Source organism: Sphaerodactylus townsendi, linkage group LG15 (genome assembly GCF_021028975.2).
Source record: "Sphaerodactylus townsendi isolate TG3544 linkage group LG15, MPM_Stown_v2.3, whole genome shotgun sequence".
NCBI lineage: Eukaryota > Metazoa > Chordata > Lepidosauria > Squamata > Sphaerodactylidae > Sphaerodactylus > Sphaerodactylus townsendi.
Window position 1 is genome coordinate 30,935,419 of NC_059439.1, and position 69,452 is coordinate 31,004,870.

Below are 69,452 nucleotides of genomic sequence, written 5' to 3' on the forward strand. Positions count from 1 at the left end.
CATGAGAACTATCATTCATTTTTTACGCACTGCCTTTATCAAAACCATTATTCAACATGATCCGAAATCCCATTGGCAACCAGTGCAGCTGGTGCGGCACAGATGTGATGTGCTCCCTCACCGTTGTCCCAGGGAGGATTCTCGCCACCACGTTCTGGACCAGTTTTAATTTCGGGATCAGTCTCAAAGGCAGGCCCACATAGAGTGAGTTACAAGTAAACAATGGATCTGCAGAGATAAAGGTAATAATAAAAACAATACAGACGTCATCCTGGGTTCTCAAGTGACTTGGGGCCCCAGCATCTCCAGGTGGTGGAGACTGTAGCCACTCAGACCATAACTGATGACACTAACACTTGGTCCAGGTGAACCAGAGGGCAACTCGTTCTGTGTGGAGTTTGCCTTTTTATGCCTGGTGTCAGCGCAAAGATTGCACCTTTGGGTCACCCCACAAGGTGTGTCCCTCCAACACAGATGGTTGATCTTTGTGGGGCTAATGACCAGCTTTGATCTTCTTTAATTAGTCTGTTTTAATTAAGCTTGTTGGCTTGGAGTGGTTCAGTTCAGTCTTCCCTACAATTATCCATGGGATTCTAGATGTTGTGAAGGCCCCCATACGTAAGTTAGACTCTTACCTGTCCTGGCTATTGAATTATTGTCCCCTTCATAGCGTTGGAAGGGTTTCTAGAGTCATAAGTACCTCTTCCCCAGCCTATCCTTCTAAGAAAATAATGACTGCATAACTTGGCAATGACCCTAGGGAAGGTGGCTTCCAATCACTATTTGGCTAGATATAACATTAAATCATTTAGGATGATGACATAGGCTTTCATGGGAAAAAGAGGTCTATAGACATTGCGGTGACTGATTAATTTTTTGGGGGGAATTGATATAACTAGTCTTTGTAGCACTTGTGGATTTAATGTAAATAGAGCATTCATGTGAAAAAACTCTCATGTAGAGAGTTTCAACAGATGCTAGAGCCATGGTGGCGAACCTTTGGCACTACAGATGTTATGGACTACAATTCCCATCAGCCCCTTCCAGCATGGCCAATTGGCCATGATGGAAGGGGCTGATGGGAATTGTAGTCCATAACATCTGGAGTGCCAAAGGTTCGCCACCACTGTGCTAGAGGAAGCTAATAAAACCTGTTCCGCGATCTCTCTGGGGATACCTGTGGATAGATTAATTGTAGCCCGGTACCTTTATCTCCTGGTTGAGGCCCGGTGGCGTAGAGCAATCACCTTAGCGAGATGTAATGCCCTGCCTTCTTCCTTTACCCTTGGACGCCAACTTGGAATTCCTCATAAAGAAAGGAAATGCCCGTGTGGCATGGGTTCTGTGGAAACAGTATCTCATATGCTTTTTATGAGACAGATAGGAAGAAGCACATAATCCCCTTCCTGCATGGAAGTGAAGGCACTACAGATGAACAGAAGGTTATATATCTTTTAAATAGCCACAACTACGAGCTGTTGGAAGCGGTGGCTAAATTTTTAAATGGTGTTATTTTAACTCGTCAGAAGTTGGAAAGGCTGTTATTATCTTGCAATGTTAATGATAAACTATTTATATGCCATTAAAGGTATTCGAAATCGAATATGGGTGAGGAAGTGGGTAAGTGGTAGTTGGATGTGAGGGAGGACAGAGTGAGGTTTTAGAGAAAAAAATACTGACAAAAGAGGTTTCCTAGAAATGGTGGGAAAGTGCTGGTGGTAGAATGTGCTGCCAAGTCACAGATTACTAACTTATGGCAACCCCGCCATAAGTGGGGTTTTCAAGGCAAGAGACTTCAGAGGTGGTTTGCCTTTGCCTGCCACTGTGTAACTATCCTGGACTTCCTTGGTGGTCAGTCACCCAACCAAATACTAACCATGGCCAAACCTGCTTAACTTCTGAGAGGGCTAGTCACGACTCTGGTGGAAATACTCTGTACCGATAAGATCACGAGAATATTAGAATGCAGCTAGTCAGGGGTCTGCAACCTGCAGCTCTCCAGATGGTCATGGACTAAAATTCCCATCAGCCCCTGCCAGCATGGCCAATTGGCTGGCAGAGGCTGATGGGATTTGTAGTCCATGAACATCTGAAGAGCCGCAGGTTGCAGACCTCTGAGCTAGGTGGACATTTATCAAGCCACTGCAGGGGGCAAATGAGGGATGTATGTTAGAACCCTTTCTTTTTAAAAAAAATTGATAGGTGAACAACGTAGGATTCATGAGCCTTGAAATCACCCATTCCAGATGAAAAAAATATCCGAGTTGTGAAATTCACTGCTGGTATGGCTCATTCTATATGACTCAGACTTCCCAGAGACCTGGCAGGCTATCGGTGCAGAAACACATCTGGTACACCAGATAAGCCTCTGCCGCTCAGGTGGAGGAGTGGGGGATCCAACCCAGTTCTCCAGATTAGAGTCCACCTGCTCTTAACCTCTACACCACACTGGCTCTTGATTGTCTTCTTGTCTTACCTTGGTGGGCTCCCATCCAAGTAGTAACCAGGGCCCTGCCTGCTAAGCTTCTGAGATCTGGCAAAATCAAGCTAGCCTGGGCTATCCAAGTCCTTGTATTATATAGTTTTCTGTAACATTTGATCAGCAGATGTTTATTTTAAAGTTAAGCAGATATTTCATTTATTAAATAATTATCTTACGATATCTACAGTAAACAGTCAAAATATGCAAGACGGGCCCTGCCCTGAGGTTTACAATTTAAACAGTTAGATACACAAAGGAGAGGGGAAGAAATTAATAAAGAAGGAAATTGCCTTTGAATATAAATGAGTGAGTTTTTCAACAGGCACTATTTTGAACATATCCACAGAAGGAGCCAGGACAGGTGGACACCAGAAGGTAAGGCAACACCTTTGGTATTGCAGGTATGAAGAAAAAAAAGGACATGATCAGAGAAAATTTTTTAAAAGATAGTTATGGGTTTCTGAAGGACTAGGATACCAGAGCATTCAAAAAAGTATGATGTGCCTCAGAAAGAGAATAAATAGGTGACGACAACCTCACCTCAAAAAAGTATGAATAAATAGGTGACGAATAAATAGGTGACGACAACCTCACCTCAAAAAAGTATGATGTGCCTCAGAAAGAGAATAAATAGGTGACGACAACCTCTGGATTTAAAGAAGAAGTCAGTACCTGTACAAGAAAATCATCAGGTGGGGGAAAAAAGATCTAAATTGGTTCTTCCAGTTTGCAGGATTCCATGTTAATGGTCTCCCGATAAGACTTGGGGCTATCCTCTGGGCCCTCCGGGGGAGGGCAGTATACAAGTATAATAATAATAATAATAATAATAATAATAATAATAATAATAATAATAATAATAATAATAATAATAATAATAATCCTGAAGGAAGGGGAAAGAGTGTGACAAGCCATTTTTATTCCTCATGAAGTGATGTGCACAGCCTCAGATTTTTTTGGGATCTAAATTCATTTTGAAGCATAAGCTGTCTCCTCAGTTTCCAGGTGTTCTACGGGTAGTGAACGTATAACGTTGGGCTCACTGCTGTTGGATACATTTTGTGGCGCGTAAGGAGATTGCGGAGATCACTGAGGCTGGATTAACATATTAAAAAAGTAAGAAGGTTTATTATTTACAGGGTTGGCTTCAAAGGAGCAAACCGGCAGCCCAGGTCTTCAGGTAGACGTCGGAACCTGGCTGAAGCACAATAATTCAAACTGGTTGTGACTTCAAAAAGATTTCTCTGCAGTGCTTTTGTAACTTCTATCTTGTGGGTTCTGTGGGGCAGCACTTGGAATGAGTTTGCAACAACAAATTTTAAAAACAAAATGGTTTACTTTCTTAACATATAACATCAAACATCAACATTTAACATCACACTTCAAGGGCCTGTTTAGGTTGCATTTTCAAGTCCTTATATTTACAGTCTACTGATACTGCCAAGTCCAATTCTTCTTTGCAAGTGGGTTGGCTCCTGAAGACTCCAAGGGCTTGATGAACAGGATTCAACATGATGAAGGTTTCCAGAAGAACTCTGCACCCATTGCAAACACAAAAGAAACCCTTAACAAAGGTGTTATAGTTTAATAGAACTCGTGTTTCTCCAGATGAACTATAATTCCTATCGCACACCAGCCATGCTGATAGGGGCTGATGGGAATTCTGTAGTTCCTGAACATCTGGAGAGCCAAACAGGTTCCCACCCCTGGCTTATGTACCAGAGAGTAGGGAACCTGGGGCTCTCCAGATGTTCAGGAACTACAGATTCCCATCAGCCTCTGTCAGCATGGCCAATTGGCCCATGCTGATGAGGCTGATGGGGAGTATGGACCTGAGCACATCAGGAAAAACACCTGAGTACCTCACAAATCAAGGTCCGAGTCTGGTAGCCTTGTCTCCTCCAAACTACACGAGCTCTGCAGCCTCTTGCTGCTTTGGGTCTCCACCCCTTACTGGGTCAACCCATTCTGAGCATGGGGGTTACACTTTCAGACATGAAGAGAATTTTATTGACTAGCCACGAGGTTGGGTCCTCTTTCACATGCAGAATTCCACCCAAACCTACCAGCCTGCCCCTTTCCCCAGAGTCAGCCTAAATGGGGCAAGGTCTACTCAGCACCAGAGACAGACCTCACAATGGAGCACCCTCTTCTCTCCCAGATGTAGCGCTCGACCCCCCCCCATCCTCTACCAGTGGCTGGGACTGGGGGGTTTGGCCAAATTCAAAGCGTATCTGCCAGAGGGACATGTTGGGTCACATGTCCCCGGGCACCACTCTTTTGATCACGTGGGGGGCGCAAAATGGCCTCCCACACCCCTCTGGTGGAAGCCGCAGGGAGAATCGCACTGCCTGCCCTCTTGGGCATAGGATGAACCCCTGGTCTGGTCTGGTCTGGGCATCTAGGCCTCCTTCCCATGAGCTTCGCAGCGGGGAGGGGAGGCGGCGGGTGGTGGGTGGGCTGGGTGCCCTGGCGCAGCAGGCGGTGCAAGAGCAGGATCGCCACTGCTTTCACCCTCTCATATTTCTTCATCTCCAAGCTTCCCTTATTCAGGCAAGGGGGAAATTCGTGGGGCTGGGTGGGGGGGTTGCGGGGGAGATGGGTTGCCCCCAGCACCATTTATTGCCGGTACGCCTCAGTAAGCCCTCTTAGTTTTAGCAGTGGGTATATTGCATTAGCTCCTCAAGATCATAATTAACAGTTTATTTCCTTGTTAAACTTTCTTTCTAGGATGTTCAGTTTCACACTCCTCGCGTTCCTCTGCTGTGCCTTCTCTCTCAGTGCAGGTAAAACCCAGTAGTTGGTCAATATTCTTCTTCCTGTTGTATTTTTTAGAATTATAAACAGATCACAATTGACAAAAACGACAATATCCTGAAATATCCTGCATCTTATTTTAGGGGCGATTGTGAAACGCTATGCTTCCCATTCTGGCGAATATGGGGGGACGTTAGGAACCCGTTTCTCACACTCCGTAAACCAACTGGATGGACCTATAACTGCCATTAAGATTCGAGTCTATTCCTCATACATTACGGGGTAAGTTAATGAATTAACGTTTGGGGGCTAGACATTCAACAAGGTCCCTCCAAACAGACTGATTGAATTAACAGTAACATTTTCCTCAGTGGTATAAGATCTAGGGCAGCATGTATAAAATCTGCTTTCCTTGAAGAAGACGGAAAGTCTGAAATATTCAAACAGAAGGGAAAAGAAGAGATGCTGTAGTTAACCTTATGAGCAGAGGTGGGATCCAGCAGGTTCTCACCAGTTCCCGAGAGTGGGTTACTAATTATTTGTGTGTGCCGAGAGGGGGTTACTAATTGGGTCTGCTTTTCCATTAGAAATTCCATTAGGTCCACAAATCATAAAGTCCTGTTGTTTCCTACGTGGCTGGTTAGCGAAGGTAGAAAACAGGACAATTCTCCCTGTTGGGCTGTTTTAAAAACATGTTTTAGAAATATGGTGAAGTTCCTTGTTTAAGGAAAGTATCCTTCTTTTGATTTCTAGAAACAAAATTAAGTATTTGAAAATATTATTTGACAGGCAATCAATTAGAGGAGAAGTAGTTGTTTCTGTTGGCAGTAGACGATCGGACTTGCTATAATGAGTTTAAATTATGGACAGAAAGATACCAGCTGGAAATTAGGAACTTTTTTTTACAGTAATAGTTTTTTACAGTAACAGAGAAATTATTAATGTCCCGCCCCCGAAATGCCCGGCCACGCCCCCGTCGTGCCCCGCTCAGCCCCATTGGCGCTACGCCACTGTTTGAATCCCACCACCATGGGAACCTGTTACTAAAATTTTTGGATTCCACCACTGCTTATGAGTACTAGTACTACTACTGCTAATAATAATTTCATCTATAGGCCATCTTTCTCATTGAGACTCACTGAATCTCACTGAGACTCAAGGGCGGCATCCAGCAGGGGCTGATGGGAATTGTAGTCCATGAACATCTGAAGTGCTAGAGTTGGACACCCCTGCTTTAAGATAGCGGATAGTGGAAGGACATGGGCAGCAGAAGAGAACTGCAGACTTAACTTTCCCCTTCTTCTAGCCTCCAGGTCCGTTATGGGAGAGACTGGAGTGATTATGTAGGTGGCACAGCGGGAGAATTGCATCACATTGTCCTGCATCCAGGCGAGGGCATTGACCATGTCTCCGGGATGGCTGACTCCTACCTCCGCAAACTTGAATTTCATACCAGCCTTCGTCGTCACTTTTCTTTTGGGGTTGCTGCGGGCACTGCTTTTAGTGGGATTCCACTCTTCCCAAATTCTGCCCTCAGTTACCTTAGTGGCCGCGCTGATTCCTCCTATGTGTATGCCATCAGTTTCCACTGGCTCATGAGACGTACTCAAGGAAATCAGTTACAAGCAAAAACAAACTGATGGATAGGGAGGGGACACTGAAAAGTCTGTCTTTTCAGACATCTGTTTGCAGCTTATCTCCTCTTCATTGAGTTCTTCCCTCTTTCGATAACCTTGATGCTGAAGATTTTTTCCTGTCTATTTCCACTTTCATCAGTTTAAGTAGTACTAATCTTTCTTCCAACTGTTTACCTCTTCTCACATCTTCCACCCGCCTGGACACATCTTCTCTTTCCTCTCCGACCACCTTTCCAGTGTTTATTGTCCTTCCAAATTTCCCACCCTGCCTTTTTTCAATCGATTTCGATTTCAAATACCTTTAATGGCATATAAATAGTTTAACATTGCGAGATAATAACAGCCTTTACAACTTCTGGCGAGTTAAAATAACACCATTTAAAAATTTAGCCACCGCTTCCAACAGCTTGTAGTTGTGGCGGTTTAAAAGATATATAACCTTCTGTTTATCTGTAATGCCTTCACTTCCATGCAGGAAGGGGATTATGTGCTTCTTCCTATCTGTCTCATAAAAGGGACAATTCAACAGCATATGAGATACTGTTTCCACAGAACCCATGCCACACCGGCATTTCCTTTCTTTATGTGGAATTCCAAGGTGGTGTCCAAGGCTAAAGGCAGAAGGCAGGGCATTACATCTAGCTAATGTGATTGCTCTACGCCACCGGGCCTCAACCAGGAGATAAAGGTACCGGGTTTTTTCAATCAGTTTAGCCAGGTGACTAACCATCTTCCTAAATGTTGGCCTACACCTTCACTGCTTTGTGCTTTCTTTCCAGTCAAATGAAGAACTTTGCTGGCAATGGGTGCCCAACAATAAAACGCACATTTGAAAATATTGTACTCTTGATTCATTGCTCAGTATGATGTTCTAGGAGTCATGAGCTCCCACTACAGTTGAACATTGCTTTTGGGGTTAAAAAGCATGATTAGAACATTGCAGTGGACTGATCGATGAAACTACGAGCTAGAGATTTCCCTTTCAAACTGTAGTGTAGGATCTTAACGGGAGGAGTTTTCCGGAGTGTCTAGCCAGGGTTCCCTAACCGATTTAAGCATCACTGCATTTGTTGGAATTTGCATGTGTCTGCCACACAATCCAGCTACTAAAGGGTTAACTGTGTGTATGCAAAGCAGTTGTGGAGGTCACAGTTTTATGACCTGGTCTGTTAGAAGAAGAGAAGAGTTTTGGATTTATATCCCCCCTTTCTCTCCTGCAGGAGGCTCAAAGGGGCTGACAATCTCCTTGCCCTTCCCCCCTCACAACAAACACCCTGTGAGGTGGGTGGGGCTGAGAGAGCTCTGAAGAACTGTGACTAGCCCAAGGTCACCCAGCTGGCGTGTGTGGGAGTGCACAGGCTAATCTGAATTCCCCAGATAAGCCTCCACAGCTCAGGCGGCAGAGCTGGGAATCAAACCCGGTTCCTCCAGATTAGATACACGAGCTCTTAATCTCCTACACCACTGCTGCTCCTTAGTCAGTTAGTCAGTTATTGGTCAGCAGATGCCATTGCCTACATGCTAGAAGTCACACAGATCAAAGGTTATAAAGTTACCTGACTTTTTTTTGTTCCAGATGCACACCACTTGCTACCAGACACGAACAAGCCCCGAGGCGTGCTAGTTAGATAGAGGCAAAATGTAGTCTTAACTGTTTACTTTGTTAGCTTAGCGTTTCTTGTTTTTCACCCATGTAACCTTCCCTTGTTTTATGCTAGTAAACTTTCTTTAGAGGAACAAACTCAGATTCTCTGCATATCTTTCTTTTTGCCACTGCGCATCTCTGCTACCTGCTCAAGTATATTTCTGAATATATATTGTTCAGAAAATCCCAATAGTACTCCTGGCAAGGGGCTGGGGGAAAGCCACAAAATGGCTGCCAGAGGAGGCAGAACCAACCACAAAACGTTTAGAGTACAGTTATGTATCCAGAGGTGGGATCCAGCAGGTTCTGACCAGTTCCCGAGAGTTGGTTACTAATTATTTGTGTGTGCCGAGAGGGGGTTACTAATTGGGTCCGCTTTTCCGTTAGAAATCCCATTAGGTCCACAAATCATAAAGTCCTGTTGTTTCCTACGTGGCTGGTTAGCGAAGGTAGAAAACAGGATAATTATAAGAACATAAGAACATAAGAACAAGCCAGCTGGATCAGACCAAAGTCCATCTAGTCCAGCTCTCTGCTACTCGCAGTGGCCCACCAGGTGCCTTTGGGAGCTCACATGTAGGATGTGATCGCAATGGCCTTCTGCGGCTGTTGCTCACCTGGTCTGTTAAGGCATTTGCAATCTCAGATCAAAGAGGATCAAGATTGGTAGCCATAAATCGACTTCTCCTCCATAAATCTGTCCAAGCCCCTTTTAAAGCTATCCAGGTTAGTGGCCATCACCACCTCACTGTAAGGCAGCATATTCCAAACACCAATCACACGTTGCGTGAAGAAGTGTTTCCTTTTATTAGTCCTAATTCTTCCCCCCAGCATTTTCAATGAATGCCCCCTGGTTCTAGTAAGTATTGTTGAGAAAGAGAGAAAAATTTCTCTCCATGCTGCAACATTTTTTCTACCCTAAGTATGCATAATTTTATAGACTTCAATCATATCCCCCCTCAGCGCCTCCTCTCCAAACTAAAGAGTCCCAAAAGCGCTGCAGCCTCTCCCTCCACATAGGGGAAGGTGCTCCAGTCCCTCAATCATCCTTTTGTTGCCCTTCTCTGCACTTCTTTTTCTATCTCCTCAATATCCTTTTTGAGATGCGGCGACCAGAACTGGACACAGTACTCCAAGTGCGGTCGCACCACTGCTTTATATAAGGGCATGACAATCTTTGCAGTTTTATTATCAATTCCTTTTCTAATGATCCCCAGCATGGAGTTTGCCTTTTTCACAGGATAGAGTTTGCCTTTTTCAATTCTCCCTGATGGGCTGTTTTAAAAACATGTTTTAGAAATATGGTAAAGTTCCTTGTTTGAGGAAAGTATCCTTCTTTTGATTCCTAGAAACAAAATTAAGTATTTGAAAGTATTAAGTATTTGACAGGCAGTCAATTAGAGGAGAAGTAGTTGTTTCTGTTGGCAGGAGACGATAGGACTTGCTATAATGAGTATAAATTATGGACAGAAAGATACCAGCTGGAAATTAGGAACTTTTTTTTTTACAGTAAGAGTTTTTTACAGTAACAGAGAAATTATTAATGCCCCGCCCCCGGAATGCCTGGCCAAGCCCCCGTCGTGCCCCGCCCAGCCCCATTGGCGCGACGCCACTGTTTGAATCCCACCACCATGGGAACCTGTTACTAAAATTTTTGGATCCCACCACTGTATGTATCATTGTAATAGCTCAACAGTTCAGGAAAAAGGCACACATCAACACACTCCCTATGCTTCCAGCAACCCCAGTCCATTCTGGGTTAAAGTACTTTCATCGGTTTCAGAAAATCTTGCCAGTATTTATCAATGAATGGTGTATACTCTCTCCCATGTGGAGTGCTGCCAAAACCCTCAAAAAAACCCTGCAAAAGAGCTGTTGTTTCAGTTTTAACAGTTAATTCGTCCACGATAGAATGAATAACTGAGTTAACATGCTAATAGGGCTCTCCGTCTCTAGTTTCACTCCGGTTCTGCAAACTGGAATAATGCAAGCCAGGAAGGGAAAAATTAGCAGGAGTCCCCCTGGCACTTTGAAGATTGACAAGATGGTAATTCCGGCATAAGCTTTCGTGGACTTGGCCCCGTGCTATAAATACATTCTCACTTGTCATTCATTTTATGTAAGAGGTCTGGGCGATATGAGAAAAAACATACAGGAGGGTCAAAAGAACGCCAAAATGCCTGAAGCGTGGAGTGAAATGTAATTACGTCAAATTCCGATCTAATCAAAGAGACCTGAATATGAATCTAATCAGGAAACGGCTTCTCTCCTAAGACCTGGGGAAGATAATGCAATTTTTTTTAATCGAAAAAAAAATAAATTAGGAAGCAGTAGTCAAGTAAGGAAACATTACAGTCCAGGAAACAGTCCAGGTGCTCGGGAGCAGCAGCAGCAGAAGGCCATTGCTTTCACCTCCTGCAGGTGAGCTCCCAAAGGCACCTGGTGGGCCACTGCGAGTAGCAGAATGCTGGACTAGATGGACTCTGGTCTGATCCAGCAGGCTAGTTCTTATGTTCTTATGTACAGTCAAATGGGAGAGGGCTAAATGCATAAAGGCGTGAAACAACCAGTGTGAGGTTTTTGTTCATGCTCAGTAATTGATGCTGGTATGCATTTTAGCCTCTCTTCAGCAATTTGGACCAATCAAGCAAAACCCAAATCACTCAGCTGACAAAACATGTGTAAAGAGGGTTACAAGCTAATCCCCCATCGCCCTGGTGGGCCGTTTGTTCTGATTTATGTGTCAATTATTTTTAAATCTTTACTGAGAGAACTGTGAGATGAGTGATTTGACTGGCGTTCAAAATGGACCGGCTGTAAAGTTGCGCGCTCTGAAAAAGAGGCCTTTCCAGGAAGATTAAAAAAGGGGTTTCCATCATAAAAGCTGGCTCTTTTAATGCTGCCTGTTAGAAGTAGGTTCTCCCCACAATCCCGCCTCCCATCGTTCTTGTTCCTTCCAGCCTTCTGAGAGCCAGCGTGGTGTAGTGGTCAAGAGCAGGTGGATTCTAATCTGGAGGACCGGGTTTGATTCCCCACTCCTCCCCCTGAGTGGCAGAGGTTTATCTGGTGAACCAGATGTGTTTCTGCACTCCTGCATTCCTGCTGGGTGACCTTGGGCTAGTCACAGTTCTCTCTGATCTCTCTCAGCCCCACCTGCCTCACAAGGTGTCTGTTGCGAGGAGAGGAAGGGAAAGGAGCTTGTAAGCCACCTTGAGTCTCCTTACAGAAGAGAAAGGGGGGAATATAAACCCAAACTCATCCTCGTCCTCGTCCTTCTTCTTCTTCTTCTTCTTCTTCTTCTTCTTCTTCTTCTTCTGGGACCCTCGTATCTTCGAGACCGCATCACCCCATATGTTCCCACACAGCCTCTTTGTTCGGTAGAGGCCAATTTACTGGTGGTCCCCGGCCCCTCGATGATGTGGCTGGCCTCCACACGGGCCAGGACCTTTACAGCTCTGGCCCCGGCCTGGTGGAACGCTCTCCCACCAGCTGTTCGGGCCCTGAGGGACCTCGGTGAGTTCCGCAGGACCTGCAAGACGGAGCTGTTCCGCCGGGTCTTTGGAGAGACCAGCCGCTGATGGTGCCCCCCCCTTCTCTGGCCCTTACATCTGGGCCTATAACATCTATCAAGACCTGCCGTTCCTCCCTGGGGGGAAGAATTTGATATTAGGCACCGGGCGCCACCCATGCTTATATTTATCTTACATTTTAAATGTTAATGTTTAGTCAGTTTTCGCTGCTTTTATAAGTTTTAGCCTATTTATGATGTTTTAAAATTGTATCCATTATATGCTGTACACCGCCCAGAGCCCTTCGGGGACGGGGCGGTATAGAAGTCTAAAGTATGTATGTATGTATGTATGTATGTATGTATGTATGTATGTATGTATGTATGTATAAATAAATAAATAAATAAATAAATAAATAAATTCTTCTTCTTCTTCTTCTTCTTCTTCTTCTTCTTCTTCTTCTTCTTCTTCTTCTTCTGTCCTGTCTTTCACTTCAGCACCCAATTCTTCTGCATCCTGGGTGGGGGGGTTAGTGGGAGGCAGAGTCATTTCACCTTTTATGAGACTGGTCGTTCAAGGTCCCTGTTGGGCCACCCTGTAAATAGTGCCTCACAAAGAGCCGAATATGACATGTCCACAATAGTTGCCCACAAGTGACTCTTTGGGTTCTGCACACTTTGTGCCAGGCGTATTCACACCATTACATATCGTAGTAGCCCTGGTCTTTTGTAATAAAAATACCTCTAAGTTTAAAACAAAGCCGTCAGTCAAATAAGCCAAATTGTGAAAATTGTGAAAACTGGAGGAGTTAGGTAGAAATTGTTTGGGGATTCTCCCAAAGGGATGGTGGTGTTCAGTTTCATGGATCATATTAGTAGCAGTGTTTCTAGCCAAGAAACCACGAGATTAATAGCCACTGTCATAACAACTGAGGAAATGAGCATGTACGTCATTTGTCACAAGATTATGGGTGATCATTATGCCCTCAGAGGGACTGTTTGCGGGACACTGGAGATGTTTATCAGTGGTTCCGACCCTCTTTGGTCCGTGACTACCTCTTGAAATGTCATTTTGATTAAAAAGGGCCATTGTCCTCATTAGCAGCTACCTATGCAATCAAACTTCCCAATAAGGAATAAATCCGAACAATTAAGTACTGCCCCTAAAAATGCATAAAGCATTCTTTTCCTTGAAAGGCATGAATCTAGCATACTCGTCTTGCATAGAAGCCATGTGCCCGAAGAGATAAAAGATCTGAGTTGTGTAGTTGTTTGTAGTGGGTTTTCCGGGCTGTGTGGCCGTGGTCTGATGGATCTTGTTCCTAACGTTTCGCCTATGTAACCCTCATGCTCAGAATGGGTTGACCCAGTAAGGGGTGGAGACTCAAAGCAGCAAGAGGCTGCAGCAGACCTCATGTAGTTGGAGAAGACAAGGCTACCAGACTCGGACCTTGGTTGTATAAGCCCTTAACACCTTGTTAAGGTAACTACAATGTTGTTGGGAACTACTGGGAAGGTAGTTGTTTATTTTTTGCTATGTTGTAAATGTTGGAGTTTATTGTTTCAGGGTTTCTTTTGTGGTTGTAATGGGTGAGAGTTCTCCTGGAAACCTTCATCATGTTGAATCCTGTTCATCAAGCCCTTGGAGTCGTCAGGAGCCAACCTACTTGCAAAGAAGAATTGGACTTGGCAGTATCAGTAGGCTGTAAATATAAGGACTTGAAAATGCAACCCTAACAGGACCTTGAAATGTGATGTTAAATGTTGATGTTATATGTTATGTGTTAAGAAAGTAAACCATTATGTTTTTAAAAATTGTTGTTGCAAACATCTGTGGCTGGCATATTCAGAGGTATATCACAGAGGGAAGTCTGTTACATCTCTGAAGATGCCAGCTACAGACACACCTCTGATACACCTCTGAAGATGCCAGCCATAGATGCAGGCGGAACGTTAGGAACAAGATCCACCAGACCACGGCCCCACAGCCCGGAAAACCCACCACAACCAGTTGAATCTGACCATGACAGCCTTCAACAATACATTGTGTAGTTGTTGTTTTTTTTTAAAGAGATGCCAATATCCCCCTGGGAACTTTTGTTTCTCCCTGGGTGAAGCTGATGTTTCCATGGGCTTCAAAGTGTAAACCTATAAATGTAATAGAGTTTATGTGGATGAATCATCAGATCAAATAGGGCAATAGGAGCCCATCGTTCCATTCAGCTGGGAGGGTGTTGGTATTCATATAAAGAGATATGGAAGCCACAGTAGTGGCGTAGTGGTTAAGAGCAGGTGCACTCTAATCTGGAGGAATTGGGTTTGATTCCCCGCTCTGCTGCTTGAGCTGTGAAGGCTTATCTGGGGAATTCAGATTAGCCTACGCACTACACCAGCTGGGTGACCTTGGGCTAGTCACAGTTCTTCGGAGCTCTCTCAGCCCCACCTACCTCACAGGGTGTTTGTTATAAGGGGCGGGAAGGGAAAGGAGTTTGTAAGCCCCTTTGAGTCTCCTTATAGGAGAGAAAGGGGGCATATAAATCCAAAATCTTCTTTTTCTTCTAAAAAAAGAGTCAGATTTGAGTTGCTTTATATAAAAGTTTACTAACTAAAAAAGCAGGATTACATAGAGATAAAATAAGAAATCCTTTCTTTCCTGTTACTTATCTACATTATTATACATTTGGTTACATCCTGCAAACTATCTGCTGAGTCACATGTTGTCATCTGCTCAAAGAAACAGACTTAACTTCTGATGTATGTGCTCACTAACATTTAAGCAATCTGACTGACCAATAGCTAATCAATAGGACAACTGTATTGTCGAAGGCTTTCACGGCCGGAATCACTTGGGTGCTGTGTGGTTTCCGGGCTGTATGGCCGTGTTCTAGTCACATTTTCTCCTGACGTTTCTTCTGCATCTGTGGCTGGAATCCTCTGAAGATGCCAGCCACAGATGCAGGCCAAACGTCACGAGAGAATGCTGCTAGAACACGGCCATACAGCCCGGAAACCACACAGCACCCCAATTGGGATTTTGCAAGTGTCTGTCACAACTCAGTTATAAAAGGGTTTGCTGTTTGTATGCAAACAAGTCGCTGAAGTCACTGTTTATTACCTGATCTATTGATTTAAATCTGGTAAAAGTGCAGGGGAAAAGATTGGCACTCCACCACCCCCCACCCCTCCCACCTCTGAAGCCTACAACTGCTTCTGAGAAAATTAGGAAAGCCAATAAGGGACCTCTTGCTGTATACGTGGATGGTCTGGTAGTTGTTAATATGGAAGAAGAATTTGCAATATAAATGGACACTTGACATTGAAGGTGGTTTCAAGGTTGTATGGTTGCATTTTAGCATTCTTCATGTCAGGCTGGCATCTTCAGAGGATGGGTTTGGAGCACAGATCCTCTGAAGATGCCAGCCACAGATGCAGGCGAAACGTCAGGAGAGAATGCTGCTAGAGCACGGCTATACAGCCCGGAAACCACACAGCACCCCAGTGATTCCGGCCGTGAAAGCCTTCGACAATACTCTGGACAATGCAGATTTACACATTTGCATCTGAAATTTATTCCAACAAGAACCAGGTAGAAAAGTGGCACCTCACATCAAAAGACAAAATGCACAATTTTGATGCCAAATGCTTAATCTGCTTATGTTTTGAACTAAAACTGCCCATCCAGATCAGACAAGCTGCCTTGAAACCTGTTTTTTCCCCCAGCAAATTATATGCTCAGATTAGACTCAAATGTGATGCGATGTTGTCCTTCGGTTTTAAAAAGCAACGGGAAAGAACATTTTAGTCTCCCAGGACGTTGTTGTTGACCTGAAAGTCATCATCTTTCAGCTAAAGAACTTCAAAGGGAGACTCCAACATGAAACTGCTGAGCTGAAATTTATTAAGAGGATCCATAAAATCTCCCCTCTGCCCAACACACTGGGTGGAACAGGAATTACAAATTTTTTTAACTATCAGTACAATCCCAAGAACAAGCAAGCAGGTGTTAATCACAGCAAAACTTAGGACACGCTACCTGTTACAGATGTTAGCTAATTCAATATCACTAATGAATTATCTCTATAGTTTTCTTGATCAGATTTGAATTTTACATAATTACATTTAATTCTGTACGTCCCGCAGTTTATAGATCCTTGCTGGGTTCCCCATCCTACCTACAGAAAATGACTGCTCAGAGAGGATTTATTCAGTGGGTTTGAAGAAAAGACCTCTAGTTTAGTCCATGAACATTTATCCTGGACTAAAATATTTAAGTATTTAAGGTTACACAAAATAGTTGCTTGTTTGAACTGGAATCTTAGGGCCTTTCCCCACTTTCCCCTATGCCGCCGTCGCTGCGTGCTGCTCTCAGCGCGCGGCATTCCTGGCGCACGCCCGGGCGTCCTCACGAGAGCGCGGGGTCATCAAAAGGCGCCGTTTTCTCCAGCACTGTCGCCGCCCCTCTCGTGGGGAGTGCCAGGGGACCCCGCGCTACTCTCCTCAAGTAGTGCAGGGCTTAAGGTAAGTGGGGAAAGGCCCTTAGCTGCTGTGGAGCAAAATTCATCACTTTTCTGTTAGCTAGATTGGGGTCACAGGCAAGAATACCTTCTTCAAAAAGGTCTTAAGATAGGACTCTTGAAGCTCCCAGTAGCAGAAGTTACTAGAATTCTGTCAGATCAAAGGCAGGGGGCAGATTCCACCCAGGATTCCACCCAGGAACTAAAAGGGGGCAGATTCCACCCAGGAAGATCAGAAAAATTGATTTTTTTCCCTTTATTCCAACAAACTGAAGAAAAATCCAAGTGGAGTTTTAATGTAAGTACCACAGCTGTTGGAATTTCTTGAGCTTTGGTAGTCTGTTGCAGCAAAAGTAAATTGAAAAAATAAACAGGAGTCTCGTGGCATCTTAAATAATGCAACTATTTTATTCTTGCATAAATTTGTGAACTAGATCCCACTTCTGATTCATGCAATAAATCTGCTTTTTTTTCTGTCTGAACCAAAAATCAGCAAGAGTCAATTGACAAAGAGTGATTTTCTAATTATTCTTGTTAAAAAACAATAAGGATTTGGCAGTGGATCTTGGTCTTGGGTTACAAAACATTTCCAAGTTGGAAAAAACAAAACACATATCAGTCAAGTAAGCCAAGCTGTGAAGACTGGAAGAGTTTTGCTAAAGTTTGGATACGGATTCTCCATGTTGAGTTTCATGGATTGTATTAGGCCCCTTCCGCACACGCAGAATAATGCGTTTTCAAACCACTTTCACAACTGTTTGCAAGTGGATTTTGCCATTCCGCACAGCTTCAAAGAGCATTGAAAGCAGTTTGAAAGTGCATTATTCTGCATGTGTGGAATGAGCCTTAGTTGGCTGTTTCCTGCCAAGAAACTATGAGGTTAATGGCCATTTTAATTTTAAGTGAGGAAGTGTTTATATAAAATCACTGATCAAGGGATTATGGGAGATGTCACAAAGGGTTATGGAAGTGACAACATACCTTTCTAGAAATCACTGGAAACTCTGTGCTAAAACCATTGACTTTCAGATGGTTCCAAGAGATGGCTGAGGTCACTTTTAAGTTTTCTCTGGAGGTGATATAATCACGCCATTGCCTTGGCCGCAATTTTTTTTGTTTATGTTTATCTCATAACAGGAATCAAGGACAGGGTTTGGCAGCAGTGGCGTACCTAGACAAACTGGAGCCCTGGGCAAAACCTGAGTTTGATGCCCCCCCCCCCCAACAACAACCTTTATTAGGCATTGAAAGAATAAAAGAAAGAAAGAAAACAAGCATTGGCAGGAAGGGGGTGGATTTAAAAGGATAATCTGGGGAAATTTTTAGGGTGTGCCTGCTGTCAGGGGTGCAATTATTAAGATAGCAGCACCAAAATTTTAGAGTATCTTCATGAGTCCCTACTGATGATACCACCCAGGTTTGGTGAAGTTTGGTTCATGGGGTCCAAAGTTATGGACTCTCAAAGGTGTAGCCCCCATCTTCTATTAGCTCCCATTGGAATCAATGGGGGATGGGGACACTCCCTATGGGAGTTCATAACTTTGGACTCCCTAAACCAAACCTCACCAAACCTGGGTGATATCATTAGGATAGTCTCCTGAAAATCCCCTGAAATTTTGGTGCTGCTAGCCTAAAAACTGCGCTCCCTGCAGGCCAAAAACAGAAAAAACACTGAAAATTCAAAAAATCCCACCTGCATTTTTGGCGCCCCCCACAAGGTGGCGCCCTGGGCAACTGCCCACTTTGCCCAATGGGAGGAACGCCTCTGTTTGGCAGTCCTGGGGGTAGGTATGACTAGAGACCTTCACTTGCCAACAGCCCTAAGCTGCAGCATTTGGAACCCACTCCCATTTCTGAACTATCTTCAAAAGCAGTCCCTTTTAGTGTTCCCTGCAGCAGAGGCGTTCCTCCCATTGGGCAAAGTGGGCAGCTGCCCAGGTGGGCGACAAAATTGCTGGTTCGTTTGTGGGGGATTTTGTAATTTCAGTGTTTTTCCATTTTTGGCCTGTAGGGGGCGCAGGTTTTAGGCGAGCAGCACCAAAATTTCAGGGATTTTTTGGGAGACTCTCCTGATGATATGACCCGGGTTTGGTGAGGTTTGGTTTAGGGAGTCCATAACTTAGGGAGTGCCCCAGCCCCCATTGTTTCCAATGGGAGCTAATAGGAGATGGGGGCTACACCTTTAAGGGTTCATAACTTTGGACCCCCTGAACCAAACTTCACCAAACCTGGATGGTATCATCAGTAGGGTCTCACAAAGATACTCTGAAATTTTGGTGCTGCTGTCTTAATAATTGCACCCCTGACAACAGGCACCCCTTAAATTTTCTCAGATTCTCTTTTTAAATCCAGATTCTCTTTTTAAATCCTTCCAATGCTTGTTTTCTTTCTTTCTTTCTTTCTTTCTTTTATTCTCTGAATGCCTAATAAAGGTTTTTATTATTATTAGTATTAAATCCACCCCCTTTGGCATGGATTTAAAGGGAGAATCTGAGGTCCCCAGTTTAAACATTGAAAGGGATGCTGTTTCAGGGTGGGGGAGAATCCACCTCAAAATAGCATCACTTTCAATGTTGTTTAAACTGGGGACCCCAGATTCTTCCTTTAAGGTTGATTTAAAATGAGAATCTGGGCTCCCTAGTTTGAACACCATTGAAAATGATGCTGTTTGGGGGTGGATTCCAGCATCACTTGTTTAAACTAGGGAGCTTAGATTCTCCTTTTAAATCCACCTTAAAGGGAGAATCTGGGGTCCCCAGTTTAAATAACATTGAAAGTGATGCTGTTTCCCCCAATTGGGGGGACTGGATACAACACCATCAAATGTTTTCATAGCAGTAATGAAACATTTTGAAAGCATTTTGAAAATGTTTTCCAAAAATTATTTCTGTTGTGTGGCATGGCCCATTGCTGTGTTCAGATTTCTGAGTTGGGGGATGTTCTATAATGTGATGGTGACTTTGAAACGACCTGGTGGAAAAAAATCATTGTTTGGTCACGGTGGGGGAGGGTGACTGCCCATGGGGGGGGGGGGATCAGACTCAGGTTTTGCCCAGGGTTCCAGTTTGCCTAGGTACGCCTCTGCCCTGCAGTAATCTAACCTGAAAGTAAGCAGTATAGTGGCCAGGTCTCCTTGTATAGTGAGAGACTTCCTGTCCTGGAGTCCGAGTACCAGTCACCACTCAGTAGAACTGGTGTGTGTGTGTGTGTGTGTGTGTGTGTGTGTGTGTGTGTGTGTGTGTGTGTGTGTGTGTGTGTGTGTGTGTGTGTGTGTAAAAGAGAGAGAGAGAGAGAGAGAGAATGGGAGAAAGAATGGGAGGGGGAACAGATGCTGTGTTGATTCCACAACATTACTTCTGGTGCAAACCTGAAGACATGTCAACATACTGATATGATTCTCTAAGATTCCATCCAAATCTGGTCTCTTTTGGCTGCCATCCCTCCAGACTTTATGCTGCACTTTTCTCCTAGATGTCCAAAATACCTGCCTCTCAACCTCCTGGCTCTCAGCGCTTCTTGCTGTCTTCCTGCCAAACTCTGCCCCAGTATCCAGGGTAGCCTCCCAACCTTTTCTTTTAAAAAAAGTGTGGACATTAATCATATTTCACCTGCAATGCAGTGGGCTTCCTGTGGTGAAACGTTTCCATCTAGAGGCTAAAGTGGGGCATTACCACCTGAAGGCTCATTCTGAAAAAGTATAACTCAGGGGCTTGGCAGAACAAGAAGAGACTCTCTAAGCAGGCATGCACAAAAGCACCGAACTGTGCTTTCTCTCAGGATATCCTCCGTGAGAACAGCCATCTTTGAGAAGGTTGCTTGTCTTCCTCTGCCCAGCTTCCTAAGCCCACAACCCCTGTATGAGAAACAGAAATACAACAGGAGATAGGTTTCCCCTCCCTCCCCATAACATTGGAAGCAAAAGCAAAAGCTTTACCAGCTGAATTTCAGTTTACCATGCAGAGAAAAAAAGTTTGCTATGCTATTCACATTCTGTCCAGCCTCTATGTTCACCTCTCCACCACTCCACGTCATCAAATCAATATTTTATTTCGGTCAAAGACCAGAAAATATCAGATATAAAATATAAAATCCAGACAGTACATTTCCAGACCAGATACAAAATAAAATTGAGGTAACCAGTTTCCAAAGACTGTTTGTCCAAACCATAATATAAGTTCAAGTTAAAAACTGGAATAAAATTTGAATAAAAGATAAAATCATTGATCCAAAGTTCCTATTTTTATTGCCCTACTTGTCCACGCCTTTTAACCACATAAGCACTGAATTTTGCCACCTCTCTGGTTGTATTCGGATGGGCATCTTCTAATAGTCTTTCCATGGCACAATCCTCAGGGCCAAGAAAAATTGATGTTGGAAGAGAGTCAAACAGTTTTGCCCTCATTTCTTTGTGAGTGGGCCATCGTAAAAAAATATGCGTCAGGGTCTCTATTTCCCCCATATCACATGGACAAAGCCTGTCGATATATGGATTTTTTTTATATCTGCCCTCAAGCATTGCTGAGGGAAGAGCATCACATCTAGTGAGTGTGAAAGCCCTCCTAAGTGACTGGTTATATAGATAGGGGGAAGGGCCCAAAGTGTATTTAATGGATGGTTTGAGATTAAATTTGGGGGATGCTGTTACATCTTGTTGACGAGCCATATCTTGAACTCTCAGCTTGACTGTAGTGCCTCCATGTCATCAAAAGTGTTTGGGGATCCCCGATCTAGATAATTCTTATGCTACTGATCTTTCAGCTTCTGATCTTGTTTCTTTACCTATTTGACTTTATTTTAAGGTGATTTTATGGTTTATCATCGGAACTGATCTTAAGAGTCATATAAATTGCTGCGAAAATTTGGCCATCTACATCGTGACGCTAAAAACAATAGTGTTTGGCCCTCATTAAGTCATCCACGTATAAAACACACACGCTTGAACGTTTGCTTCAAATTGAATTTTTATTGTCTGGCACTCATCATTGGTGATGCTCGTAATTTCAATGGATTGGAAGCAGTAAAGCAATGGGGGACGGCTGAGGGAGACGGCTGGTGGGCTGGTTTAACTGATAAACAAACGAGAGACAGAAAATGTGTCGGAAGAGATGACGGGTAGATTGTTGAGTGACTGGAGAAAGCTTGTCTACGTGGATGGAAGAGCAGAGAAGGCACAGACAGCTGGATGGAAGGGGGAGAAAAGCTGGAAATGTTTAAATAGGTGGCAGAGGACCCACCTGGCAGAAGAATTATTGGATCTTCAGGTGGCTGAAAGACCCACCTGGTTTGTGAATGAAGGATAGATTAATCCCAGAAAAAGGGGTGGAAGGACAGATTTTGAAGTGCCCCATTGATCGAACTACTTGCTCCTCCCTATTTGCATCTCTCACTTTCCACAGTTGGGGCAACTGTGTGGATAGTTGTCCCAGTGGAATCCGATGGCATCAATGACAGAACCGGATCTGCCACTGAAGTAACGCAAGATAGTGCCCGGGAAGAGTGGAGCGGCATTAAAACTGGTGCCTGTGTCCTTTCCAAATTGGAAGTAGCGATGCTTGTCAGTGATGAACACAAGTCTGCGGAGGTAGTACTTGTATTTTCCAGTTGCCTGGGTGATGGACTCTCCTGGGTGTAAAAAGATTTCCTCCAGGTCGCCTGAACTACCACCTACGTAGTTGCTCCACTCCTTCCCGTATCTGACCTGGAGGCTGGAAGAACAGAAGAACTAGGTCAGCGGTGGCAAACCTTTTCAAGACAGAATGCCCAAATTGCAACCCAAAACCCACTTATTTATCGCAAAGTGCCAACCCGGCAATTTAACCTGAATACTGAGGTTTTAGGGTTTTTTTTAATGGTTGGCTCCGAGGTGTGCGTTACTCGGGAGTAAGCTTGGTGGTAGTCGGTGGCTTTGCTTTGAAGCAACTGTGCAACTCTTCCAACGGGTGAATCATGACCCGAGGAGGGTTTGCACAGAAGCAAGCCCCATTGCCAGCAAACCGAAAGCCACTCCCCAGGTAAAGGATTGTGCTTCTTAGTTCTTTCGCATGAAAAATCGCGGGGGGTTTAACAGTAAGCTTTCTAACAGGGGTCACCTACACTGCTTTCTCCCTGCAAAACTAGGGTCTTTGTAGGCTTTTAATGCTAATAATCGAGTCCAACATCCCAGGCCAGCCTAGATGTGAGGGGGGGCACGTGCCCACAGAGAGGGCTCTGAGTGCCACCTCTGGCACCCGTGCCATAGGTTCGGCACCACTGAACTAGGTAGACCAGAGTCATCCTTCCCTGCTCTCACTCTACTACAATCCGGGACAGTTCTAAGTATACTTCTTGAGTTCAGTGGGCTGAAAACTTTATGTTAGACAGAAGAACCCTCTTCAGTTCTAAGTCCTAGAAATTATAATTTGACTATATTGTCGAAGGCTTTCACGGCAGGAATCACTAGGATGTTGTGGGTTTTCCGGGTTGTATGGCCGTGTTCCAGTAGTATTTTCTCCTGACGTTTACCTGCATCTGCGGCTGGCATCTTCAGATGGTCTACCTAGCTCTTCTCTGGTCTACCTAGCTCTTCTCTGTGGTGTAGCGGTTAAGAGCAGGTGCACTCTAATCTGGAGAACCGGGTTTGATTCCCCACTCCGCCATTTGAGCTGTGGAGGCTTATCTGGGGAACCAGATTAGCTTGTGCACTCCAACACATGCCAGCTGGGTGACCTTGGGCTAGCCACAGTTCTTCGGAGCTCTCTCAGCCCCACCCACCTCACAGGATGTTTGTTGTGGGGGCGGGAAGGGAGCTTGTAAGCCCCTTTGAGTCTCCTTACAGGAGAGAAGGGGGGGGGGCGGAATAAAAATCCAAACTCTTCTCTCTTCTTTTAAAATGATTGTCCCCAAAAGTTTAAAATATGCCTTGAACTATTTTTTGGATACACTCTGAGCTTTGTGGACTCAAGGGGCTATAATACTGCTGTGATACTAGTTTCAGTCAGGTTGGCTGCAGCCATCCCTACTGTGTCTTTTTCTACCCTTAAATTCGCACATAATTAGATGTTTTTTGAAATGTAAACATGATAAATTTCCATGGCTGACTGCTATGTGGGAAATTACTTTTTAGAAATGTTGCCCTAAATTTCCCACCACACTCCACTTTTTTAACCTATCAAATGCTCAGCCTCCACCCCCCAGGTGAAATTCCCCTACTGTGGGCCTTCTTCCACTTACCCCACAATATATAAGCGGTTAACTCGAACCCTGATGGCTGTTATGGGCCCATCCAGTTGGTTTCCAGAGTGCGAGAATCGCTTCCCTCCGCCCCCACCATATTCTCCAGAATATGAAGAAGACCGTGGCTGAGCGTTTCCTAAAATAAAACATAGGGAGGGAAAAGAGTTAAAAAGAAGTGTCAGTTCTAGTATCAGGTCACAAAACTAGTCACAGGGAAGGAGATTCAGCGTTTGGGACTCTTTATGCAGCGTTTGGGACTCTTTAGTTTGGAGAGGAGACGGCTGAGGGGGGATATGATTGAAGTCTATAAAACTATGCATGGGGTAGAAAATGTTGACAGAGAGAAATTTTTCTCTCTTTCTCACAATACTAGAACCAGGGGGCATTCATTTAAAATGCTGGGGGGGGGGGAGAATTAGGACTAATAAAAGGAAACACTTCTTCAACGCAACGTGTGATTGGTGTTTGGAATATGCTGCCTCAGGAGGTGGTGATGGCCACTCACCTGGATAGCTTTAAAGGGGGCTTGGACAGATTTATGGAGGAGAAGTCGATCTATGGCTACCAATCTTGATCCTCCTTGATCTCAGATTGCAAATGCCTCAGCAGACCAGGTGCTCAGGAGCATCAGCAGCAGCAGAAGGCCATTGCTTTCACCTCCTGCATGTGAGCTCCCAAAGGCACCTGGTGGGCCACTGCGAGTAGCAGAGTGCTGGACTAGATGGACTCTGGTCTGATCCAGCAGGCTAGTTCTTATGTTCTTATGTGATGCAACATGTGGATATGGTTATGAGGGGGACAGCCGAAAGATCTTAAACTAGAACCTAGTTGACTTTATTTGGTATCAAGAGAGGATGGAAGCTGGAAAGAAAAACCCATAAGATTCACTCAGTTCGATCTCCTCCGACTGCTCGGTATAAATTAAAACCATTTTTTATCTCCAGGTCTCTCTTTGTGAACCTGAGTGCTTTGAAATCATCAAAGAGTCCCTGGGGCTGGTATGATGGCAGACCGGAGAAATATCTTCAAATAAATTTTTATACAACAACCTAAAATGATCTTATGAACCAATAACTGAAGCTATGAAAAACTCTTCTATTTCAGTATTTCTAAGTGAGACAGATTGCAATAATGTTGTTCAGGGAATAGGGTTCTCTTAGAAACAGCTGAGTTTGAACTGCTGACAGAAAGCGATGCTACAAATGATCGTGAAAAGAGATTTGGGGCGGGCAGGACTGGTCAGATTGGGTGGTTAGAGCATAGGTGTCAAACTCGCGGCCCTCCAGATGTTATGGACTACAGTTCCCATCATCCCCTGCCAGCATCATGCTCACAGGGAGACCTCAGTATTAGGGAGACTCACACTGCAGCTCAGATAAAGCTAGTTATCTAACTTCACAGGATTCATAGTTCCATCATCCCCTGCCAGCATGATGCTGGCAGGGCATGATGGGAACTGTAGTCCATAACATCTGGAGGGCCACAAGTTTGACACCTGTGGGTTAGAGTATAGAGTGTTTTGGGGAACACTCACTGCCGCTGATTTTTTAAACTAGAAACTTCCCCATTCTACAGAGAAGCTGTAAATCTTTAAATAAAATCTGTCATGACACAAACAAAAAGGTTCGATAGAAAGTACAAAGTCTTTTGAATTTTAAAAAGTATTAATTTGCAGGATTAAAGAAAAAGAATAAAGATCTGGGTGTTGCAATAGCAGAAGCTGAACTGAAATGGATCCGATCAAAAAACTTCCTCCAAACCCATACTGATTGATTTGAGGGAATTTTCTTGTGGATAAAATATAGTTCTAATGGTATTTGATATTGTATAAATTGCAAATAATGTCTAGCGTTGGGGACGTGTTGGGGCTGCCAAAGATCAAAAGCAGACTTCTTAGATCTACTCTGGCTTTCTCCAATAATAACGTTTTGGAAAGAAATACCAGAAGTAACTAATGACACACAAGGGATTAGGGCCTATTTCTTCAACCTGATATGACATGCCCTGAGTCAAAAATGACCCACTGTTGGGTTTTACCTGAAGTGACGAAGATGCCGCAACAGAGCAAAGCAAGCAGGGTAAAACAGAACATCCTAGAAAAAGAGAAAAAAATCGGTTTATAAAGACCATTCAATGTTGTGCGCTTCCACCTACTACCGGCTCTTCAAGAGTTAAACCCATGAGCCTGACTTCAGGCTGAGGAGCAGCAGTGGCGTAGGAGGTTAAGAGCTCGTGTATCTAATCTGGAGGAACCGGGTTTGATTCCCAGCTCTGCCGCCTGAGCTGTGGAGGCTTATCTGGGGAATTCAGATTAGCCTGTGCACTCCCACACACGCCAGCTGGGTGACCTTGGGCTAGTCACAGCTTTTCAGAGCTCTCTCAGCCCCACCTACCTCACAGGGTGTTTGTTGTGAGGGGGGAAGGGCAAGGAGATTGTAAGCCCCTTTGAGTCTCCTGCAGGAGAGAAAGGGGGGGATATAAATCCAAACTACTCCTCCTCCTCCTCCTCCTCCTCCTCTTCTCCTCCTCCTCCTCCTCCTCCTCTCAACCCGGGTTTTACAAAAATCGGTAAGCTAGTGATCGTTTGTAAAATCCCGGGTTGAAGGTGCTCCCAGGCAAGAGATGCTTTATTTTCCACCCTTCCACCCTGTCACTTTAGTTTCTGGGCACTAAAAGTGGCACTAATGCCAGGGTATGCCAGCTCCCAGGCAGAAATGCAAGCTCTATACCACTGCTGCAGGACCCCATGTTGGTGCTGATGGGGCGTGGCACCAAGGGAGTTCCCAGAGGCGGAGCCAATTTTAGAAGAGAAGAGTTTGGATTTATACCCCATCTTTCTGTCCAGTAAGGAGTCTCGAGGCGACTTACAAACCCCCTTTTCCCTTCCTCTTCCCACAACAGACACCTTGTGAGATAGGTGGGGCTGAAAGAGTTCTGAGAGAACTGTGACTAGCCCAAGGTCACCCAACAGACTTCATGTGCAGGAGCGGGGAAACAAATCAAATCCACCAGATAAGAGTCCTCTGCTTGTGGGGAAGAGTGGGGAATCAAACCCAGTTCTCCAGATTAGAGTCCACCACTCTTAACCACTACACCATGCTGACTATCTAGTCCCGTGGTGGCGAACCTTTGGCACTCCAGATGTTATGGACTACAATTCCCATCAGCCCCTACCAGCATGGCCAATTGGGAATTGTAGTCCATAACATCTGGAGTGCCAAAGGTTCGCCATCACTGATTCTAGTCAGTTTCCTGAGGGCTTATAGCCCTCTTCAACTTCGTCCTACACCTGCAACAATGCAGGTGAATCCACTGACACACAATGTCAATGGGCTTCCCGCCCCCCCCCCCCAAATTTCTGCACCACCCAATTCCTCTTTGGAAGTGGCACGGCTATGTCATCTCTGGCCGCTACAAAACTGCTCCCTTTCCCCATGCATTGGGCTGTGAGTGATAGTGATCTTGAAAAATCCACTTGTTGGGCAGGGAGTGTTTGGGATGGGTGGTGAAGTCAGGTGGGTGGAGCATTGGCCCTTTTGGGGGACACCCGGTGCTACTGACTTTCTAAACCAAAAGCTTCCCTACTCTGCAGAGAAGCTGCAAATCTTTAAAGAAAAGCTGTCATGCCAGAAATAAAGCCCCCCCTCCCCTCCCCCAAACACAGGGCCTTTTAGAAGTCCACCCCAAAGCTATACAGGGACCTACAAAACAGCCACACTACTTTGGACACAGGCAGTGGTGGGATCCAAAAATTTTAGTAACAGGTTCCCATGGTGGTGGGATTCAAACTGTGGCGTAGCGCCAATGGGGCTGGGCGGGGCACGACGGGGGTGTGGCCGGGCATTCCGGGGCGGAGCATTCCTGGGCGAGGCTGTGGCAAGGACACAGCCGCTGCGCCGGTCCTTGGGTGGGAAACGAATGCACGCAGGCGCAGGCTGCCACGCACGCCGGTGCACCTCCTGCTAGACGGCGTCAAGTTCTGCGCGCTACTGCTGAGAGGAGGGGCATAACTAAGGCAAAAACCACGTGGCAAAATCGCCAATTAGTAACCCCCTCTCGGCACACACAAATAATTAGTAACCTACTCTCGGGAACCTGTGAGAACCTGCTGGATCCCACCTCTGGACACAGGTAGTGCTGCCCATCCCAATTTGGGAGGCAGAAGCGTTCCTTCTTTCTGAGTACTTGGGAAAGGCCCCCTACTTACATAGCGGTGTCAGCAGCCCTGGCGGTCCGTGCCTGTGTTCTGCCAAGATCTACTGACAGGAAGCCCTGCATTTTATACAGGCCTTGGGGAAGATAACCACTTCTCCTTATCTTGGGAACCTGCCTGCTGGGCAAATACGATCTGTTATAAAACTGTTTAATAGCTATGATCCTGGGTGGTGTCCAAACTGGTCCTCCCATGATGACTTGTAGCAGCCACCTGTCACTAGGGCTCCCTTTGGTTCCGGGGGATCCAAGAACTGACGGGTTTGGAAAGGAAATAGAATGCAGCTGTCCTACTTGGAAGCAAGCCAGCTAACTTTGCAAAATCCTAAAATATGTTTTTTTTTCATCCAACCCCTCAGCGTTTCTGTTCAAAACTCAGCGAGGTAAAGGCTGGATCTACGTACGCCGCAAGAAGTGGTCAAGTTCTCAAGTGGTTAAACAGATTGCTCCGCTTCAAACTGCAGGGAGGGAGTCACATTTTGCACATTTCTCTGCTGGAACTGTTCTCCTTGACATGGTAGATTTCTACTTGCAGGGAGTGAGAAGGTGGTCTTACAGCTAAGTAAGGATGTGCCAGCTTGTGGTCATCTTAAATTATATGTATCTGTGTAAATTTAATTTCAGATATACCCATTAGAAGCCTCAAAGAACTGTTGGAAGTTGATTGAACATACTGGCATACTGAGGAAGATGCACGAAAAACGTTCTATACGCGCGAGACGTTTTTATGTAGAACCTACAGAATTGGAATATGGACTATGTGGAACTGAAGCTTTGTTTCTGAACAAAGAATTGAATGGACTAAGTGATTATTTATGTTGAGTTATAAGAGTTGGAAGACTTATGCTGTATCTTTAAGAACTTTGTCAGAGAAATAAGGAAATGTAAATACAAATAGAAGTGTTAAGTTGTTTAATTATACGTACGATCAATATATAAGATTGGACACAGCCAGAGTGCAACGTGTGTATTTTTGAGTTCATTTGGGCTAACGTTGACATTGCACTCTTACAGATAGTGGTGACTGCATCTTAAATTATGGCCAAATGTCCTGTCCCCGGAGATTCTCTCTTCTACTCCCCTTGGGGTCCATAAAGCAAACTAAAACAATATTTAGAAAACAGATAACTTTCCCCTATACAAATGAAAAAGACGACCATTATAGTGTGTCTTGTGAAAACTAGTGTCTTATCCATGGTTTGAGTGCCTACCTGCTGGGAGTTTTCTCTGAGCTTCCCCAAATCCTCATTTTCCATTGGTTGTCTTTTCACGTCTCCCTTGTCATTTCCCCGGACTGCCCCAAACCGATGTGTATTCTTTTTATGAATGTATTAAACTTTCCTCTGTTTTAAATGCTTCACATCTGATCTCTGGGAACGCATTATATAAATTCACTCCTGCTATCTTGAAGTGTGGTAACAGTGGCCCGCACATGCAAAATAATGCACTTTCAATCCACTTTGCAGTTGGATTTTACTGTCCAGAATAGCAAAATCCACTTGTAAACAGTTGTGAAAGTGGATTGAAAATGCATTATTCTGCATGTGCGGAAGGGTTAAGTTCATCATGCCTAGACTGAGCTCAAAATTACAAAGTTGTGATAGCCCTTTGCAGTCCCTTTGCAAAATTACAAAGTTGTGATAGCCCTTTGCAGTCCGCTCAGGAGTAAAATATGTCACCAATTGGAGACTTTGAATGGCTGTAGAGTTTTTCAACTTCTGGGGGACCAGCCTGCAGGAACAGGTATTTGTGTGTTGCGAGTTTGCTCCATCCCAGACCCCATGTTCTAGTTGCAAACACTCAACGCTGAAATCTGAAGTCTTATCACATTTGTTCTAGTATTTCTCCTCTAGCAAACATCCTCCCTCAACTGTTGAACTCTTCTCGAGTGCCTTTGCGATGAGGAGATAAACCAAGTTGGTGAGGGATTGGGGACGTTGCGTGCCAGGAGACGGGGCAATTAGCAGCCCTAGTGGGAAGGATTACCTCGGGCATCTGGTGAGCAGGGACGTCTTCACCCACAATCAAAACACACCTCACCCAAGAGCCAGGCGCCAGACTTAGTCATGCTCTGCCTAATCCAGCCATATAGTGTTCGACAAATACACAGGCGGGGCTACTCAGACCTGGGGAAAGGTGCACGGGTATTTCAGAGATAACCTTTTGAGGAAGAAGGACCACATATTTTGACCCACCCCACTGTTCTTACACAGCGTGCAACTGAATGTTTAATACTACCCCATTTGTGAGGGAGGGGAAGAGTTAAACATTGTAGCTGACACAAATATACATCACCACCCTTATGTGTACAGGGAGGCATGGCCAATCATGGTTCTATGTCACGAGTGTACCTGTACAATAAACTTAACACAGGTGTATACTTTGTTACTTCGTATATTTATGTATTTGATCCAAAGGAGATTGTTTTTAGCAGAGCACAATGCTCTTTGGGGGGACATATGGAGAGAGGCAGTTGGTCCCAGCGATACAATGATCCCAGACTATTTAGGGCTTTATATCTCTACGGGAGAATGGGAAGCAATCAAAATATGTGCTCAAAAACTGCATGTGAGTTAACGGCCCAGACAAACCCAACCCACATACTAATATAAAATTGCATTCGTGTAAGCCTACAAGTAAACAAACGAAATGTGTAGATCACATCTGAGAAGCCCACTACCGTATCTGAAACTGCTCGGTCCAAGGGGAAAAATTGGACAAGCCAGGTTAGAAGGTTATTCGCCCACCTCAGGAAGCTGTGAGGGAGTCCCTCTCACGTGTGTTACAGTGTGTTGCTGCGTGTACTTTACTACAGTAGATTACTTTCATACGGAGTTAGGCATGGAGCCCAATCGAGAGGTGTCGTGGTTAAGAGCAGGTGGATCCTAATCTGTAGAACCGGGTTTGATCCCCCACTCCTCCACCTGAATGGCAGAGGCTTCGCCGGCAAAGTGGATTTGTTTCCCCGCTCCTACGTTCCCGCCGGGCGACCGTGGGGCTAGTCACAGTTCTCTCCGAACTCAGCCCCACCTACCTCACAAAACGTGTGTTGTGGGCAGTGGTGGGATCCAAAAAATTTAGTAACAGGTTCCCTTGGTGGTGGGATTCAAACAGTGGCGTAGTGCCAATGGGACTGGGTGGGGCACGACAGGGGCGTGGCCAGGCATTCGGGGGCGGGGCATTAATAATTTCTCTGTTACTGTAAAAAACTCTTACTGTAAAAAAAAGTTCCTAATTTCCAGCTGGTATCTTTCTGTCCATAATTTAAACTCATTATAGCAAGTCCTATCGTCTACTGCCAACAGAAACAACTACTTCTCCTCTAATGGACTGCCTGTCAAATACTTAATACTTTCAAATACTTAATTTTGTTTCTAGAAATCAAAAGAAGGATACTTTCCTCAAACCAGGAACTTTACCATATTTCTAAAACATGTTTTTAAAACAGCCCAACAGGGAGAATGATCCCGTTTTCTACCTTCGCTAACCAGCCACATAGGAAACAACAGGACTTTATGATTTTTGGACCTAATGGGATTTCTAACGGAAAAGCGGACCCAATTAGTAACCCCCTGTCGGCACACACAAATGATTAGTAACCCGCTCTCGGGAACTGGTGAGAACCTGCTGGATCCCACCTCTGGTTGTGGGGAAAGGAAGGGAAAGGAGCTCGGAAGCAAATGCCTTAGCAGACCAGGTGCTCAGGAACAGCAGCAGCAGCAGCAGCAGGCCATTGCTTTCACATTCTGCATGTGAGCTCCCAAAGGCACCTGGTGGGCCACTGCGAGTAGCAGAATGCTGGACTAGATGGACTCTGGTCTGATCCAGCAGGCTAGTTCTTATGTTCTTATGAAGCCACCTTGAGTCTCCTTTCAGGAGAGCAAGGTGGGGTGCAAATGCAAACTTCTTGCTTGCTTGCTCAAAGCCAGCCCTGAAGGCACCCTCTGCAGAGAGCAACCAGGTGTGCGCGGCACACACCTGGAGGACACCTGAGTCGCCTGTCCCTTGTGACCCTCTTTCCTTCCCCTTTAGGCATCCTTTTCTCCTTCCTGCTTGCCTTTCCCCCCCCTTTCTCAGCCTCTTCTCCTCTTGGGTCTCCGCTCCTGCCTGCCTGTCTCCCTGCTGCCAGCAGATGGGGTCGGTCGGTCCCTGCGCCTCTTCTTCTGCTCCCATCCCGGCCTGCCTCCTGCGGCCGCCTTTTCCTGCCCGCCTCCTGCCTTCCTTCCTCCTCCCTTTAAAGATGGACCCGCAGCGCCTCTAACAAAGACCGCCAGCGCGGGCCACTCTCCGGGCTGCCGCCCCGCTGCTCCGCTCGGCTCGGGTTTGCAAATTTGGGGAGCCGGGGAGGTCCCCCCTCTGTCTGTCCCCCGGGAGGGGGGGGATCCCCTGCCGCTTTGATCTGCCGCTCTGCCCCCCATGCCTTGCTGAGAAAGCGGCGCAGCCCACCCAGGGGGGGCGGGTGGGGGGGAAGGAGGAGGAAGGACCCCCCTCCGCCAGATGGGCGCCCCCACCTTCCCCCCCGCTGCAGGAGAGGGGGGTGCATGCCGGTAGGGTGAGTTGGGGGGGCTAGCACGTTTTAGGAACCCCCCGCGCAGCTCCCCAGGGGTTAAAGCACCCCCCCAGCTTACTTTAAGGAACTCCTTTCCTTCCTGAGACCCCTCCCCACAAATATTTGCACCTGATCTTTTTACCTCGGTAGATTGCATCCTCTCCCCCGGTCAATAGGCACGTTTCTTGGGGGGGGGGGGTTGCCCAAGACTTGAACAAGCCTCCCCGAATCTTAAAAAGGAGTTTGGATACCTCAGAGTTAGCTCTCTCCCCCCACACCACAAACCACTTTGTCCCATAAAGCCCCCCCCCCCCCCCCCGTAGCTTTGCAGAGAAACTTTCTCCAAAGGGATTTCTGTCCTCATAATAAGAAATCTTGAAGCTCACATCTCAACATTCACTTTTTGTCATCCTTGTAGAGGTGGTCTCAGTAGTCTTAGGTGAAGTTCTCCTGCCTTTTTGGAAACCGGCTAAAAGTGCTGCAGTTCTTGAGACTTCCATTTAGTAGAGTTTCCCCCACCCCCCCTCGCCCATTATTTCTGTGGTGTGCCCCCGAATCCCCCCTTCCTAGAAAGGCAATAGACACCCCCCCTTCCTTGATCCTTTGAAGTGCACTTGCAGAATTTGCTACTGCTTCCCCCCAAAAAGGGGGCTCAACTTCAGTTAGTTTCTCCTTGTTTATGTTTTAGGAGGTCCGCAAATTTTCAGCTGAGTAGCATGGGAAAAGCTGGGTCCCCATGACATTTCTACAGAGTCCAGCCTTTTGTATTAGAGCCTAAAATCAATTGTAGGTTTCTCAGTCACACTTGAAATCGGAGCGCCCCTTTGCCTTCTTTTAAATACTTCTCAAATAATCCTAGGCCCAGGGTTTCTTGATTTAAACGGCGGCCGTTTCCCCAGCCGTCCCTCCTGCAACATTTTCAATATCTTTTGCCTCCCCCAAATCTGTTTTGGAATCGATCTCCCACAAATTATCCCTAGACCGGCCCATTAATTCACAGCATCTTTTAAATGTGGATTGGTTAGCTATTTTTCCCCGTAGCGCCTCTGTTTTTATCAGGTGTCTCCTCCGAAGTTGTGGTTCGGAGGGGCCCGGTATTTAGCCTTTGGCGAGTCCTCCTCAGCTTCACACCCGCAAAATTCTCCTACTCGAGTCCTCCCTTTATTCATTACCCGCATCTTCGTTTGAAGACCACTTCACACATTCAGTTCCTCTCCTTGCATCCTGAAATCATTATTCGGTTCACCCTCAAATTTGTCCAATGGCTTTCCCGGACCCCAACCACCCCCTGCAAACCCAGCTTTGTAGCAATGTTTTTGGGGCGCTGACTGGGTTAATACAACCCCCTCTAGCTGCTGGGCTAGGTGGGGGGCAGAAGTTCTATTGCAATAATGGGGTACAGATAGCTTCCCCCCAGCAGCAGCCAACAGTCCCTAGTGCCGCGGTGATGGTGGAACCCGAACCGGACCGGCCAATCGGTTACGGAGCCTTTGGTGTGGTTTGGTGAGTAGAAGAGGTATTTTCTTTTGTGGGCTGAAGACCGGAAGGTCTAGAGCACAGGTGTCAAGCTCGTGGCCCTCCAGATGTTATGGACTACAGTTCCCATCATCCCCTGCCAGCATCATGCTGGCAGAGGATGATGGGAACTGCAGTCCATAACATCTGGAGGGCCGTGAGTTTGACACCTATGGTCTAGAGCAGGGGTCTTTAAACTATGGCCCTCCAGATGTTCAGAGACTACAATTCCCATGAGCCCTACCACTTGGCCATGCTTGCAGGGGCTGATGGGAATTGTAGTCCATGAACATCTGAAGGGCCATAGTTTGAAGACCCCTGGCCTAGAGGATTGTGGGGGAGGGAGGGCGGAGTGGGGAATTGCAACTCGAAAGATGCAATGTCTGTCCCTTTTGTGCGTCTGCAGGTCGGTCACTGATCCCCGAGACGGGTCACGAGTTGCACTCAAAAAGATGCCCAATGTTTTCCAGAACCTGGTCTCTTGCAAACGGGTCTTCAGGGAGCTGAAAATGCTCTGCTACTTCAAGCACGACAACGTGAGTGTGCGTGGAGAGGGATCTTGTGGTGATAGTTTTTCGGGGTGTGCAACACTGAAGGGTTGGGAGGCCATTGCGGAGTTCGGTGGACTCTTGGCTCCACTGGGAAGGGCTTTCTTGACGTTACTGGGGGAATCAGGCGAGGAGAAGGCAGGGCCGTCCCCACCAACATGGTGTGGTGGTTAAGAGCAGGTGGATTCTAATCTGGAGAACCGGGTTTGATTCCCCACTCCCCCACCTGAGCAGCGGAGGCTTATCTGGTGAACCAGATGTGTTTCTGCACTCCTACATTCCTGCTGGCTGACCTTGGGCTAGTCACAGTTCTCTCCGAACTCTCTCAGCCCCACCTCCCTCACAAGGTGTCTGTTGTAGGGAGAGGAAGGGAAAGGAGCTTGTAAGCCACCTTGAGACTCCTTAACAGGAGAGAAAGGCGGGGGGGTATAAATCCAAACTCTTCTTCTTCTTCTTCACCATTTGGCGGAGTGTGGTAGTCTCCTCAGGCATGACGTTTTTGGTGGCGTGTTTAATCATTATATCACTGCTGCCGGGTTGGGAGAAGGAACCTTTGGACCTTCCCGCCTGAGATACTGAAATTTTCGTGGCTGGCCTTGGTGAGAGAGTTGAGGAACCTGAATTTGTGAAGCTGGTTTTATGTCAGCCTGCCAAACAGGCCGTTCTGTTCTCCCACCTCTCCGTGGCGGCACGCTGGAGACGTTTCCCTTGTGTGATGTCATTCTTTCTACCTCCAGGTCCTTTCAGCGCTGGACATTCTCCAACCTCCGCAAATTGACTGTTTTGAGGAGATGTATCCTTCACCACAAATAACGGGCTAACGTCTCTGGCTTTGCCACCAACTCATGTTTTGGTCGCTTTTCTTTGCTGCTGTTTTCCTATTTTGCTTATACATTTTTCTTGTTTTCTTAATGCTTGTTTAATTGAGAGGGTATTTATTTCTCTCGGTCACTTGGGGGCGGGGGGAAGTCCGTTTATTTATATTATGCCTTTTTATTCCCATCCCTGATTTAATTTCATTTGTTTACAATCTCTGCCAGGTTTACTTGGGCTCATTCCGCACATGCAGAATAATGCACTTTCAAACTGCTTTTAGTGCTCTTTGAAACTGTGCAGAATGGCAAAATCCACTTGCAAACAGTTGTGAAAGTGGTTTGAAAATGCATCATTTTGCGTGTGCGGAAGGGGCCTTGGTGTCTTCTTGTCCAGTTTCTCCGCAGCTAATCACGGGCTCTCGCTGATGTGATTTCACTTCCTTTCCCTTGGGCCTCCCTCTATTCCATTTTTGCCTTTCTTTCACTTCCGTTTGCTATCATTTCTTCCCATTCTGTGCCTTTTATTTATAGTAAAATGTAAAATACCCTTATTTCTTTACCTTCCCCCCCCCTGCCCTGCCCCCCCTTTTGCTGTACTTTCTTCTGCTAAAACTGTGTTTTGTCTGTCTGGGTACAGTTAAAACTTCACTTTAGTCTTCTATATTTATCTTGCTCTGTTTATAAGCTTGGCTTCTTCCCCCTCCTTCCCCCTCCTTCCCCCTCCCCACCTGACTAGTCCCGTTCTTTCTGTTCTCCCAGTTGTATAACATTCTTTCATTCTGCAAATTCTTTTCCTGGCGTCGGTATTTGAGCTGTCCCTTGTTTGGGTTCATCTGATCCTCTGTCTGCTTTCTTGGTTTGCCAAGCGGCCAGCTAGCAAGTGGGGAACTGGTTTTTGGTAGCTTGGTGTAGTGGTTAAGAGCAGGTGGATTCTAATCTGGAGAACTGGGTTTGAGTCCCCATCCTCCTCCTGAGTGGCAGAGGCTTATCTGGTGAACCAGATGTGTTTCTGCACTCCTACATTCCTGCTGGGTGACCTTGGGCTAGTCACAGTTCTCTCTGAACTCTCTCAGCCCCACCTACCTCACCAGGTGTCTGTTGTGGGGAGAGGAAGGGAAAGGAGCTCGTAAGCCACCTTGAGTCTCTTTACAGGAGAGAAAGGTGGGGGTACAAATCCAAACTATTTCTCCTCCTCCAATGGAGATTTGACTCCCAAAGGAGCAGCAGTGGCGTAAGAGGTTAAGAGCTCGTGTATCTAATCTGGAGGAACCGGGTTTGATTCCCAGCTCTGCCACCTGAGCTGTGGAGGCTTATCTGGGGAATTCAGATTAGCCTGTACACTCCCAAACACGCCAGCTGGGTGACCTTGGGCTAGTCACAGTTCATCTGAGCTCTCTCAGCCCCACCCACCTCACAGGGTGTTTGTTGTGAGGGGGGAAGGGCAAGGAGATTGTAAGCCCCTGTGAGTCTCCTACAGGAGAGAAAGGGGGGATATAAATCCAAACTCTTCTTCTTCTTCTTATACCCTGGAAATCTTGATGATGTTTTTTAAGATACCACAAGACTCAAGTTTTGCTCAATATAATTTTATTGCACCATAAACCAGAAAAGCTCAGGAATGTTTCTTTGGGTCAGGTGTCTGTTGTGGGGAGAGGAAGGGAAAGGAGGTTGTAAGTCACCTTGAGTCTCCTTACAGGAGAGAAAGGTGGAGCAGAAATCCGAACTCCTCCTTTTTCATTTGCTTATGATAGGGAGGGTTGGGGGGTACACTGCGTTCTCCAACCTATCTTGCTCCTCTACCCTCCTTGACGGTCCCCACAAGCTACGTCATCACAGAGCTGATGCAAAGTGACCTTCACAAAGTCATTGTGTCTCCGCAACCCCTCAGTGCTGATCACATCAAGGTTTTTCTCTATCAAATCCTCAGGGGTAAGCCTGACCTTTTTGGTTTCCTGCTTTGCGTCTCAAATGTGTGGCTCCTGCTCTCAGCAGATAGTGGTTTCTAGTATAAAACAGAGAATTAAAAATATATGAATAAAACCGACATGAAAAATTAAACATTTAAAATCCTTAAAAAAAACACCCACAATCCCTTAAAAGCCGGCTTGATTGAAGTCTATAAAATTGAAGTCTATAAAATTATGCACGGGGTAGAAAATGCTGACAGAGAGAATTTTTTCTCTCTTTCTCACAATACTAGAACCAGGGGGCATCCATTGAAAATGCTGGGGGGAAGAATTAGGACTAATAAAAGGGAACACTTCTTCACGCAACGTGTGATTGGTGTTTGGAATATGCTGCCACAGGAGGTGGTGATGGCCACTAACCTGGATAGCTTTAAAAGGGGCTTGGATAGATTATGGAGGAGAAGTCGATTTATGGCTAAAAATCTTGATCCTCTTTGATCTGAGATTGCAAATGCCTTAACAGACCTGGTGCTCGGGAGCAACAGCAGCAGGCGGCCATTGCTTTCACATCCTGCACGTGAGCTCCCAAAGGCACCTGGTGGGCCACTGCGAGTAGCAGAGAGCTGGACTAGATGGACTCTGGTCTGATCCACTGGCTTGTTCTTATGTTCTTATGAAAGGGAGGGGGGAATCAAACATCTGGGTATAAAGGGAAGTCCTCACCTAAAGCTGGGTAACACTGGCACTTGGTGTGCAGCTGTGGGGAGGGAGCTCCAGAGCTGAGGCGCTACCACCAGCGTGGTATAGTGGTTAAGAGCAGGTGGATTCTTATCTGGAGAACCGGGTTTGATTCCCCACTCCTCCACCTGAGTGGCAGAGGCTTATCTGGTGAACCAGTTGTGTTTCTGCACTCCTACATTCCTGCTGGGTGATCTTGGCCTAGTCACAGTCCTCTCAGGACTCTCTCAGCCCCACCTCCCTCACAAGGTGTCTGTTGTGGGAAGAGGAAGGGAAAGGCGCTTGTAAGCCACCTTGAGTCTCCTTACTGGAGAGAAAGGTGGAATATAAATCCAAACTTTCTTCTTCTTCTTCTTCTTCTTCTTCTTCTTCTTCTTCTTCTTCTTCTTCTTCTTCTTCTTCTTCTTCTTCTTCTTCTTCTTCTTCTTCTTCTTCTTCTTCTTCTTCTTCTTCTTCTTCTTCTTCTTCTTCTTCTTCTTCTCCTTCTCCTTCTCCTTCTCCTTCTCCTCCTCCTCCTCCTCCTCCTCCTCCTCCTCCTCCTCCTCCTCCTCCTCCTTCTCCTTCTCCTCCTTCTCCTCCTTCTCCTTCTCCTCCTCCTCCTCCTCCTCCTTCTTCTTCTTCTATGTCCTGCCCCCTAATAGTCATTCACTTTACTTCTGAAGGTGGGACCCGTAGAGTAGATGGGTGGTGGTGGGGCTAGCATTCAAATTCCCATTCAGCCATAATGCTTACTGAGCGACTCTGTGGCAAGACTCTTCGTGCCTAACCTGAGCACTTTTGTGGAATGGTGGGATAAAGAATTACAATGTTAAAAAATTAAAATTTGATGAGTAAATCAAGAAAGCATTATTAGGCATTTGTTACAAATGGCATAACCAGGTCACGCAACATCAAGAAATAGCACACATGAATGAAGCTTAAAAGAGGAAGAAAAAGGGGAATTATTATCTTGTTTAACCCAGTGTTTAGAAGAACTCTCATTCATTCTCCCTTCCTGTCGCTTCACCAGGCCTGAAATATTTGCACTCTGCTGGTGTTCTTCACCGGGACATCAAACCTGGGAACTTGCTGGTCAACAGCAACTGTGTCCTCAAGGTAATTTACCTTCACAGCCATCTGGGGGAACTTTTGAAGTGGCAACTTCTCTTTCGCCACTTAGCCAAGACGTATGGAGAGCGGAAACGGGACAGGGTAGATGTTGGTACTTTCCAGAATAGTTGGTTGGGTGGAGGGGACCAAGCAATAGCACAAGTTAACAGCTTGCTTCTGGGCTGCTAAATTGCTTGCTTTGCACATGATTCTCTAGTGTGGTCATCTTCCTGATGTTGGAGAATCCTTTGTTAGAGCTCTAGAAGACCCAGGTTCAAATTCTATCCCTCACTGGTGATTTGCATGCAGTTACCCAATCTTGATCTCATTTTGATTCCACTAACTCCCAGCGTGGTGTAGTGGTTAAGAGCAGGTGGATTCTAATCTGGAGAACCGGGTTTGATTCCCCACTCCTCCACCTGAGTGGCAGAGGCTTATCTGGTGAACCAGATGTGTTTCTGCACTCCTACATTCCTGCTGGGTGACCTTGAGCTAGACACAGTTCTCTCAAAACTCTCTCAGCCCCATCTGCCTCACCAGGTGTCTGTTGTGGGGAGAGGAAGGGAAAGGAACTTGTAAGCCACCTCGAGTCTCCTTAACAGGAGAGAAAGGTGGGGTATAAATCCAAACTGTTCTCTTCTTCTTCCATGTAAAATTAAAAGGTGCTAGGGGAGGGGACATCTAGTCATCCCTAGAAGTTCTTTCTCATTCTTAACTTAAAAGGAGCAGCAGTGGCGTAGGAGGTTAAGAGCTTGTGTATCTAATCTGGAGGAACCGGGTTTGATTCCCAGCTCTGCCGCCTGAGCTGTGGGGGCTTATCTGGGGAATTCAGATTAGCCTGTACACTCCCACACACGCCAGCTGGGTGACCTTGGGCTAGTCACAGCTTCTCGGAGGTCTCTCAGCCCCACCTACCTCACAGGGTGTTTGTTGTGAGGGGGGAAGGGCAAGGAGATTGTAAGCCCCTTTGAGTCTCCTGCAGGAGAGAAAGGGGGATATAAATCCAAACTCTTCTTCTTCTTCTCTTCTTAACTGTCACTTGAATAACCAAAGCAAGCAATCAGCAAAGAAGTATTCCGAGGCACAGAGGATGCAACTTCCAAGCAGGTTTGAACTACAGCGTCTCTCGTTTTCAAAATGATACGTGATAAAGGCATCCTATGGAGAGAGCGCATTGGTTTCAGTGGCAGGCAGCACATCACGGAGCTTCATTAGGACCACATCTGTATGGCTTTCATCCTTCAAGATGGCTCCAGTGTTTGACACGTTCCGTGTCTCTCTTTCAGATATGTGACTTTGGTTTGGCCCGGGTGGAGGAGCCGGATGAATCCCAGCACATGACTCAAGAGGTGGTAACTCAGTATTACCGGGCTCCTGAGATCCTGATGGGTACCAGGCACTACGGGCGTCCGATTGACATTTGGTCCGTGGGCTGCATCTTTGCTGAGCTCCTAGGCAGGCGAATCCTCTTCCAGGCCCAGAGTCCCATTCAGCAGGTACCTGAGGTTGGCAAAACAATACAGTGGAACCTCGGTTTTCATTGCCTTCTTCGGTTTTCATCGGTTTTGGTTTTCATCGATTTTTTTTTCAGTGAAAAATTTGCCTCGGTTTTCATCGATTTGCAGTAAGGCGCAGGGGTTTGTGGAGAAAAATCACCCGGACAAAGCTGTTGCAGGCCGTGTCTGCAGCTTGTTTAATGACAATGTCTTGCCCCATTTCAGACAAATCTTAAAGAAACAGACCTCTTTGGACAGCTTTCTGGTGCGACATTGGTCCACTGGCTCTGAAGCTGGTCCTAGTGTTATTGTTTGTTACTGTTTTCAGCATTAAGCACTATGTTTATTCACCCAAAAATGTGTTTTTGGTTATGTTTTTTGGAGTGCCTAGAATGGATTAATTGGATTTACGCTGATTCCTGTGGAAAAGTTTGCCTCGGTTTTCATCGGTTTCGGTTTTCATCAATTCTTTTCGGATGGATTACCAACGCAAACCGAGGTTCCACTGTACGGGGTGGGGGGGTGGGGGAGCTGTGTTTGTGCATGTTGTCTAGATGTGTATCCTAGATGGCACCAACGTGTATTTCACATTACCATTGTTTGTAATCTTACAACATGTCCATCATATGGCATCCATCTACCTGTCACTGTGTCTCAGAAAAAGATGTTAATACGATCGGCTGAGGTGCAGCCGTCGAGAAAATTGTACGCTTCCACATTAGAGTGTAGTCCTAAACGAATATGAGAATTATCATTTATTTTTAAGGGTTGCCTTTGTCAAAACCATTGTTTTGTGTATTATTGAACATCAGTCAGTCAGTCAGTCAAGTATTTATTGTTTGAGCCATTGGCTATAACAATACAAAAATACATGCAGTTAAAACAGTAACTTAGTTAAAACAATAATTTAAATTAAAACAATAATTTAGTTTTACATTAAAATATAAATTATTAGTGTTCGCAATCTCTAAATTAAAATGCCCCATCAAATACGTCGGATGTTTTTGCAGCTTCTTCAGCTCGTCTAAGTTAATCTCCAGTACTTTACAACAATAGTTCAAACAGCGCTTTAAATACTTTGCTCGTAGTTTCCTAGCCGCCAGGGCAAAGAGAGCCATCTTATAAGAAACATAGGAATCAATATCAGATAATAAGAAAATCAGTTTCTCATCATCGGACAAAAAAGCTGTCCTAGGTAGTATTGGCTCCAAAAACCTTTTCCTTATATCAGAATATAAAGGACAGGAGAGTATGTAGTGGAAGAGATCCTCAGGCTCTTGTTTTCCACAGATACAAAAGCGCTGAGAAAATGGTACTTGTGTGTAATTATTGAACATGATGCTTTGTATAATTAAAGTGAATGCCAAAATGTATTTTCACTTTCAAACAAATGGCGGGGTGGATGGGGCATGCTAGAACCCAGGCAGGACAATCTACAGCAAAGAAGGTCCGGCATACTGAGTTCTGTGGTGAAGGAGTATACAACCCTACTAACATCTTTTTCTGAGACAGACTATAGATGGCATCAAAATGGCATCAACTTACTGGAATTTCTAGGAACTTTGATTAACCTGGGTTAGCACTAAGTGCCATACAAGAATTACGGGCATTACCCTGGCTATTAGATTCTGTCAGTGGGAAGGACCATACTTATTGTGGTTTTTAATGACGCTTAATGGAATCCATTTTACAGCTAGTGAGTCTTAGGGATTTCAAAACTATCCGCCAGTAACTGAGGGAACTGAAATGTTGACAGCTCTTCTCTTCCTCATGAGAGCGGGAGGCTAAAATTCCCACCACACAGTTCTCCACATTCTGGTGCCAGCCGAGAAACAGTCTTATGAAGATCCCATGTTGTGGGTGATAGAATCACAGAGTTGGAAGAGACCAGAAGGTCCATCAAGTCCAATCCACCTGCCATGCAGGAACACACAATCAAAGCACTCCTGACATATGTTCATCCAGCCTCTGTTTAAAAACCTCCAAAGAAGGAGACTCCTGGGGTGTAACCTGGGAAAAGGCAGTTAGAATTGACAGTAAACTTTTTTCTCTCATACGTCTATGTTCCCTTATCTTTCCTACTCTCTTGATTGTGTCTCCTCTCTGTCCCGCGGATGGCAGCTGGATCTGATTACAGATCTCCTGGGGACTCCTCCGGTGGCTGCCCTCCATTCAGCCTGTGAGGGGGCCCGCGCTCACATACTGCGTGGGAATCACAAGCCAGTAAGTACAGTTTTGATGGGTGCGGCGTGGGGGGTGAGGAGAATCGGTCAATTGGAAAAGCAGGAGGTACAGCGATGCCAGCGCCCCTCAGCGGTTTCTCATCTCCTTTGCCTTCTAGCCGTCGCTGTCTGTCCTTTACATGCTCTCAGGAGAAGCAACCCACGAAGCCATCCACCTGCTTTGCCGGATGTTGGTGTTTGACCCGGTGAGTTCATGGGAGTTTCTCTCTCGGAGGCACCGGGGTGGCCTAACAAGCAATCTTGGAATGCCAAACTAAAGGCCGGAGCTTTGTGCCTTTGACCATTCCAGGGTTTTACTGTGTGCTAGAAAAATATGCACAACTCTAGTTTTAGAATTCATCCAGGGGACCCCTATTTTGGTAAAGAACCATAGAGTTGGAAGAGATCAGAAGGGCCACCAAGTCTAACCCCCTGCAGTGCGGGAACACACAATTAAAGCACTCCTGTCAGGTGCCCATTGAGCCTCTTAACCTTCTCTTCACCAAACTAAACACACCCAGCTCCCTAAGTCTCTCCAAGTATCGTTGGGGGAAGGGGTTGTATGGGTTTTGTTAACCTGTTTTTTTCTAGACCTGATGAATTCTAGTTGGGAGTAATTAATCACAGGATTTAACTGTCTTTAATCTGAAGCACTTATTTAAGGCAGCGGTTAATATTATTTCAGCTAAATTTAATTTGGTGATTGACGCAATATTCACATTTCCTGACAGGTTTCGTATGTTGAGTTCTGATTGGAAGGTTTAGCTGTAGTGTGTGTGGGCGTTTAAATTTTGGTCACAAGATATGGCATCTTCAGGGGAGGGGGCAGGGTTATTTTTAAGCCTACGGGGGTGCCTTTTGAAACACAAATATCAGTTCTCTTTTATGCTGCAGTTCTGCTTGTAAGTTCCCTTAGAGTTGGAGCATTTTTTTTGGTAATGTAAAACATGATGTACATTGGTGATATTGATCCGTTAGCCTTAGCAGTGGAAGTTTCAAAAGTATGGCAGGGGTCAGATGTACATCTTACGACGCCATGGTTGATTTACATGTAGGCCTACCTCTGCTTCACAATGCATACTGAACTGAAACCTTTAATGGCATTCAGATAACAACAACAATACATACTTTAAAAAAATAAAAATTTATAAAAGAGCACATAACAAAATAGGGGTCTATATTTTAGAAAAACCCTCTAAAATGATGATTTAAAAACTGAATAAAATGTTTCAAAGGTTATATTAAGAACGCCATGCAATTACAATACAGAGGAACCTGCCAGTCAACCGACTTCTCTTGACCCATTGTCCAGAAGGAAGAAGGTTTTCTGAGAATGCCGTTGTCAGTCAACAGAGGTGCCAGGACCTCTCCCCCCCGCCCCCAGCTGCATTGTATAAAGGACAATGGTGTAGGATATGATGAACTGACTCCTCACAATTCATGTTACAAATGCAAATCCTTTCATGGCGTGGTATTTGCATCTCCCCACCAGATCTCGGGGAGATCTTTTCAGGCCTGGCCCCTACTTGATGGAATATGCTCCCGTGTGAGATCAGGGCCCTGCGGGACTTGAGTAGTTTCTGCAGGGCCTGTAAAACGGAGCTATTCCAACGGCCTTTCCCTAATGGCCAGCCGGGCTAACAGCTATTTTGGTCTCCCCCAGGGAGGGGGAGGGGAGAGGCTACTGAGCTTGCAAGTCACCGTCTGGTTTTCGTTCTTTTATCACTGCTTGTATGCTGTATATTGTGTACTGTTTTAATTTATTTAATAAGATTTTATTGTATTTGTTTTTAACATTGTTGCCGCCCTGAGCCCCTTGGGGAAGGGCGGGGTAAAAATTCAACCAACCAATCAGTCAGTCAGTCAATCAATCAGTCAGTCAGTCAATCAGTCAGTCAATCAGTCAGTCAATCAATCAGTCAATCAGTCAGTCAATCAGTCAGTCAATCGGTCAATCAATCGGTCAATCGGTTAATCAGTCAGTCAGTCAGTCAGTCAGATGGCATGATGTTACGTCTCGCCAAGGAGATTGCAAGTCACAATGCAAACCCGATTTTGGTTCTAGAGGGGATGTACTGATCCAGAGAGAATTTTCTCCCACCTGTTTATTCATTCCGAATTCTGTTCTCTGACCTTCAGGCCAAAAGGATCTCTGCCAAGGACGCGCTCTCTCACCCCTATTTGGACGAGGGGAGGCTGCGCTACCACACGTGCATGTGTACCTGCTGCTTTTCCATCTCCTCAGGCCGTGTCTACACCAGTGACTTTGAGCCCCGGGCGGACCCCCAATTCGATGGTTCTTATGAGAAGAATCTCACGTCGGTGTGGCAGGTCAAAGGTAGCCTGTCTTTTGTTAATTTGGGCTCTTGGTGTAGTGGTTAGGAGCAGGTGCACTCTAATCTGGAGAACCGGGTTTGGTTCCCCGCTCAGCCACTTGAGCTGTGGAGTCTTATCTGGTGAACCAGATTTGCTTTTGCACTCCAACACATGCCAGTTGGGTGACCTTGGGCTAGTCACAGTTCTTCGGAGCACTTTCAGCCCCACCCACCTCACAGGGTGTTTGTTGTGTGCGGGGTTGAGGGGAGGGAAAGGAGATTGTAAGCCCCTTTCAGTCTCCTTACAGGAGAGAAAAGAAGAAGAAGAAGAGTTTGGATTTATATCCCCCCTTTCTCTCCTGCAGGGAGACTCAAAGGGGCTTACAATCTCCTTGCCCTTCCCCCCTCACAACAAACACCCTGTGAGGTAGGTGGGGCTGAGAGAGCTCCGAGAAGCTGTGACTAGCCCAAGGTCCCCCAGCTGGCGTGTGTGGGAGTGCACAGGCTAATCTGAATTCCCCAGATAAGCCTCCACAGCTCAGGTGGCAGAGCTGGGAATCAAACCCAATTCCTCCAGATTAGATACACGAGCTCTTAACCTCCTACGCCATATAAGTCATATAAGGGGGATATTAATTTCTTTTTAGTTGTTATTAGCTGTCCCAAGGCCTTTGCGGGAGAAAAGGCGAGTTAAAAATGTCTTATATCTTCCACTAAATCAATTTTTAAAGCAATCAAGAGAGCTTCAGCCCAAGAGCTGAATTTTGCCACCTCCACAAATCATAAACAACCTGTAACAATGACGGCTAAGAGGGCAGTTTCTATATATTTCTTTACAACATTTATGCAGGGAACCACAATTATAGACCTTCCACCTAGGATAAAGTTACAAGAGCAATATTTTGTTCAAAGTGCGCTTTTGAAAGTCGTGCATCCAAAGATTGATAGTTGATGAAAACTTCAGACTTGTCCTCAAAAGCTGAAGGTTAGATAATGAAAGAAGTTTCTCGAGCTTTTCGTGTAGTGTACACTTCCTCGGAAGTCTCCTCAAGTGCTCTTAGAACATCTTGTGGTTTTAAATACAATCCCGAATTTGAATCTTGCCCGAAAGGCTTCCCGCAATACAAAAAGTCAGGATCTGTGGCAGGTCTTATATTAATGGATTTGGTTCCCTTTGGTCCTCTCCTGATGCCCAGCTAGAAACCTCAGTCTGGATTTCCCTGTCCCCCCCACCCTCATAAGAACATAAGAAGAACATAAGAACAAGCCGGCTGGATCAGACCAGAGTCCATCTAGTCCAGCTCTCTGCTACTCGCAGTGGCCCACCAGGTGCCTTTGGGAGCTCACATGCAGGAGGTGAAAGCAATGGCCTGCTGCGGCTGTTGCTCCCGAGCACCTGGACTGTTAAGGCATTTGCAATCTCAGATCAAAGAGGATCAAGATTGGTAGCCATAAATCGACTTCTCCTCCATAAATCTGTCCAAGCCCCTTTTAAAGCTATCCAGGTGAGTGGCCATCACCACCTCCTGTGGCAGCATATTCCAAACACCAATCACACGTTGCGTGAAGAAGGGTTTCCTTTTATTAGTCCTAATTCTTTCCCCCAGAATTTTCAATGGATGCCCCCTGGTTCTAGTATTGTGAGAAGTATTGCCAGTTTATGCAGGCCAGTTTATCCAGTTTAAAAACGAAAACAAAGGAGAGCAGATAATTCAGACGGGACAAAATGGGGGAAACCGTGCAGGTACATTGACAAGAGTGAAAAGGATCCCTTCTCTTGCAGAACTGGTGCACAGGTTCATCTTGGACCAACAGCGGGGTAAGCGCATCCCCCTCTGTATCAACCCCCAGTCGGCTGCCTTCAAAACCTTCATCCGGTGAGTGCTGAGATGCTTCCCCTTGAAGGTATAGCTGGAATTCTCCACACCCCTAAAACAGGCGCCATCTTCCTTATCGTTTCGCCTCATTTTTTTGTGAGGAGATGGGATTTTTAAAAAATCATCCTGTCTTTTCTGTCCGTCAGCTCTACAGCGTGGCATTCCTCCAAAGTGTCCAAAAAGGAGGAGAGATGAAGGTGTTCGTCGAACGGGGCGAAGAGATAAAAAGGGAAAGGAAAAGAAAACGGAGGGAAGAAATGTGAACAAGATGGCTTTCCCACTGGACGCTGAGGGGAAGAAGAAGAAAAGTGAACACTCTTCTTAATCCTGCACTCTTGAATATTTTGACTCATGGACAAACGTTTGGGGTGGGGGGGAGAGTGTCTGTCTTTTTTTATTATTATTTGGGGCCGTGGGGGGGCGGGGAAAGGGTGTTTTGTTTTGCCTTGATTGATGTCTTTCCCCTCTCTACCTTTACAGTTCTGCACTGGAAGACCTAATAGGTTGTAGTTTCCCCCTTGTGCCGGCCCCTTCCCACCTTCAGAATATCTGCACTGTTGCCTGATACCCCTCTCTGCACCCACCCCTCACCAGTGAATCCTTCACCATGTGATCTAACCTGTAGGGCTGGGACTGGGGTGGGGGTTGGAGATTCCTTTGCCTGAAATATACTTTGCCTGTTTATTTTTGCTCCTGGTTTCACAATCTCACCCTACGCCTTGTTTACTTCGTCTTTAGGATCCTCTCATCTACCGTTGACTCACCTGGCCGTACTTGCCCTCCTCTTCCCAAGGGCCTCTTGAAATAAGTAGAGATGTTCCTTTCCCGCAGACCTTAAAAAAACACTTTGGATAAACTTATTTTCCCGGTTACGAAGTGTAGGTATTCTTCAGTAATCTCAGTCTGCTGTTCACACGGAGTCTTCTTTCACTGCTAAAGAGAGACTTCCGGCCTAACTAAATGTTACGTGCAAGCACATGTAGCAAAAAACCCAAAGGCCTTTTTTTTAAAAAAAGAGAGGCTGATTCCGCATGGGCCCAAAACAGCGTTGTGAAAACGGTGTGAAAGCGGTATAAACCCCTTTACACCGGTTTAAAGCCTTTTACACCGTTTTCACACCGTTTTCACATTGCTGTTTTTGGCCCATGCGGAATCAGCCAGAGAGAAAAGTAAGGAGGTTTCCCAACCCACCGATCTTCTGCTTTCCATGCTGTTTCCCGGACACACCGTTTTCTCCCCCAAGGTTTCCAAATACTTGTTTACCTTGGCTGGCTTGCAGTTTGAAACGGTGGACAAGACGGAGTAATAAAGCATGCTGCACAATTGAACGCCGAGGAGCAGTAAGTGGGGAAAGAGTTGACCACCTCGTTCCACACGTTCCCGTGCTCCAAATTTATCTGACCCATTGGGCTTTTAAAAATGATCAGAAGTGTCTACGCAAGCTACGCAGTGTGAAAGTCATGCTGTTAATTTTTGTGGAGAATCTAGGTGATGCTGTTGCTAATCTGTTAGCAGTTCTGTGGTGTTTTCCTCTCCCCGCCGCCAATAAAGTATCCACCTGATCCTTTGTTGGCAAGCACAACACCATTAAACCTTTGCAAGGGCTACCATCTCTTTAAAGTTTCCTTCTACGTTCCTTTGTTGATTCTTCCTTAAAGCTTAATTCCTATCCATTGACAGTGGCTAAAGCATTCTTGAATTAGGATCCTTAATCAGCCACTGGTTAGGGTGGGGCAGACACACTTTAATGTCTGCTAAATTTCACAAAGAGAAACTTTGTGGCCATAGCAATTGTCCATTCAATATTACCCCTTTTGGTTTGTGGCATTACTCCCACAACCGTGCTGTCTAAATGATTGACCTTGAGGAGAAAAAGTAGTCATGAATTGACTGCCCGTGACTGTGAAACGCTGCCATGCAAAGGAGTAGAATTATTATGGGATAGTTGCACAAAGTAAGCCTAATTGGAGCATGCTTCTAAATAAATATACAGTGGAATTTTGCCCCTCAGTACAGCCACTGTGGAATTTTTGTTAGGAATGCAACTGGTTATGGGAAACGAAAGGTTAAGCTGCGTAAAGGGTCTTAGTGTGAAAACAGCTGGGATTTAGTTGCACACATTTTACATGTTGTGTTTAGTTCAGCCGGTACCTTAGCAATGGAGGACTGAGAATTTCCCTTCCCTCTCTTCTGTCCCTACCCCAATTTACAGCCAGATAAACCTCTCCCATTCTTTCTTGCTCCCCTCCCCCCTTTTATAATCTATTCCTTTATTGTTTTTACGCCCCTTCGAGAATCTACCTCTTTTTCCCTTGTGTTTTTTGTGTACACTTTTTGGGTGTGTGTTTTCTCGGTGGCTTTGTGTGGGTTTTTTGTTTTGTTTTGTTTTTAATTTCGTTTCGGGATGGTGGGTATTTTCATTTTGTCTCGATTCCTTTATTTATGATCCCAGCAGTGTTCATAACCTCGTTTGAATCCCGAGTGTGTGTATATATGCATATATAAATATATATATATATATATATATTTCCCCCTTTCCCTACGCAAAGGGAAAAAAAACCTGGAAACTTGAACTGTCTTGGCTGTAATAGTTTTCGACCCCTAATTTAATTGTTCTCCACGGTAGCGGAATTAAATTTATGCTGTGTATTTTCCTCCTTTGGTGGTTCTTTCCTCCCTTTTCTCTTGAGCGTGGGTCACATTTCTGGCCACCGGGCAGTTGTTTTGTCGCGGTCTCCTTTGGTACTGTCTGCTGATGCCTCTGAGGGTGGGGTGCACCTTTGTAGATGATCCCTGGGGCAGGAAGTGCCTTTCTGTGGGCCTCAGAGCCTCGCAGCAGAGTGTGTTCAGGAAGTGATGTGAACAGTCTACACCACATCCTTGTTTCCCAATCGCTCTCGAAGATGAGCCAACCTTTGCTTTTCTCGGGAGGCCCTTCGAAGCAGCGCCGCGCATTGTGTGTTTTGGGATTCGAGATTCCAGAACTCCAGAACAGATAAGAGAACTGAGGTGAGACTCTCGATCCATCCCTTTCCTCTCCTTCTATCAGAGCCGTTCAGTACCAGGTGGGATCTAATTTGATGTAAAGAGCAGCAGTGGCGTAGGAGGTTAAGAGCTCGTGTATCTAATCTGGAGGAACCGGGTTTGATTCCCAGCTCTGCCGCCTGAGCTGTGGAGGCTTATCTGGGGAATTCAGATTAGCCTGTGCACTCCCACACACGCCAGCTGGGTGACCTTGGGCTAGTCACAGCTTCTCGGAGCTCTCTCAGCCCCACCTACCTCACAGGGTGTTTGTTGTGAGGGGGGAAGGGCAAGGAGATTGTAAGCCCCTTTGAGTCTCCTGCAGGAGAGAAAGGGGGGATATAAATCCAAACTCCTCCTCCTCCTCCTCTTCTGCTCCTCCTCCTCCTCCTCCTTCTTCTTCTTCTTCTGCTCCTCCTCCTCCTCCTCCTCCTCCTCGGAATTAGGTGGTTCCTGACTAGAGAATGCGCAGGTGGCAGGCAAAGATAACCGATCAGAGCTGTCATCTAAGATGCTGCTTTCTTATCTGTGCCCTACTATCGTCTTCCTTATTTCTTTGTAACTATTGGGTGGAAATCTTTGAATGCAGAAAAACTGCATTGATCCCAGGAGTGCTAAGAAGACAGGGTGAGGTGAGGCCTTGGAGAGCTCCCAGAACTGCAGCTGATTTCCAGCTGATGGAAGAGAAGAAGAGTTTGGATTTATACCCCACCTTTCTCTCCTGTAAGGAGACTCAAATGGGCTTACAAACTCCTTTCCCTTCCCCTCCCACACAACAAACACCCTGTGAGGTGGGTGGGGCTGAGAGAGCTCCGAAAAACTGTGACTAGCCCAAGGTCACCCAGCTGTTGTATGTTGGAGTTCACCAGATAAGCCTCCACAGCTCAAGTGGCAGAGCGGGGAACCAAACCCGGGTCTGCAGTCTGGAGGTCAGCAATGATACCAGGAGATCGCCAGGCTGCATCTGGAAGTTGGCAACCTTAACTTAAGCAGAAAGACAAAGGCAAGGAATGCTGTTAAGGTCAGACAGCTGGGTGGGGGTGGTCCTGACCTCTGAAGAGATGTGTAAGGTTTTTGGTGATCTTCTGCTTTTGGTTAACAGAAGAGTTGGCTAAGACAAAATACACAAATGTGCCTATTTTATTGGGGTCTGTAGAATGATTTGTTTTAAGTTTTTCCTCCACCCTTTTTGTTTGTATTGCTTAAACTAAATTAGGCTGGTCTGCTTAGTGTACTGTAGTGGTTAAGAGCAGGTGGATTCTAATCTGGAGAACCGGGTTCGATTCCCCACTCCTCCACCTGAGTGGCGGAGGCTTATCTGGTGAACCAGATGTGTTTCCGCGCTCCTACATTCCTGCTGGGTGACCTTGGGCTAGTCACAGTTCTTCGGAACTCTCTCAGCCCCACCTACCTCACCAGGTGTGTGTCGTGGGGAGGGGAAGGGGAAGGAGTTTTTAAGCCACCTTGAGTCTCCTTAATTAATTCGGGGTATAAAGTGGGGTATAAATCCAAACTAATCCAAACAAACAAATCCAAACAACAAAAGTGCAGTATAAATCCAAGCTACTACTACTCCTCTTGGGCAGCATTGCATATCTCCTCTGCCCACAAACTCCTGGTGTGTATGAGAATGAATCAATGCTTCACTGATATTCACCTCCACTTTTCTCCACAGCCCGCCATCCTTTCGATGAATACATATTGTGTTGCTTCAGGATGTTGCTTTGAGACGGCCCAACTTCCTACTTCCTGTTTGCCACGATTTCTGCATCAGCTCCTCCCCGGGTGCCAAGATGCCTCTACCTTCAGCTGCCCCCACGTTAAGCGAGTGCGGCGGTTGCTTGCTGGCCATGGTCGGTCTTGCTTTTGCAGCCGGTCTCTTCATCGTGATCTCGGGCTTCCTTTGCGTATGCATCTTCCGTGGTTCCATACCTCCTGAAGGCAGGGGCGTGCCATCGGTCTGGAGGCAGGGGGGGAGTCTATGGATCGAGCCTGCCAGGAGCCGCAGAGAGCCAGATGTTCTCTCCAGACCAGAAAGGGCCCCGCTCTGGATCTCTCGCAGTCATGACTGGCTCTTGAAGCCTTTTCCTGCAGAAAGGGGGCGCTGTGATTCCACAGAGGACCTGCATCGTGAGCCACGGAGCCCAGGCAGCTCTGCCTCTCTGTCATACCACAACGAACAAACATGGCCCCTTCAGCCACATGTAACTCTGCAGGACCTACATGGATTTTTCCGGCACAATAGCCAGCAGAGCACATGAGTGGCTTAGCAGAGACGTCCAATACGTGCACCGTTCCTTCCTGAAGAGTCCTGAAAACAATCAAAGATCTTTGTGGGATCGACAGTGGCCTCAATGGGGCTTTTGTGTTTGCATAATGGGGTAAAGTTCTGAAGTGTTTGATGCTGGCGTCCACAGCAAAAGGCGGGGCCGAAAGGGTAATGAGAGCCCTTCCTTCTGGGAACCATCAGAAACCGGACATTTTGGACACAAGAAATGCATTATGTCGAGTGACAGTATGAGGAAGATGGATAAGGAAGGTGGTCCAGAAGTCAATAAAAATCCATGAGAAATCTGTTCGCCTTGATGCTCAGTTTCCAATTTGTTTTGAAATTTTTTATAGAAACCTGAGTTTATATAAGGTGACTTTGACAAGGTGCAAGAAGAGATACGTACACATATATGCACCTGTGGTTGCAGAGGTGGCCATGCTACTAAATCAGAGGCGAATGTCAATGTCCACTAGTTACCATAAAAATTAACATTAATATTGTCCATTATCTTGAGTCAAACACATGTAAAACACATGCTAAATATGCATTTGCCAATGACAAATATTTATTGTGTAGGGTTGATCTATTTATTGACAGCAGGCCAGAACATGGGGCCCCGTTGCTTGTGGGCCCTTGGGCAAATGTCCAGCACCAAAAATTTTAGTCACAGGTTCCCATGGGGGTGGGATTCAAACTGTGGTGTAGCGCCAGTGGGGCTGGGCGGGGCACGACAGGGGCGTGGCCGGGCATTCCGGGGGCGTGGCATTCCTGGGCAGGGCTGTGGCAAGGACGCAGCCGCTGCGCCGGTCCTTGGGCGGGAAACGAATGCACGCAGGCGCAGGCTGCCACGCACGCCGGTGCCCCTCCTGCTAGACTGCTTCAAGTTCCGCGCGCTGCTGCTGAGAGGAGGGGCGTCACTAAGGCAGAAATCACGTGGCAAAATCACCCATTAGTCACCCCCTCTCGGCACACACAAATAATTAGTAACCTACTCTCGGGAACCTGTGAGAACCTGCTGGATCCCACCTCTGTCCAGCACGCCCATGAGCTAAGAGGGCCTTGCCTAGCCCCCACCCACAAAGACTAGCTGGTTTGCAGGGGAAATAACAAGGTGTGCGGGAGAGCACAGGAGACACAGCAAAGAGGTAAATCGCTGACGAGTTTATAGCTTTCTAGGCTGCTTCCCAGAGAACAGTTTAAAACCAGCCATCTTTCTTCATTATTCACATATTTCAGGACGGTCTTAGCGCACTCATTGAGCAAACTGTGACCTGCCAATCCCATAAACGTGAGGGAATCTTCCCTCCCTACCGTAAACACAAATCAAATGGTTGAAATTTGAGAGTGGCCTTGAGCATCTTGTGAGGTAGGCGGGACAGAGAGAGCTCCAAAAGAACTGTGGCTAGCCCTAGGTCACCCAACAGGCCGCATGTGGAGGAGCAGGAAAAACACCTGGTTCTCTAGTCTGAAGTCCATTGCCCTTAACCACTGCACCACACAGGGCAAGTTCCCCAGTCTCTCTGTGTAGAATCACAGACTCATAGAGTGGGAAGAGACCCCCAAGGGCCATCAAGTCCAATCCACCTGCCATGCAGGAACACACAATCAAAGCACTCCTGTAAGATGGCCATCCAGCCTCTGTTGAAAAACCTCCAAAGAAGGAGACTCCACCACACTCCAAGGTAGTGCATTCCACTGTCGGACAGCCCCGACTGTCAGGAAGTTTTTCCAGATGTTTAGGTGGAATCTCTTTTCCTTCCCCTTGGATCCATTCCTCCTGGTCCTAGTCTCTGGAGCAGTAGAAAACAAGCTTGCTCCCTCTTCGGCATGACATCCCTACAAACATCTCAGCATGGCTATCATGTCACCTCTTAACATGATAGCCATGTTTAGATATCAGAGCTTGGGAATAGGCAGGATTGCCAGTAGTTAGTAGGTGGATGGGAAACCGACAAGAATGTTCATGAAGTCCATATGGCTTTCCCTTGGACTTCTTTGGTGGTCACCAAGAAAATGGTTACTTTGGAGGGTGGTCTAGGTGGCATTCTACCTCACTAAGGTCCCTTTGGTCCCCAAATCGAACCCTGCTCATGGTCCACCCCCCCATCTCCAGGAATTGCTCAACTTGGTGTTTGGAACCCTAAATCCTGCAGATGACCAAAGTGCTTCAGTCATCTCTTCCACAATCCGTGTACACCAGTGGTTCTCAACCTTCCTAATGCTGCGACCCTTTAATACAGTTCCTCATGTTGTGGTGACCCCCAACCCTAATATTTATCCATTTTACAGATGGAGAACACTGATGCAGAGAGTCTTAGGCGACCCCTGTGAAAGGGTCGTTCGACCCCCAAAGGGGTCCAAACCCACAGGTTGAGAACCACTGACCTACACGTACGCTCATTTGGGAGGTTAGCATCTTCTCCTCTCGGGCCTGGGGAGTGTTTGTACAGAGCAGTCATCATTCATCACAGCCCATTAAGAACCATTCCTTTCGTCATAAACTCTGGCCCTCAGACAAGCCGTGGTATGCCAAGCCTGTAACCCCCACCCCCTCCCCCATACACTGTTTACCTGGGGGATTGGACTAGCAGCAGTGAATTCATGGTGACCAGACTACAAACTCACAACAACATATATTCAGTGGTGGGATCCAAAAATTTTAGTAACAGGTTCCCACGGTGGTGGGATTCAAACTGTGGCGTAGCGCCAATGGGGTTGGGCGGGGCACGGCGGGGCGTGGCCAGGCATTCTGGGGGCGGGGCATTCCTGGGAGGGGGTGTGGCAAGGACACAACCGCTGCACCGGTCCTTGGGTGGGAAACTAATGCACGCAGGCGCAGGCTGCCACGCACGCCGGTGCACCTCCTGCTAGACGGCTTCAAGTTCTGCGCGCTACTGCTGAGAGGAGGGGCGTCACTAAGGCAAAAATCACGTGGCAAAATCACCAATTAGTAACCCCTTCTTGGCACACACAAATAATTAGTAACCTACTCTCGGGAACCTGTGAGAACCTGCTGGATCCCACCTCTGCATATATTCAGGTATTATGCCACATGTGGCCCCTGATAAGAAGAAAAAGAGTTTTAATTTATACCCCACCTTTCTCTCCTGTAAGGAGACTCAAGGTGACTTACAAGCTCCTTTCCCTTCCTCTCCCCACAACAGACACCTTGTGAGGTAGGTGGGGCTGAGAGAGTTCCGAAGAACTGTGACTAGCCCAAGGTCACCAAGCGGGAATGTAGGAGTGCAGAAACGCATCTGGTTCACCAGACAAGCCTGTACCATTCAGGTGGAGAAGTGGGGAATCAAACCCGGTTCTCCGGATTAGAATCCACCTGCTCTTAACGCTGGCTCTCAGAAAGGTACCCTCTCTTCTCTGCTCTCTATGATCCTATAGGTCCTGCTCGGGCAGCACTCAAAAGCTTCGTGCAAATGCAAAGACATCTAGCCACAAACGAAACCGGCGAGGGTGTGTGCAGGCAGATGGTTAAGAAGACCTAAAGCAGTCTCTTTCTGATAAGAACACGCAAGAGGAGATAAGTGCTTGGTGCTTTTACTACTTTACTGCTGGCTTTTAGTTTTGCTGCCAGAGAGCATGGAAGGACACGGCTGCTCCCCACACAACCAGGAAACAAGACCATTGCATGGTATGATGAAATAATTTCCCCACACAAACTTGATAGATCCCTCTGCGAGCCTCCGCCCCTCCCACCATTAGGCTTATATGGGGTTGGGAACTTTGGTTTTCATCGTAATGTGTTTGCACTCCCAGGATATCGAAGAGATAGAAAAAGTGCAGAGAAGGGCAACGTGGATGATTGAAGGATTGGAGCACCTTCCTTATGAGGAGAGGCTGCAGCGTTTGGGACTCTTTAGTTTGGAGAGGAGACGTCTGAGGGGGGATATGATCAGAAGTCATAAAATTATGCATGATTAGAAAATGTTGACAGAGATAGAGATTTTCTCTCTTTCTCACAGTACTAGAACCAGGGGGCATACGTTGAAAATGCTGGGGGGAAGAATTAGGACTAATAAAAGGAAACACTTCTTCACACAACATGTGATTGGTGTTTGGAATATCCTGCCACAGAAGGTGGTGATGGCCACTCACCTGGATAGCTTTAAAAGGGGCTTGGACAGATTTATGGAGGAGAAGTCGATCTATGGCTACCAATCTTGATCCTCCTTGATCTGAGATAGCAAATGCCTTAGCAGACCAGGTGCTCAGGAGCAGCAGCAGCAGCAGGCCATTGCTTTCACATCCTGCACGTGAGCTCCCAAAGGCACCTGGTGGGACACTGCGAGTAGCAGAGAGCTGGACTAGATGGACTCTGGTCTGATCCAGCAGGCTTCTCTGTCCTTATCTTCTTTGTACTGGGCAATGCTTCACCTGTTGAATTTCTGCCTGCTGGGCAGGTATGAAAGGGATGGAACTAAATAATGGCAGCCTTGCTTTCTTCGGTGGTTGTCCCTTCTTCTGTGGTAGAACTCCTCCCTAATCTCAGATGCAAGGGGAGGGAGGGAGCTATTTGTACTTACATACAGAGGAACAATTGTCCTCTGCACAAGCCCAGAGAAACTCCCTCTTATTCTTACACACATCCCAGGGCTAATGGCAGTCACTGAAAAATAAGTTCTGGGGTCAGACCTTGGCAACCTTCGGCTCAAATGGTGCCTGCATCCCCACCTGGATTTGGACTTGAGGACTGAGACCTCCACCCAGTATCAGAACGGGCGGATTTGAGGATGTTGCCAATGCCACAAGCCACTTCCTTTTAAACATAACCGTTGTTTCTTTCCCCTTTCTCACTATTTCTCCACTGCTGCCACCCTCTTAGTATTATTCACTCCTTCCTGCCTGGCCAAACAAAAGTTGCGGGTGGGTGCAGGGAGGAGAAGGCCACGCCGAGGCGCCACGGATCGCAACGCAAGAAGCTCGCCTCAAAGGCGGAGATTTGGTCCACCTGGGTTGAAGCTGTCCTGGGAAAAGGTAAAAGGAAGGGGGCATTTGGGGTGGGAATAACTTATCGGCCTGTAAATCAAACTGAGGAACTTTCTGAGGAAAAAGGGGTCTGGGGTGGTCAAACCTGAGGTAAACTGAGAAGGATATTTGCAGAACTGGGGAAATGAGGAATTATAAAGGGCAGGAATAGCAGCTGGGTTGGGGCAGGGTTTTTTTTTATGAGTCACACATTATCCACGGACATCCTACTTTTCCCCCAGCAAGGCACTAAGGGCTTTTAGCAGGTGTGTGACAGGCAGAAATTCAACAGGTATAACATACCTCATTGCTACACCTCTGTTGTCATGGAAAACTTGCACGTGCTGTATTTCTGGGCAGACTAAAGTGTTTCATGCAGACTAAAGTGCCATCAACTACCATTTTTTCTTTCCAGTTCCAACATACTCCCTTTAGCCTTGTTATACAGAAGATCACAAAATCCCGTTTTCAGATAGAGTTTTCCCTTGCAGCCAATACGAGTTAGAATCACCCGCGTTCTGTGATATTGCCCTTTTCATTCTAGCATCCATGTTAAATTTATTGATCCGTTGCTTGGTGATAGGGAACGCTATTCGGATCACTTCAAGACATGACTAACTGAACCAGTTGCCAAGTTTCCACAGAAAGTAATTAGATACCGTGAATGGAATGTAGCAGATCTCAACAGTTGATTTTGAAATCTATTGTTCGCTGTGTTCTATTTGGGTTACTGCATATTAACGTTTCTCTCTTTTAATGCCAACAAAAGCATTATTGCGTGTATTGTCGAAGGCTTTCACGGCCGGAATCACTGGGGTGCTGTGTGGTTTCCGGGCTGTCTGGCCGTGTTCTAGCAGCATTCTCTCCTGACGTTTCGCCTGCATCTGTGGCTGGCATCTTCAGAGGATCTGATGATTATTGTGTGTGTTTGTGTGTGTGAATGTGAGTGAGTGAGTGCTGTCAAGTTGTAGCCAACGTCTGGAGACCCCCTATGGGGTTTTCACGGCAAGAAACATTCCAGAAGTGGTTTGCCATTTATCTGCCTTAGTACAGCAACCCCGAACTTCCTTGGTGGTTTCCAATCCACATACTAACCACAGCTGACCCTGCTTAGTTTCATCTGGAAAGGCTGGCACATACAGGACAGGACAGGACAGGACATTTGTTTTGTCAGAATCCCTGAATTTTTCTTTTTAAGGAGGACTTTAAAGAGGAAAAACACAGGCAGAAATTGCACCGAACTAGCCTGCAGCCGCAGATTCTTGAGTCTGTTCTACCCAATCCCTTTGCTTTTGAGCAGGAACAATCTTATATCAATTTCACCCATGCACAAAAGTGGAAGGTTCAAAGCAACATTTTCTTTAACAGGAGATAGTCATGCTCCCCCCCCCCCATCCCACAAACCTACATGCACATAAAGACCATGTGCTGCCAGACAGACGCTGTGTTTCATTTTTGTGTGTCATCATTTCCAACCCACAAAAAAACTAGCGAAAGTGTTTCCCTCCTACAGTTCCCCACCCCACCTCTGCCACTGCGGAAATCCCTCAGGACGGCTTCAGTGTTTCCCTCCTACAGTTCCCCACCCCACCTCTGCCACTGCGGAAATCCCTCAGGACGGCTTCAGTGTTTCCCTCCTACAGTTCCCCACCTCTGCCACTGCGGAAATCCCTCAGGATGGCTTCAGTGTTTCCCTCCTACAGTTTCCCACCCCACCTCTGCCACTGCGGAAATCCCTCTCTTGGGGCGGCCTAGTGTTCCCTCTACAGTTCCCCACCCACCTCTGCCACTGGAAATCCCTCAGGGCGGCTGTGTTTTCCCCTCCTACAGTTCCCCACCCCACCTCTCTGCCACTGCAGGGAAATCCCTCAGGACGGCTTCAGTGTTTCCCTCCTACAGTTCCCCACCCCACCTCAGCCACTGCGGAAATCCCTCAGGACGGCTTCAGTGTTTCCCTCCTACAGTTCCCCACCCCACCACGGCCACTGCGGAAATCCCTCAGGACGGCTTCAGTGTTTCCCTCCTACAGTTTCCCACCCCACCTCTGCCACTGCGGAAATCCCTCAGGACGGCTTCAGTGTTTCCCTCCTACAGTTCCCCACCCCACCTCTGCCACTGCGGAAATCCCTCAGGACGGCTTCAGTGTTTCCCTCCTACAGTTCCCCACCCCACCTCTGCCACTGCGGAAATCCCTCAGGACGGCTTCAGAACTGACACAGAAGCATTGCCAAACTCTGCACAAGTGACTTGCACATTCACTGCGAGCATTTCCTGTGTCACCTCCAAAGGAGGAACTTGCGCATGTCCCCCACGCTGAGGTACAGGAGTTCTCATTTCTGACTTCGCACGAAAAGCTCAAGCCAAGCCGTGTGGGTCTCTTGTGGGTTGTCTTCTGAGGGCGCTTCTACAAACCCGTCCAGACTTAGTCTGCTCTGTGCCCGTCCCTGAAACTGCAGTTTTCAGCTCCTTGCGGGTTGGAAATGAGGATGCACCAAAAGAAGAAGAAGCGCGATGACTTCATCGCAGTTCATGGTCTTTGTGCGCAGGATGTGGGTGGGAGAGGAGCATAGCTGTCATCCAGGATGGAAAATGTTGCCGTTGACCACAAGGCAATCTGAGGCGGGGAAGGTTCTACGTGACGTCAAGAAAACTGGCCAAAGTTGATCTGAAAAATCTGCTGGGAAACAGTCCCAACTAGCTGGGAACGCATCTTTTCTTGGCAGGACGTCTGACAGCTTTCATTCCCTTTTAAAAAATGTTTATGTCAAGTGACAAGCTAGCAGGACACTTCTTAGCGGCTGAGAATGAAGCAAAGCTACTTCTTGCTTCCAGAAATGGATTGTAGGCTTGGGACCTGATAGCAGCCCCATCTTGGGAGATATGCTGATGTAAAAGGAAAAGTTTCCCCTTCAGTCCGACCCTGGGAATACCACTGCGAGCAGTGATTTTATAGGCAAGCCGTTTTTGTGGGGTAGTTTGTCATTGCTTCCCCGGCTATTCTTTACCCCCTAGCTATGAGCTACGTACTCATTTACCGACTAAGAATGGATGGATGGCTGAGTTGACCGTGAGCCAGCTGCCAGGATATCTGACCCACAGGGGGCTTGAACTGTGTGAGTGGCAGTGGCTGTGTAAATAAGTATAATGCATGGAAAAGAAAAGCCCCCCCCCCCCCCGAGCAATTGGAGGATGAAGTTTCTGGATAGCCCCAGACTAGCTTGATCTTGTGAGAGGTCAGAAGCTAAAAGGGTCAGCCTTGGTTAGAACGGGGAAGGACAACCTCCAAAGAGACACCATCTCTAAACATCTCTTGCCTTGAAAACCCTACAGCAGGGGGTCCTGAGTGGGTTCTCCAGATGTTTACCGAGGATCTCACGAAACCCCATCAGCCCCTGTCAGCATGGCCAAGTGGTAGGGCTCATGGGAATTGTAGTCTCTGAACATCTGGAGGGCCATAGTTTGAAGACCCATGCCCTACAGCAGTGGTGGCGAACCTATGGCACGGGTGCCAGAGGTGGCACTCAGAGCCCTCTCTGTGGGCACGCGCAAACAGAGTCCCCCCCCCCACTCACACACACATATCTAGGCTGGCTTGGACCGCTGGGTTCTATTAGCATTAAACCTAAGACCTAGTTTTGGGAAAGCAGTGTAGGTAACCCTGTTAAGCGCTGTTAAACCCCACTGATTTTCATGCGAAGAACTAAAGTGCAATCCTTTACCTGGGAGTAAGCTCGGTTGCTGGCAATGGGGCTTGCTTCTGAGTAAACCCTCCAAGGGTTGTGGTTTCATCCGTTGGAAGAGTTGCACGGTTGCTTCAAAGCAAAGCCACCGACTACCACCAAGCTTACTCCCGAGTAATGCACGCCTCGGAGCCAACCATTTTTTTCTAAACTAAAACCTCAGTATTCAGGTTAAATTGCCATGTTAGCACTTTGTGATAAATAAGTGGGTTTTGGGTTGTAATTTGGGCACTCGGTCTCAAAAAGGTTCGCTATCACTGCCCTACAGGGTCGTCATAAGTCGACACCACCAAAAAGTAAAAAAAAGCTGAAATGGGTCCCTTTGGTGGTATGCAGGCAAAGAGCCCCTTCCGCATGTGCAGAATAACGCACTTTCAATCCACTTCCAATGCACTTTGCAGCTGGATTTTATTGTGCAGAATAGCAAAATCCAGTTGCAAACCATTGTGAGAGCAGATTGAAAGTGTGTTATTCTGCGGAAGGGGCTGAAGAGTTGCACACGGGGATAGGTGGTGAGTGGCATTTTCAGCATTTCAGCTACCACGTCGTCCCTGCCGCTGTCCACATCCTCCACAAAGTCATTCGTTTCTTACTGGCGATAATGAAAGTTACAGGTGTGATTCTGCTGGTCAGGGCAATTCTGTCTCCATCAAACGGACCTGGCATGAGAAGTTAAAGTGGCCAAGGAGTAAGCTGAATTCGGCGAGCCAGCCTGGAGAGTGGGCTCAGTTATTACCTCTTCCCACGCAAGTAGGGCTACCAACCTCCAAGTCAGGTCAAGCAGTGGCGTAGGAGGTTAAGAGCTCGTGTATCTAATCTGGAGGAACCCGGTTTGATTCCCCGCTCTGCCACCTGAGCTGTGGAGGCTTATCTAGGGAATTCAGTTCAGCCTGTACACTCCCACACACGTCAGCTGGGTGACCTTGGGCTAGTCACAGCTTCTTGGAGCTCTCTCAGCCCCACCTACCTCACAGGGTGTTCGTTGTGAGGCGGGAAGGGCAAGGAGATTGTAAGCCCCTTTGAGTCTCCTGCAGGAGAGAAAGGGGGTATAAATCCAAACTACTCCTCCTCCTCTTCTTCTTCTTCTTCTTCTTCTTCTTCTTCTTCTTCTTCTTCTTCTTCTTCTTCTTCTTCTTCTTCTTCTTCTTCTTCTTCTTCTTCTTCTTCTTCTTCTTCTTCTTCTTCTTCAAGTGTCTCCCCAGAATTACAACTAATTTCCAGACGGCAGAGAGCCGTTTCCCTGGAGAAAATGGATGCTTTGGAGTGCAATTGATGACATCACATCTTGCACAACTTCTTCCCCACTCCAAACTCTGCCCTCCCCTAACTCCACTCACAAATTGCCAGGAATTTCCCAGCTGGCAATTCTACCCCCAGTACTGGCAGCAGCGTGAAAGGGGGATGTGGGTGAGCTAACACCATTGATTGCTGTTGCTTCTGAAGGGTCCGAGCCAAGCATTTCCTGGATAATTAGCAGAGTGGCAGACATTCAGCGATTCGTGGTCCTCTTGGATACCTGTGGCAAGGGAGCAGCCTATCAGAAACTCTCCCTATGAATTAAATGGTGGGACCTCCTTGCCCTTCAATCATCTGGGCAGCTTAAATGGTAAAAGGTCTGGAATCCATGCCCTACAAGGAGAGACTTAGGGAGCTGGGGATGTTTGGTGAAGAGAAGGTTAAGAGGTGACGTGACAGCCATGTTTAGATATTTAGTGAGGGAGCAAGCTTGTTTTCTGCTGCTCCAGAGACTAGGACCAGGAGGAATGGGTTTAAGGCAGTGATAGCGAACCTTTTCGAGACAGAATGCCCAAATTGCAACCCCAAACCCACTTATTTATCACAAAGTGCAATTTAACCTGAATACTGAGGTTTTCGTTTAGAAAAAAACGGTTGGCTCCAAGGCGTGCGTTACTCGGGAGTAAGCTTGGTGGTAGTCAGTGGCTTTGCTTTGAAGCAACTGCGCAACTCTTCCAATGGGTGAATCACGACCCTATTAGGATTTACTCAGAAGCAAGCCCCATTGCCAGCAACCGAACTTACTCCCAGGTAAAGGATCACGCTTTAGTTCTTTGCATGAAAATCAGTGGGGTTTAACAGCGCTTAACAGGGTTGCCTACACTGCTTCCCCAAAAGTAGGTCTTAGGTTTAATACTAATAATCGAGTCCAGCAGCCCAGGCCAGCCTAGCTGTGTGTGTGTGTGTGGGGGGACTCTGCGTGTGCCCACAGAGAGGGCTCTGAGTGCCACCTCTGGCACCCATTCCATAGGTTCGCCGCCATTAGTGAAGAAAAAGAGATTCCACCTAAACAGCAGGAAAAACATCCTGACAGTAAGGGCTGTTCGACAGTGGAATGCACTGCCTCGGAGGGTGGTGGAGTCTCCTTCTTTGGAGGTTTTTAAAGAGAGGCTGGATGGTCATCTTTCAGGAGTGCTTTGATTATGTGTTCCTGCATGGCAGGGGGTTGGACTTGATGGCCCTTTGGGGTCCCTTCCAACTCTATGATTCTGTGATTCTATGATGCCCCGGTCTATGCTGATTGGCTGTTAGTTACCAAGATTCTTACAAAGAAAAAACATGGAGGTAGATTCCAGGGATCAAACCTTGTGATGCCAAGCATGGGCACAATACCACTGAACTCCAGGCTCTTCAGCTTGGGATGTTAACCTCCGGGGTGGGGTGGGGGGGCTGGAGTTCTCCCACAATTACAACGGAACTCTACATGGTACAGTTCTGTTTCCATGCAGGAAGTGGAAGTTTCCGAGCTCTCATCCTCCCCAAACTTCACCCTTCCCAGGTTTCATCTGAAATCTCCGGGAGTTCTCCAGTCCTGAATCGGCACGATTAGCCCTCTCTCGTAAAACCTGTAGGCTGAGAAAAACAGAAATATGGAAAATGGGGGTTTAATGGGGATTTAGTAATCTATTTATATTGGAATTTAATTGTTTAGCTTTGATTGTGTTTAGTTGTATCATGATTTAACTTTGTTGTACAACGCCCAGAGCCCTTCGGGGATAGAGGCATTGAAATGAAAATAAGAAATGAAAGGGGTAAGAGAGTGGCAAGTAAAGTGTAAGTGCGGCAAACAGTAAAGGTAAGTGCAAGTGCGGCAGGTGGCACACCGCGACACGAAAATAATGCATTTTCAAACCACTTTCACAACTGTTTTACTTGCCATTCTGCACAGTTTAAGCAGCATTGAAAGAGTAAGTTTGAAAGTAGAAGTAGGAAGCGGAATAAGCCTAGAAGGTGCAGAGTGCGGCAAAGTAAGTAAGTAAGTGATAAGGCCACTTCGCGACACCGCATAAAATGAAAATGCATTTTCGACCACTTACGGCTGTTTTACCAAATTGGGTTTGCCATTCTGCACAACTGAGGAAGCATTGAGAAGCGTTTGAAGGGTTTATTCATAGATGGGAATGGGGCTTCAAGTAATGAAAATAAAGAAGTAAAAAAAGTAAGTAGAGATAAAAGTAAAGAGTAAATGGTAGGGCGCTTCGCTTTTACACTAAAATAATGCATTTTCAAACCACTTTCACAACTGTTTGCAAGTGGATTTTGCCATTCCGCACAGCTTCAAAGAGCATTGAAAGCAGTTTGAAAGTGCATTATTCTGCATGTGCGGAATGAGCCTAAGTAAGTAAGTAAGTAAGTAAGTAAGTAAGTAAGTAAGTAAGTAAGTAAGTAAGTAAGTAAGTAAATAAATAAATAAATAAATAAATAAAATGTTGCTATCATGATATATTCAGATCACCCTGTTTCCCCTAATATAAGACATCCCCGAAAAATAAGACATAGTAGAGGTTTTGCTAGGAGAGTGCTTTTGAGAGCCATATAAGGGCATCCCCACAGAAAGTAAAGGCGGCTGGCAAAGGATTTTTTGTTTTGGAAGCTTGCTCAAAACAGAACACCGAAAAATAAAGAATATACACAGAAAATAAGACATAGTAGCATCTTTGGGGCCAGGTAATATAGAACACTGACTTCAACATGTTCAGGAAGCTTGACGGTAAAAACCAAAAGAGGAAGTCTGGAAAGCTGAACAACATAGGAAGTGTTCCCCCGCTCCGGCGGCCCAAAATAACGGCCGGTCCCACCCCTTCCCTTTTGCTATCCTGCTTGCCCCAAAATCTGTTAGTCCCTCCTCACTTGGTTTCCCTCGTTTTTTGGCCCGTTTCAGTTCCTTTTGTGATGATTCAGTTTAATTGAAAGGCATGATGTGGGGAAGCTACTGCAGATAAAAATATTGGCTGTGGGAAGTGAGAAGTAGGCCTGTCTGGCAGCTGAGCCCCCGCCCTTGCTTTTATTTGAGGCCCTGGTTGAGAGAGTTGGAAGACATGTGTTTGTTGCTCCACTCTGGATGCCAGGGCACAGTTGTTGGCACATCCAGGGACAAACATTGAGCAGAAGCAACGTCAGGAGAGAAGAGGAAAATATGCTGCTGAGAACAGGCCCATCCATGCAGGGAAACCTGGCACTCCCAACACTGGTGCTCCTCAGGCCAGGCAGAGGTTGGATCCCAGCCGGGTTTCCTGCAGGGTTCCTGAGTAGGTTACCTCAGTGTTGTGTGTGCCCTGAGAGGGTTACCCCTGTGGGTGATTTTGCCAGTGGGTGCCTGGGTGGAGTCCCCTCTCTCAGCAGCAGCGGCGCAGAACTGGCTCAGTCTAGCAGGAGGTGCACTGGTGTGTGGCAGCCTGTGCCTCGTGCGTTGGTTTCCCACCCAGGGACACGATCCAAGATGCTGCAGCCTTGCCACTGCCTTACCCGGGAATGCCCCACCTTGAGAATGGCAACCCACTGCCCCATGGTCGTGCCTTGCCTTGGCAGTGAGAGCCACCCATGGTTGGAATCCCACCACCATGAGAACATAGCACTAGAAATTTTGGATCCCGCACAGGATCCCCTTTGTATCCATAGCCCCAGTTGGGAGCCACTGGCTTAGAAACCATGGAAATCATGCCAACCTATCAGATTCATGAGTGTGCTCCTCTCCACCCACCTATCAGGGTTTACACACACAGTTGCAAGGTTTCACACCTGCAGCTTGGGAAGGCAGAAGGAGACAACTGGCACATACCCTGATCATCATTCATGGGGCCTTGTTCTCTCTCCTTTGAAACTTCGATATGTTGCAGCCATAGACAATGAGAATCAACCCTGGTGCCACATACCCAGGCTAGGGAGGGGTGGCATTGGGCTGACGAAACTCCATCACTCGCTTCAGCCTTGAGATGGTCAACTCCCAAGCATCTGGCTCATCGCCCCGTGCTCTCACACTCCATGGGAATCAGGGAGGGGGGATTTATGGTGGGAACTCTGAAGGTATAAAGGCAAATGTGTTCTCATAGATTGGCGGAATTGCGTGGGTGAAACCCAGGGCACTGAGGTTACTGCTATCAATAGCCATTTGGGTTAAGCCAGGAGTTCCAAAGTCCGCGCCATTGACGCAGTCTTAAGACCTGGCAGTCATGCTGGTTAAATGGCGTCTCCATGTTCAGAAGCAACAACGGGGAAAGCTTTGCCCTCTGAGCCCTAGCTTGTGGATCTCCCAGAGCCGTGGTGGCAAACCTTTGGCACTCCAGATGTTATGGACTACAATTCCCATCAGCCCCTGCCAGCATGGCCAATTGGCTATGTCATGGGTCTTCAAACTATGGCCCTCCAGATGTTCATAGACTACAATTCCCATGAGCCCTACCACTTGGCCATGCTGACAGGGGCTGATAGGAATTGGGGTCTTCAAACTATGGCCCTCCAGATGTTCATAGACTACAATTCCCATGAGCCCTACCACTTGGCCATGCTGACAGGGGCTGATAGGAATTGTAGTCCATGAACATCTGGAGGGCCATAGTTTGAAGACCCCTGGGCTATGCTGGCAAAGGCTGATGGGAATTGTAGTCCATGAGCATCTGGCGTGCCAAAGGTTCGTACCACTGTCCCAGAGCATCTGGTTGGCCATTGCGGGAACTGGACACTGGAATTGATGGATCACTGGTCTGATCCAGCAGGGCTCTTCTTATGTTCTAGATCAGGGGTCTGCAACCTGGGACTCTCCAGATGTTCATGGACTACAATTCCCATCATCTCCTGCCAGCATGGCAGCATGTACCTTCCCCTTTTGCATAGCATGGAGCACGGTCAATTGGCCATGCTGGCAGGGGCTGATGGGATTTGTAGTCCATGAACATCTGGAGAGTCGCAGGTTGCAGACCACTGTTCTAGATCGAGGTCACCTTGTGCCCAGATGAGTTTGCTGCAATATGAACCCTGTTTCGTTTAAGTGGGTTGTTTCTTTCCCAGATTTGGGGTGTGATGTGGTGTACTCCTATTTCTCTGCAATGTTTTTCTCCAGAAATGTATTTCACAACTGCCAACGTTTTGTTCTCAGGTCACTACTGGGCTTTGCTCCTGTCTAAGAGAGCGCGGGACTCCACCATGAAAACGTCAAGATCTCCTCTCTGGCAAATACCTGGTTCCAGTATGTTCTTTGGCCTCCTCATTATTTTTGCCAGTGGCACCCTTGGACAAGAGAGTTCTCCCAACCCCAGCAAAGAGCCAGCCATTTCTGTATCTACTGCCTTGGGGGATTTGATTTCCCCTATGCCATCGACTGTCCCAACTCCTTCCGCTGAATTACCCGTTACGAAGGTGCCAACAAAGGATACAGGAAGTGATGTCTCTTCGAAGGCACCCCCTGTTTCCAAACTGTTGGTCGCCACAGTCAGTAACAAGGAGACAACTTCAATAAGGACTCTGTCTCTTGAACAGCACTCTACAACTCACCATTTGGAAGGAGAGCCCATCACAGAACGAAAGGAGATGGCAACATTAAAACAGACCAAACCGACTGACAGCACCACAGATAACCGTACATCTGCTTATGCAGAAGCAACCACAACCGTTGCAGCTACAACCAAAGCGGTGGGAAAATCCCCTACAACCGTTGGAGAGTTGACGTCCTCCAACATAACAGGAACGTCTGGCAGGAGTACCTACTTGCTACCAAGAGGTAGGAAGGGAGATAAAGAAAAGAGTACCACGCCAGGACAACGTGTACATGTTCCCACAACACGTGATCCCAACATCAAGAGGCCAGAAACCCTGTTCACAACTGGGACATCTACCGTTCGAACACCAGAAGCTGATACAGGGGTGACGGACAGCCCTTCAAAGGGGCCCAGAAGAGTCACGGTGACGCCTACTGTTGGTGGACGAGTCTCTGATCCTGTTGCTACCAAAAGCCCTTCAAAGGCCACCGGAGGAGTGGTGGCGGCCATAATCCTCAGCGTCCTGTTGCTCCTGATTATCCTAGTCGCTCTCGTATGCTGCTGGCGGAGGCATCGCTCGGGTTCGACCAGCTTCAAGACCGCAGCGTGGGCAGGGCAAGCAGCAATGCTGGACGACTCCGCGTTGGATAAAGAGCTCGAGCAAGGAGCGGTGACGGCAGGGGACGGGGACGCAAGGCGTGCGACCCTCACCACTTTCTTTGGCAAGCGTCAGTCCAGGGTGCCTTCTGTAGCCATGGAAGAAGTTGTTGAGAAAGGGGCTGGTGATGTGGAAGAAGCCCAGCGCCTGATGGGTGAAGATGCTAGCAGGGTCTCGTGTCTGGAAGGGCCTGGGGAAGCAAATGGTAAACTTCCCGAGTCCAGCGTGCAATGCGCTCAAGAGACCGAGTTCCCCCCACCACCAGCTGACCAGGAGCAGACTCCTCCTACACAACTGGAATAGGACACGCCCACTTCCTAGGCTCCTCCCACTAGTGAACGCTTTCACTGCCTACATTTCTTCTACTAGATTTGAGACGCTCCTTCTAATCCTCATTTTACTGCAGTCTCTATCGGTAGCTGGGGAGGGGGTGGGAGGGGCATAGGTGAGCTTGCTGTGGACTTTCCAGGACACATTGGAAGCAGGGGGTGGGTGAGATCTTTGACTGGCTTGCTAGTCCAGATCTGGAGTAGGGGGTGGGTGTGTGCCTGGCCAGGCCACAATGGGCTCACCTAACCGGATTGGGAGCAGGGTGGATGGGTACGGGTTTGCCAGACCAGATCAAAAGCGGGAAATGGACGGGTGGGTCCCTGAAGTGGTGAGGCCCAGGCTAGATTGGGAGCAAAGTGGGGTACCTCGGCTAGCTTGAGGTCCTGATAAGTCCTCTCAAGGGGCCACATCTGGTCCTGGGCTGTATGTTTGACACTGCTGAACTATAGGGATTTCCCCCTAACTCCAATCCCATCCTGTCACTGCTCAAATCCAAATGTCCAGGTAGATAAGATTTCCTGGAGATCCACAGCAGCCAAAGTAAAACTTAGGAAGGTTTTAGGAATACACCTTTCTTATTTAATTTTCCAAGCCAACCACACTCTCCTTTGTATAATATCAGCCGTGCTAGTGTTTGTTTTGATTT

At 46.7% G+C, this 69,452-nt stretch overlaps 4 protein-coding genes across 7 annotated transcripts; 3 read left to right on the top strand and 1 right to left on the bottom strand.

The window, feature by feature from the left end:
• The first annotated feature begins 2,712 nt into the window (after window positions 1-2,712).
• On the top strand, window positions 2,713-7,146 carry LOC125444952 (zymogen granule membrane protein 16-like). 3 transcript variants are annotated; one of them, XM_048517730.1, is made up of 5 exons: window positions 2,713-2,857; window positions 3,481-3,598; window positions 5,213-5,268; window positions 5,383-5,521; window positions 6,546-7,146. In XM_048517730.1, exons 3-5 carry the CDS (start codon window positions 5,214-5,216, stop codon window positions 6,877-6,879), a joined length of 528 nt encoding a protein of 175 aa, XP_048373687.1. In that variant the 5' UTR covers window positions 2,713-2,857; window positions 3,481-3,598; window position 5,213; the 3' UTR covers window positions 6,880-7,146. The 3 variants fall into 3 exon arrangements, with proteins under 3 accessions (XP_048373687.1, XP_048373686.1, XP_048373685.1); XM_048517729.1 differs by lacking the exon at window positions 3,481-3,598 and having other exon boundaries at window positions 2,713-2,883; XM_048517728.1 differs by lacking the exon at window positions 3,481-3,598 and having other exon boundaries at window positions 2,716-2,857.
• Window positions 7,147-21,520: 14,374 nt separating this feature from the next.
• On the bottom strand, window positions 21,521-25,847 carry LOC125445163 (zymogen granule membrane protein 16-like). Its single transcript, XM_048518048.1, has 3 exons — window positions 25,793-25,847; window positions 23,753-23,891; window positions 21,521-22,248 (listed from the first exon to the last, which is right to left on the bottom strand). Exons 1-3 carry the CDS (start codon window positions 25,845-25,847, stop codon window positions 21,927-21,929), a joined length of 516 nt encoding a protein of 171 aa, XP_048374005.1. The 3' UTR covers window positions 21,521-21,926.
• Window positions 25,848-32,077: 6,230 nt separating this feature from the next.
• LOC125444704 (serine/threonine-protein kinase NLK2-like) lies at window positions 32,078-49,692 on the top strand. The gene is made up of 11 exons (XM_048517306.1): window positions 32,078-34,019; window positions 34,438-34,567; window positions 35,317-35,372; window positions 37,217-37,323; window positions 39,049-39,134; window positions 40,415-40,624; window positions 42,746-42,847; window positions 42,966-43,052; window positions 44,986-45,184; window positions 46,945-47,038; window positions 47,185-49,692. Exons 1-11 carry the CDS (start codon window positions 33,778-33,780, stop codon window positions 47,231-47,233), a joined length of 1,362 nt encoding a protein of 453 aa, XP_048373263.1. The 5' UTR covers window positions 32,078-33,777; the 3' UTR covers window positions 47,234-49,692.
• A 6,217-nt stretch (window positions 49,693-55,909) lies between these two features.
• Window positions 55,910-68,894, top strand: LOC125445081 (leukosialin-like). 2 transcript variants are annotated; one of them, XM_048517918.1, is made up of 3 exons: window positions 55,922-55,977; window positions 57,169-57,320; window positions 67,440-68,894. In XM_048517918.1, the coding sequence occupies exon 3, from the start codon at window positions 67,487-67,489 to the stop codon at window positions 68,777-68,779; it is 1,293 nt and encodes a 430-aa protein (XP_048373875.1). In that variant the 5' UTR covers window positions 55,922-55,977; window positions 57,169-57,320; window positions 67,440-67,486; the 3' UTR covers window positions 68,780-68,894. The 2 variants fall into 2 exon arrangements, with proteins under 2 accessions (XP_048373873.1, XP_048373875.1); XM_048517916.1 differs by lacking the exon at window positions 57,169-57,320 and having other exon boundaries at window positions 55,910-55,977.
• Window positions 68,895-69,452: the final 558 nt, after the last annotated feature.

Bases quoted from the DNA above. Each gene is read 5' to 3' on its own strand.
- LOC125444952 (XM_048517729.1), top strand. From the start codon at position 5,214: ATGTTCAGTTTCACACTCCTCGCGTTCCTCTGCTGTGCCTTCTCTCTC. The intron at 5,269-5,382 runs GTAAAACCCAGT...ATCTTATTTTAG, and splicing joins TGCCTTCTCTCTCAGTGCAG to GGGCGATTGTGAAACGCTAT. The intron at 5,522-6,545 runs GTAAGTTAATGA...CCCTTCTTCTAG, and splicing joins TATTCCTCATACATTACGGG to CCTCCAGGTCCGTTATGGGA.
- LOC125445163 (XM_048518048.1), bottom strand. From the start codon at position 25,847: ATGTTCTGTTTTACCCTGCTTGCTTTGCTCTGTTGCGGCATCTTCGTC. The intron at 23,892-25,792 runs GTAAAACCCAAC...GTTTTATTTTAG, and splicing joins CGGCATCTTCGTCACTTCAG to GAAACGCTCAGCCACGGTCT. The intron at 22,249-23,752 runs GTAAGTGGAAGA...CTGTTCTTCCAG, and splicing joins AACCGCTTATATATTGTGGG to CCTCCAGGTCAGATACGGGA.
- LOC125444704 (XM_048517306.1), top strand. From the start codon at position 33,778: ATGGCTTTCCCGGACCCCAACCACCCCCTGCAAACCCAGCTTTGTAGC. The intron at 34,568-35,316 runs GTGAGTGTGCGT...TTCTACCTCCAG, and splicing joins GCTACTTCAAGCACGACAAC to GTCCTTTCAGCGCTGGACAT. The intron at 43,053-44,985 runs GTGAGTTCATGG...TCTGACCTTCAG, and splicing joins GGATGTTGGTGTTTGACCCG to GCCAAAAGGATCTCTGCCAA.
- LOC125445081 (XM_048517916.1), top strand. From the start codon at position 55,926: ATGGAAGGACACGGCTGCTCCCCACACAACCAGGAAACAAGACCATTG. The intron at 55,978-67,439 runs GTATGATGAAAT...TTTTGTTCTCAG, and splicing joins GGAAACAAGACCATTGCATG to GTCACTACTGGGCTTTGCTC.